The following is a 71817-nucleotide window of genomic DNA, read 5'->3' as shown; positions in this document are numbered from 1 at the left end:
TTGTTGTTTGCATGGTTGCCATTCTAGGATGAATCAAGGAGAGACAATATTCTGAAAGATCCTATTGCTCCTTGCTAATCGAATGTGATAAACAATGTTGGCTTCTTCGATGCACTGAATGCTACTTGAGGTTCGATTTCCATTGTTCTTCAAATATGATAGAAAAGCCTCAAGTGGAGAGGAATCCATAATCATTTGATGGATGTCAAACAGTCTCCATGCCTAAGTTGCCCTGTGGCACTAAAAAAAGGACAGAACTTATGGATTCCTCTTAGGAATACAGGAATAATAATTTAAGATCTATTTGATTGGGATATGTCAGATTATAGAGTAATCTGATAATTCTTGAGAATTATTTATCTCAAAAAATAAGTACAGAGAAAATAGTTTTTATAATATTGGTTGGTAAAAAAACTACTCCAAAAAATAATATTGAAAAAATATTATTAATTTGGTTGGAGATAAATCTACATAGAAATATAATCAAATTTATAAATATATCTTGAATATAAAATAATTTTTTAATACTATGATAACATTGTCATCTTTAATTAGTTTTTATGTAATGACTATAATCATATAGTCCTTTACATAATGCTATCTCTATCTTAATTTTTTTTACAAAAATTTTTATTAATGAATTTAAAAAAATATTAGAATAAATTTAATAATTACATATACAGCTTTATTTAGAATATTTTTATCAAGTATGAATTACCATAACTCAAAAATTTATCAAATACCAATCCCTCCATGATATTTGTTTTATCTTTCTCTCAGCAAAATAAATATGGAGTCATCAACTTTCTTACTATCTCTTTCTTTCTTTTTTTACATCAAACATAAATTATTTTTCATGTCATTATCTCCCAACCAAATGGCCCCTAAAAAAAAAAGATTATCCCTCTTCTACTAACACATCTTGGCATTGGATATGAATCTAAACAATCTTCCAACCAAAAAGAGCCACTTTAAGGTGAAGTCCAATCCTCCAAACCACCGACTGTCCTTTGTGCGCAGCAACAGCAGCATACATGAGTTTGTAAAGATACTTCATGATTAACAATATTCAAAATGTAAATCCAATATTCAATAATTTATAAAAATATTTAGATTTTAAATAAAAGATCATAAAATTTGATCGATTTCCCGTGATTTAGTGGTTTGTTTTTGTTGAGATCACACAAGTCGGATGAGCCAATTCGTGGATCCGCACGACTTTTAACGTGGAAATGGAGCAAAATAATTGCCGCAGCCGACAAACGGATTAGGGGCGTTTCCGTTAAAGCACACAAGTCGGAGGGCATATAAAGGGGGTTTGCCAGCTTCCACCGAACGCTGGGGCCCAGCGAACCCCCACCTTTACGTGTGTTCGCCAACGTCCTACTCGAAAAAGCAAAATCTGAGCCCAGCTCTCCAACCCCAACTACCGCCTAAGGGCAACCTCGTCATTTTACTCTAAGCCTCCTAAGAGCCCTGCCTATATACAAACCCCTTTTTATAAACACCTACCTTTTTAAAAAATATTTTTTATAAAACAAGTAAACTCTTATAACATTTGGAAATCAAATGAAATCTCGGAGCTACCTATATCAGGGTTCTAAATGTTAGATAACAAATGATTATATCAAAATCCGTGAAATATGATAGCTTGCTATGTAACTAATGCTAAAATGGATGAGTAGAGTTTTGTCCATTTCTAAATCAATATACAATTTTTATATTTGTTCATGGCTCAAATAGCATAATAATAATAATAATATAATAATAATAAAAGGTCATGCCTTATAATAAATATCATGGATATGATGATTACAAGATCAGTATGTCATATGTCAAAGTTATTTAGGTTTGTCAAAAGCATGCTACCAAAAAATTAACTTGTGGCAATAAACCAAATTTAAATATATAAATATGATGAAATGATAATAATATATATATATATATATATATATATATATATATATATATATTGAGAAAGTGAAAGAGAGAGATAAGACCCATCTAAAATAAATTATCATGATCTAATAAATGGAAAATGCATCACCTAGAATTCCAGTCTACACCTGACTAGTGCAAAATCTTCATATATTATTTTGGAGTAAAAACAATAAAAAATGTTGAGCTCGAGAGAAGGCTCTGATTAGTGCTCTAACATTGTACTCTAAGTTGGAGATCATCTTTGGCTTAATATGACCATTATATAATGGTCCAGATTAATTATAATAGATAGAAATATAAAACGGAAAGAATATTTGATGTTAATACTATAAGTTAGGACTTATAATATATACCATTTATTCATGGTATACTCTCTCTCCTCATATTTTTTTGGTAGAGTTATAATTATTGATCGTGAATAATAAAACTCTAAGATTTAGCTTGGAAATAGGATAGAGATTTCTAGGATGATAAAATATCTATATAAAAAATTTAATTAATTCTTAATGAAAAATTATTTAGTTCCAAGATAAAATGGAAATGACTTACCTTATATTTGCATTAAAAGTTATTATCTATATTTAATGGTTATATGGTTACATCAAATAAGCTCAAGAGAAAGCTCTGATTAGTGCTCTAACATTGTGCATTAAGTTGGAGATCATCTTTGGCTTGATATGACCGTTATATAATGGTCTTTGTGTTGTCTCATTATACAATGGTTGAGATTATAATAGATAGAAATATAAAAAAAGAAGAATATTGGAGGTTAATACTATAAGTTTGGGCTTATAATATATACCATTCATTCATGATACACCTCTCTATTGTCATATTTCTTGGTGGAGTGATAATTATTGATCGCGAAGAATGAAACTCTAAGATTTATCTTAGAAATAAAATAGAGATTTTTAGGATGATAAAATATCTATATAAAAGATTTAATTGAATCTTAATGAAAAATTATTTAGATCCAAATTAGAATGGAAAAAGTCTTGCCCTATATTTGCATTCAAAGTAATTATCTATATTTAATGATTATATGGTTCCATCAAATAAGCTCTATCTTTTTCATTATCAGTCATCAGCTGCAAATGGGAGTTTTTGGTCATTTCAAAAATAAGATTGGGAAAAAAAAGCTTAAATAACCCCTCTATCTATAATTGTAGGATAGGTTATTTCAGTATCAAAGTAGATGGCTATAAATATCAAGTACAATAACTTGAATCTTTTTCTGACTATTTGATAGACATTGAGGGATAATTGGTTTTGTCTGGGACCATGTTGCTTTGTGTATTGCAGAGGGATGCATTATTCCTCTTCTCATTCTTGTTCTTTCCATATTATTTGAACTTGCATCAGGGAAAAAACACTAATATAGAAAAGTCCTAATGAACCAAACACTCCATTTTTGTTCACGTCCCTCGTCACTTAACATGGGCCCACACAACTAGCCAGTGAAGTCCAAGGCTAATGCATAAGAAAAAATTCTGCGGACCCTTAATATCAAGCATGAGTGCAAAGAAAGGAAGGAGAAGCGTGCATTTATCAAGTATGCGCGCAAAAAATAGGGAAGGGATACGGAAAAATCTCCTCAAGCGACGAGAACGCCCACCGCTCGGCAGACGCAAATGACCATAACACCCTTCTAGTTCATCCTCTTCTCCTGGATCACCGCTGGTTCTTTTAGGCTACTCTCTCTCTCCCTCTCTCCTCCCGTTTTACTCAAAGTCCCAAGGCCAGCTTCCGTGACATGCCATCATGAGCCCATCCTGATATATTTATAATATATTATATATATTCCATCATTTTATAATTATATTTTTTTAATTCTCCAGGGTTGTCCTGACGGAATCCTAAGCCGCACCCACCACTCTTTCTCTCTCTTGCTTGTATTTTATTTTATTTTCTGTTGATATATATATATATATATATATATATATATATATATATATTCATTTTTTTTATGTAATCCATGGTTAGCTTTCATTGAAGCTTCCACCTTCTCCGTTACCAAAACTCAGAATCTTCATCCTCGGTGTCTTGTGTCTCTCGTTCATTTAGTTTTTTTATTTTCAGTTGATTTTATAATTATTTCTTGGTCTCCATTAAAAAGCTCCTCTTCCTATCCTCTTCCTCTTCATCTCCTCCTTCTCCCCCTCTCCTTCGCTCTCTCTCTCTCTCTCTTTCTCTCTCTCTCTCTATAGACTATTTATTATTTTTTATTGCCATTAAAGCTCCTCTTCTCAAGTTTTTCTTCTCTCTCTCTCGCGTCTCTTATCTTCGTCATTAAAGCATTCTTTGGACCTTTTTTCCTCTCTTACTCTCCCTAAAAGCTATTTATTTTCTCCATAAAATCTTACTTATCTTTCTTTCTTCTTCTCCTTCTTTTTCTCTCTGGGGATCCATGCTGCAGGGAAGAAGTGGTGCTTTGGATAGAAAAGCGACACCTTTGAGGGAGATCTGAATGCGAGAGGGTTAGAGAGGGGAGAGCCTGAAAGGAGAGGGGGAGGGATCAAAACCCTAGCTTTGTTGGAGGACTGGAGCTCCCGGTGCGATGAAGTCGGAGGCTCGGTTAGATTCGGCAGTATTCCAACTCACGCCTACTCGTACGAGGTCAGCTCCCTCTCGATCTTGCTGTCATCAAGAATCGCCAGGTTCGGGTTTAGAATAATGTGGGACTCAAAAAGATGCGATCTTGGAAGGGGCTTTAGTGTTTCTGGCGGGGAACGCTGGGATTGGATTCTATTAGGGTTTTGTATTGATGATCTCCAGGATTTTGTTATGGCAAGCTTTGATCAAGGAGGGTCTGAGAAATATGAATCCTTTCCGCGTAATGATGAAATCCTTAAAGTGGTGGATTTAGTCAAGCTTGACGCTCATGTTAAAGAAACTAGCATTAGGATGATGATCATCGTGGTTCTTGAATTTGTGAATAGATCTGTTTCAAGGTTTTAGTTTAGATTCATTTGTTGCGAAAGTGATAGGAAGTGATCTGGGAATTATGGTTTTACTGTTATTAGAATTACCTTAATTACAGTATTTTTGTTCCCGTTCTTGAAATTTTAATTGTCACGCCCCTTAATTAATATCTAATCATTTGGATCAATATGAAATGGAAGGTCTGTTCTAATTGTCCCTATTATGATATCTGCTATCAAAATGTAGAGCATCACAACCTCATTATTGTAAGTGATATGAACAGTTTGGTTTTAGTGCTTGCTAAATCCAGAATATGGTTTCCAATTGGCTAATCTTGGACATCATTAATCTGAATGATTTTGAATTGCTGCAGACTACAGACTCACGGTCTCCTTTTTGTCAGGTGTGATTTGGTTATTGTTGCAAATGGCAAGACTGAGAAGATTGCATCTGGGTTATTGAACCCCTTTCTCGCACATTTGAAGACTGCCCAGGATCAAATTGCCAAGGGGGGCTACTCTATTACACTTGAACCAGACCCTAAAATTGATGCAGTATGGTTTACCAAGGGCACTGTCGAGAGGTCAGTAAATTCTTTTTCAGCGCTTCACTAGACACAAATTTCATATTTGCCCATCATTGTTTATAACTGCAACTGGTTTTCTGAATGGGAATATCTATCTTGTTTCATAAACTTGCTGCATTTCTCTTCTTTGTTAGAGGAGTTCCTGATGCTTTGATAAAAGAAGGTATGTTTTGATGGTTAAAACAAGTGTTCTATTTCTTGTAGGTTTGTTCGTTTTGTGAGCACACCCGAGGTTCTGGAGCGGGTGACCACCATAGAGTCTGAGATCTTGCAGATTGAGGAGGCAATTGCTATCCAGAGCAATGACAATCTTGGCTTGAGCACCGTTAGTTCTCAATCTATTTTCTTTTGTGCTTGTGTTTTATGAAGTTCAAATGACATGCTTTGTCTTTTTGCTATATGGCAGGTGGAAGATCATCAAACAAAACCTTTAGAGTGCATCGAAGGTAGGTCAACCTCTCAATTTTTTAATTCTATGGAAATTTGTCCTCCTGAATTTGTCTATTCCACATGCATTCACATCAAACTTGTTTTCTTTATGACACATGATTGTGTGGGACTGTGATAGGATAGTCCAAAGGATTGTCTATAGGAAATTTCTACCTTGTTTTAAACCTACAACATGGTATCACCAATGTTTAATTTACATGGCCTGGTGGTCAAACCCACTATCCTGTGGAGTGAGGTGGCAGCTGATTATTTGCCTTGACCAGAAAAGCTTAGCCCTTTGGGCAAGTAACATATTGGCCAACCATCTGATGTTACATCTTTGCAAAGCTTCAAACAAACCAATTAACCTAGCAGGAAATTGCCTGATTGATGCTGAAATTTGAGATATGTGCACTTCATCTGATGACCTCTCGACCTGAAGATGAAGGTTGACCGTGTCTTCCGCTAGTTGTGCTAATAACATGTGGGTAAATTTTTATGTTAACTTTTAACTGTATTAAAACAGTCATTCGTCAAGACTTCTAAAAGAGCCAGCCAATAAAATGTTTCTTATTATTGTATTGCATCACTTTATAAGCAGACAATGTAAACTTTAATACTGTGACTCCATTTGAGCTTCAGATTTGTCACTATTGGCTATATTCTTGGCTTGTTATGACTGATGCTGACTTTACATGATCATGGGTAGGGAGCAAGTCCACATCTGATGCTGATACAGAAAAGGCTATAGTTCTTTACAAGGTATTGGTAATGTGATATATTTTCTAATTATGATGATTCTTTGTTAGAGATTTTCTAAGTGTGGTTTCTCTTGATTAACTGCAGCCTGGGTCACAACCACATCCATCAGATTCAAATGGATCAACAACACAGGAGGAGAATTCAAAGTATTGACGACTAAGACTAACGTTGGAAACCTTGTTAATTCTTTACTTGTATTATATTTCCAAGAGTACATTAGTAATCTTCTTTGCTTCACTTTTTAGATTGATGCAGAAATTAGGGCCATGCTAATTAGGAGTCTGGAAAAGTAAAATGCAGTTTATATTTCAGTTAGATGCTCATTAGTTTAAATATACTTGGTTAAAATGATGGTATAGACGATAGAACTCTTGTTTATGTGGATACAGCAATCTTTGCTTGTTCTGTACGACCCATTTGCTAACTGAGGTGGATCCAGCGGTTCAGTTTTATGCGCACTCTTTACTATGATGCATCCATTTATTTGATGCTGCCATCATCTTTAACGTAGCAATGAAGCTATAATTGTTTCTATAGTTGATTTTTCTATTTATTATATTTCTTTGCAGAGTTCAACTCTTGAGAGTACTTGAGAGCCGGAAAATTGTATTGCAGAAAGAACAGGGCATGGCCTTTGCACGGGCTGTAGCTGCTGGTTTTGACATGGATCACATGGCACAATTGATATCATTTGCAGAGAGCTTTGGTGCATCACGTTTAATGTAAGCTGCTCTTTATAAGTAGGGTTTTGCTACAGTGCTCCATTAATATTATTTTATCATAAAGGGCATTTAAGACATTACACTACCGTCATTTTTCTATATTTTATTTTTTAAAAAAATAATATTTAATTATTTTTTAATTTTCTTTCTTCTTCTTCGTTGTTTCTCTTGGCCGCCACCCACGTCCCATCGCTGCATGCCCCCCATCCTCCGCTCGCCTCCCCGCCGCCGTGTGGCTGCCCCCCCACCCCCCGACGGTGGCACCACCCACGACTTCTCCGCCCCCACCCCACCCCAGTGCCACCCGTGGCATCTCCGCCTACAGGTCCTCCATCTCCCTTTGCCCGTGGTACCCCACCCCCACCCCCCCTCCCCCATCTGCCTACGCCGCCCTCTGCTGCGTGTGCCCGCTTCTCCCTTCTACTCCGCTCTCCAATACCCCCCATCTCCGTCCTGAGCCCGTCCCCGACTTCTGTGCCAACCCACAACCCACCCCTGTCAGCCGCGGTTTTTCTGTGCTGCCGCAAACCGCCCCCCACCCTACGCCGTCCTCCCCTGCACACACCCACCCCCGGCTTCTACGCTGCTCCCCAACACCCCTCATCTCCCCCGCGGCTTCTCTGTGCCACCGCAAACACCCCTCCACCCAGCGTCACCTGCCCCCGCATGCGCCCGCCCTCACCCCTGCCTTCTGAGCTGCTCCCCACACCACCACCACCCCCCCTTCCCGCTGCTTCTGGAGAGTTATGCTTCCTTTTCCCCTTTTAACATTTTTAACTTTCAGTTGCCACTTTGTTAGAGACATGGAATTATTTCAGCAAGAAGAAACAGGGGGAGAAAGTGTGGACCATATTCAATGATAAACAAATGTCCATACAGAATTAGTGAGATTCATGAGTGAGTGGGAGAGAAAGAGAGATGGAATTACTTGATAATTTCAGTATAATTCTAGAAATAATGTGTGTGTGTGTTTTTTTTTTTTGCAAGTCTTATCATAAGATTACAAAAATATTTGTCTTTCATCAAATAGTGGCAAAATTAGAATATGTTTTATATGTAGAAATTGAGAAAAATTTAGAGTTTTCCTGTATCCAGAGAAAAATCATCAATTTGCTTTTTCTTCCTTTATTAAACAGGGAGGCGTGCTTAAGATTTATGGAGTTATGGAAGAGAAAGCATGAAACTGGACAATGGGTCGAAGTTGAGGTTGCAGAAGCAATGTCCGTCCGATCTGAATTTTCTTCTTTGAATGCCTCAGGGATTATACTCTCTGGAGATTCTAGGAGACATAAAGAATATGGGGAAGCATGGCCTGTCTCTGGAGGGGATATGGGCACTGAGAGCAATGGGACAACTGGTATGGATGTTAGATCTTTTTCGAGCTCAGGTCAAAACAGAGTCGCATAAAAGTTAATACACTAGTACCTAGAAAGTTGGTGGCTTAAAAGTAACACCCCTTTTATCAAGATGTCCAGTATCTCTATATGGAATTAAAGTAAAAGTTAGGCTTCTTTGTCATCTTCTTCCTTTTTCTTTCTTTCTCTCTTTTTTTTTTTTTTTGCTTCAAGACAGATTGATCCTTTTACATATTGAAGGTATTTTCAATGTTGTTAAAAGATGTTTGTTCTTTTGATATTATAACAGGCACCTCATTCTGTTAATGAAAATGCTATAAACCTTTCTTAATTTTAAAATTTTAAGTAGTCTTTTTTTTATGAAAAATTGAGCTACCTTTTAATTTCCTAAATTGTATTGGATTTTCTTTCATTAAGCGACTTCTGTTAAAACTTCCTAAGATGGAATTTGCCATTTGAGATTTGTTTTTTTTTTTTTCTTGTGATGTCGCCCTTAATTCAAACACCTGTTTTCTCCATGTCAACGATAATGCAGATGAGTATTCTTCATCAATAAAAAACAGACAGATGCAAACACAATATCACATATTTTATGTGGGTATTCTTGCAGACTGTTCCAATATTACTCTTTATTTTCTAGTGCTTGATAGCAATCCTTTCTTAAATATGATGGAGTCAATGTAAATTGAATTCATTTGTTTCTTATGACCAGATAGGAAGATTCCACCAGATCCGCAGGTTCCTTCGGGACCCCATGAGTATTATCAAGGGCAATTTCAGCATCCTGCACATCCCCCATGGCCTATGCACTCCCTACCAGGTCCACACGTCTTTCAGCCTTATCCTATGCAAGGCATGCCGTATTATCAGAATTATCCAGGAGGTGGTGCATATTTCCATCCTCCATATCCTCCAATGGAGGATCCTAGATTCAGCACGCCTCAAAAAATGCGACAGAAGTGGCATTCTATGGATAGTAAAGATAGCAATATTGAGTCGGAGGCGTCAGAAATGGGTGGTTCTGGTACAAGATCACAGGATGGTACATATCAAGATATGTCAGAGTTTGAGAAAGAAGGTTCTCATGGTCATGAATCACGTAAAAGGGTGGGCCATTCAGGAAAGAAGAAGTCTGGTATGGTTGTCATTCGGAACATAAATTACATCACATCAAAAAGGCATGAAACATCAGGAAGTGAATCAGAATCAGCTTCTGATACTGAAACTGAAGAGGAAAACAAAGACATGTCTGATGCCCATGATAGAAAGCATAGGAGTTCCTCAAGAACTTCAAAGACGGATGCAGTTCGCCCGAAATCTATAGAATTTTCAGATGCCTATGCCAAGGATGAATTCACCAATGTACAGGAGGCAGATTCTGGAAATTGGCAAGCATTTCAGAGTTTCTTACTGAGAGCTGAAGAGAAATCAAGAACTGCTGATGTGGACATCTTTGCTGGTGAAAAAAAGCCTCCAGTAAAGAGAAAACAAAATAATGGTGAAGATGATCCTATCCTTCCTCCCGAAAGATATTCTGGTAATGTTCAGGAACGGAGGATGATAGGGTTAGATTCACTTAGTGGTAAGGCAAGCCGGATGAAGCAGATGGCTTCAAATGATGAATTATTGATTTCAGGTGAAGGAAGAGGCGTAATAGATAGCCAGCTTAAGGAAATAGAAGGGGGGAGGGGAGGGTATAAGAGTTTGACCAGTGATGAATTCATGATTTATGGACGAGATAAGCAAGTGGACAGTAAGAATTCTTCAGACCCACTTGTTGATCAGCAATATGAACATGATAAAAATTTGGATAAGAAATCCTTATATAATGTCATGGATGAGTCCTTTGTTGTTCCATTTAGGTCAGGCTCACAAGATCAACTTGGACCAGATGGCAGAACTGCCATTGACATATATTCTGAATTCCCTCCAGCTCTGCGGAGAACTGAGGATTCTTCTAGTAAGGCTAAAAATCAAATCACTTATGAACCAGATGATTTGACCTTACTGCCTGAACGTGGCATGGAGAGCGTATCCATTGGTTATGATCCTGCTAAAGACTATGACATCCAGATTCCTGTTAAAAATGCTGTCGAAGTGGAAATCGGAAACCATGAGGATGTCCCAACGAGCACCAAAGAAGAGTTGAAAAATTCAGACAAGGACAAAAAGTTAAAGGTTTCACAGAATGGATCAGAGAAAAAGAAAAAAGATGCTCTGATGAGGAAAGGGACATTGGCAAAGATGAATTCGTTGGTTGAAGCACAAAAACGTGCAGAGAAGCTGCGGGCCTCCAAAGCTGATCTTCAGAAAGCAAAGAAAGAGAGGGTACTTTTCATGATTCATTAAGAGTTTGTTTCCCCCTCTTCCTCGTTCTAAGATGCTGTTGGTTCACTTTTCATCTTTTGATAAATAGTGCATGCTGCTACTAGAATAAGAAGATCTAAAGGATTATAATTCAATAAATACCTGATATAAAGGATCATGATTCAATAAATATTTTATATAAATCTTTCTTTTCTTATTGATTATGTTGATAAGCATATGAAAGAATCTGATAATAACTATATGAAGTTCTAGCAAAGCAATTCTATTTTCCTTTTCTTTGTTAAAGCCTTGTCAGTCTTTACAAAGTCTTATCTCTCTAAGTTTCCTGTCTTTTAGCTACCTTGCTTTGCTTAATCCTGGATTGCTATGTCTTGGGTTTTTTAACCTTTAGGAAGAGGAAGAGAGAAAGCGGTTGGAAGCTTTGAAAAGAGAACGACAAAAGAGAATTGCTGCAAGGAGTGGTACAAATGCCACTCAAAAGCCATTGATCTCACAACAGACCAAAGCCCAATTACCAACAAAGCTTTCTCCAAGTTCTTACAGAGGATCAAAGTTTAGTGACTCAGAGCCTGGATCTTCTTCACCATTACAAAAACTGCCAACCAGAACCACTTCAGTTGGGTCCAATGATTCTCAAAAAATCACAAGAACTGGTAAATTAAATGGCAGTAGTCATGGATTAAGTCGATCAGCATCATCATTGCCCGAGATTAAGAAAGAAAATAGTAATTCCAGACCAGAAGCAAAGACAGCTTCCATTCAAAATAGAAGGCTTTCCGATCCCAAAGGTACTAAAGTTCAGCGTGCTTCTCCACTACAATCTGTTTCCAGAGATCAAATACCGAAGAGAGGCATGACTGATGAGTCACAAAAAGAGATTTCTGCAATAATCCAACTAGACAAAAGCAAGTCAGCAACTTTGCCAGAGCTGAAGATTAGAACATCAAAAGGCCCTTCCAATACAGTCCAAAACAAGTCAGCTGCTAAAGTGACATCGCAGAAAGGAGTGGGAAGCAAAACTTCTCAAGCTTCTGTAACCACCAAAGCAAAAAGGACTGATGATAAGACATCAAGACTTAGCAACATTGATGACAACCTAGTGATTGAGAAGACTGTTGTGATGCTTGAAAATGAGGTTGTTCCAGCTCCTGCTGTTCAAGCATCTGAAGTGATGATAGGCATAAATGATAGAACATATGGAGCTGATAAAATAGGGAACACTGGGCTGGATTCAGAATATGCAGCTATCCGTGCTCCACCTTCACCCATTATTGTAGGTGAAATTGAAAATTCTGCTGAACATAAACTTGATGACGAGCTGAATTCCTATGAGGTAGGCTTTAACGGAGCAAATTGTACTTTAGATTTAAAATTCATACTTCTGTAGAGAACCTATTTTTTTTCTTTCTTTTAATCAATAGTGATCTTATTTATGCAATATGTAGGTCAGAGGAATTAAGATATTCTCATTCTTTAAGAAATCAATGAGTTCTATTTTCTTTAGGAAGCATGATGTTTGCTATCATCCAAAGGGTGTCATAGCCATTCTCAATTTTATAAGAGAATCAGGAACACGAAGCAATCAATGCTGCTTATGAATGATTACATACATACATACATACATACATAAATGAGTTTTATTATGATACCTTGCTTAAAAGTTTTATTTAGCACCGCAGTTGAAATTTCTTGGTATCTAGAAAAGTGAATTCTTTTAAAATTCAGAGAAGGGATTCATTCTCTTGACTCAGGATATTGAGAATAATGCTGCCTAGTTTTCATACATACATACATACATACATACATACATAAATGAGTTTTATTATGATATCCTGCTTAAAAGTTTTATTTAGCACCACAGTTGAAATTTCTTGGTATCTAGAAAAGTGAATTCTTTTAAAATTCAGAGAAGGGATTCATTCTCTTGACTCAGGATATTGAGAATAATGCTGCCTAGTTTTCCTTTTCCCTTCATAAGCGAGCTGATGTTGGAATAAATAGTGCTTTATTGAGTGTCAAACATCCCAATGAAGTTTTTTTATTAGGAGCCGAACATATCTTTGTGTAGTTTCAGTTTTTTGTGGAAGACAAAACTGGCTTGATGATCTTCGTTCTTGAATCTCCTCAATGGAAACTTAGTGTTCTTATAGATAAAACTGCCTTGTCTAGTGGTGACGATAAAGCTATGCCCAGCTTCCTCTTAATGTCCTGTTACTTTATGAAAATTTTCTAATGGTGCTTCTGATGATCAGGTGGTAATTGATTACTCAAAGGAGGAGCCTCAGAAGTTCTCAAACACTACAGCCATAGAAAAGCCTTATCAAGCTCCCTATGCCAGAACAACATCCTTAGAGGATCCCACTGCCAGTAATGTAGAATATGCTCAATTACCACATGTTCTAAACTCCGAAATGGCTACAATGCACAGCAAGAGTATCAAGGCACGTGTGCCCAATTTTGCCATGGGCTCGAATTTTGTTGATCATACAAATGAGTCACGTGAGAAGCCTCGGAGCAAAGAAACTAAAGGTTTTAGGAAGTTACTAAACTTTGGAAGGAAGAACCACAACTCAGCAACAGGTGAGGGTAACCAAGAGTCAGATGCATCATCTGTTGATGAGCAAACTTTAGCTGCTGCTTCATCGAATGATGGTAAGACCTAATCTCTTATACAAATCCAAACAATGCTTCTCAGATCCATCATCTTGTGATTGAATTAAAGGTTTTTTTTTGTTCTAGCAACCAATTCCTTTGAAATAAATATAAACTTTATTTTGGACACAGTGACACAGGATTAGACATCTTATCATGCACTAGATTATTTTTTGTCCATACCAATAACTGGCAGGTTCGTTTGTTTTCTTGTTAGAATCTGTAATTCCAGTTGTTTTTGTAAAAGCCATCTGTTGAATTGTTAGTAAAATTTTATTTAAAAAAGGACTTCCTATGAAAATGTACTAGTTCTCTGAAAGCTTGCTTTTATGTGAGATTCATCATTCATATGCTATCTTGGAATCTTGCAGCTTGCTTGGAAATTGCAGCACTGCAGGCCTGAAGTCATACAATTCAGTGTAGCATAAATGTAAAAGAAAGTTGCATAAGATTTGCAAATTCTCAGTTTTGTTGATTAATATTCACCTTCTGGTCTGTTATCAACAAATGTTCAGGCGATAATCAGCTAGGATGATTGTATCATAGAATGAAAATATTCAAAATTTCCAAAATTATTTTAAAGGGCCATGGAAATGCTTTTTTAACTTTGTAAGAAACTTATTCCTCGAGCATTAACATATATTGCCCCATTTACTGTTGTTAGTGTTTGTATCTGATAGATCTTTCTTCTATATTTCAGTTCATATGCTGAAGAATCTAATTTCTCAAGATGATAGCCATGCTGGAGGCACTTCCGCCAAAGGTTAGTTAAAAGTTTCTTGTCTTCTCAGAGTGATGAACACTTAATATTGGACCCAGAATCCATTTGTTGTCAGATCCTCTACTAAGTATATGCCTAACCTTGCAAATTGGATATCATCCAAGTTTCGAACCTAGAATACAATTTGGATATAGGTGTGCATGTAGCCAGTTACAAACCCCCACACCCTAAATATCAAAGTCTCTTCAAATTTAGAAAGATATCTTAGCCAAAAACTTGAAGTCAGATCTTCATCAATGAAAATCTGCCAAAAACATCTCTTCAAACCACCACCGTGAATGGAAGGAGCTGCAGGAGGCGAAATTAGAGAGGTCAGAGTGAGAAGGCAGGGAGGGATGGCAAGAGGAGGGGACACGTAGCTATGAGTGGTGTTGTCAGGGAGGTGGTGATGGAGCTAAGGGGATCAAGTGGGGTTGGCACTAGTGGTGGAGGAGGTATAGTGGGAGAGGGGAGGAATTCTCACGCAAGTCCAAACCCAATTCTTTTTAATGGCAAGAGGAACTTAACCCAATTCAAGAATGCTTTTCTCAGAGTTGGTTTTGGGTATGAATCCCATGCTCAAACATGGATTTGGATCTTAATTTGTTTGGATGTAAGTGGAGGAATCCATTGCCACCCAAGCCAGGAACCTAGTTTTCCTTATTTTACCCTGACTTAGGAAAAATGATTATAATGTTTTGGTTCTGAATAACTGGTTTCTTGGGATACTTTAAGTTTGTTGGTCGATGCCTTGAATTATAATGATCTTTTCTAAATTAATTTCAAGTATTTCTGCATGTCAAGCTGCTGTTTTTTCTTCCTGAACTATTCTTCCTATACTTTTTAGTTTCAAATTTTGTCTTTTTTTATGTAACCTCTTCCTAACTTTGCAATAAAATTCTTTAGGCACTCAGTGTCAATTGTTTCTTTAAAATTTTTTTTGGCTGAATTATGAACTACTGCCCTTGTTGAATTTGCCCTGACACTTAAAGAATATATTGCTTGTGTTTTTAATGTGGTTGATCGTGCACAAAGACCTTATTCCTGTTACAGTGTCTCGCCCCTTCTCCATTCTTTCACCCTTCCGCAGCAAGAGCAGTGACAAGAAGGTGTCTGCATGATAAGCCGATTGCTGCAATTCATACAAGGTAAGATGTATCTGCTATTCAAATACAGCCGAGAGGTTGTTGGTTGATGCGTGATTTGCCATTTTCTTGTAAACAATAATGTATAATGTGTTTGCCAAAATTCGTTTCTTTTTGTTGATATCGGTTTGTGATGATCTTATTCTCTGCACAACTATTCTATTGGATGGTTAAAACAAAGCTTCATGCCTGATAGCACGTGAATTGCATTCTCTCTCTCTCCTCTCTCTCTCTCTCTCTGTTATTACTATTCCAACCTATAACATATGTCTCTACAAAAGAAAGTTGCTTAAATGCCACCATGGACCAAGTGCCCCACATTCGAGGGGTTAGCAGGCCCTTGAAGGGACCTTGCCTGTGATTTCTACGTTGTGTATTTGTACTCTACTTTCTGGAATATAAGATCAGTTTGATGATGCAGATCGGTAGATGACAAATCCTAAGACAAAAACGATAGCAGCTACCTGCACGGAGATAATAAGTGGAGAAAATTCTCCTACGAATGTGAATTATAGTCACTGGTGGATCTCGATAAATAGCCCATCAAATGTGCTTCTTCCTGATCTTGGCTTTGTTCCAATCAGAATCTGAATGAAAGATACCTGGGTGATTTGCTCCAAAGTGTCAGATAATTAAGTTTCGTATAAATCAAATTGGAGGTTTGCCTACTTGGATGTTTAAGGCCTGGTTCTTTATTAATCCAGCACAATTTTATTATGGCCATTAAAATTCTTTGGGAGTCTCAGTATCTTTGGATGTTTTGGTCTTATTGAATTTATTGAATCGGTCCAGTTTTCGGCTTCTTGGAACAGTTTGGCTAGAGCAAAGGGGAAAGCTCGATCGAACAGTTTTTGAAATTTGGAAATTGGACCTCCTGGTGTCACTTAAAATAATCATTAGATCCATGAAGAAACTCAGGACTACTGGGGAAGTTTAATGGATTGTTAGATTGTTGTTATCATGGTAGTTGGAACGGTCCGGCAGGTTTAACGAAGGAATTGAGTGGTGTGTCCTAGTTGCTTGAGTAAACCTCATCTTTCTTTCAATCAGCCACATAGATCTCTTGGTCTAATTGTTAAAGGCAATTTCCACTATTAGGAATTTCTTCTTTGAAGATGGGAACAAAAAGACATAACAGAAGAAAGGAAAATAGAAAAAGAAAAGAGATGTGAAAAATCTGAAATATCACTCTTATTCAGGGCTGCAAATGGATGGATCTGTTCTTGAACAACTTGGCTCAAATTTGGCTTCAGACTTAAAACTAGTAGATTTTATGCAGTCAACGGCTTGTAAAAGTACATATAAGGCCAAGCCCGGCCGGTCTTGTCTTTGTGGGTCACGAGCCTCATTAAACTTGGTCCGGCTTTAGACAAAGTTTATAACTTAAGAACTTATCTGCAATTTAAGGCTCAAGGAGGGGTTTAGGCAAAAAAAAAAAAAAAAAAATCCTTGATGTATTTGCACTTATAGTGGAGTATGTTGAGTGAAGGTTGAAACCTTGGAACTTGCAAATATTTAAGGCTCCACCAGAAACGCAGAAATAACTTTTTTTTTTTTTTTTTTTTTTTTAACGCTTGATATATGCTGCATGAAGTGAAGGTCGCCGGTCTTGTTGTTTTCTTGTAAAAGTTGTGAATTTATAGACTTGTATATAACTAGAGCTTCACACATGGCAATGTGGAAGACCAGATCTTTTACTTCAACTGCAAATGCCACTATATGAAAATTCACGTGTTTTATAGATCCCTTGCATTAATCAGAATCTTGCTTAATATAGTTTTGGTCACACAATAATTTATATCCATTTAGAAGTGTTTCGGTGCATAGAAAAAAGAGCTTTTAAGTGTATAACACATGCACTTTAAGCTTTGTAGATCGCATCTCATGGTTTGAAATTGTATCGGGGAAGAAGCAAGGAAAAGAAGAAGCAAAAAAAAAAAAAAAAGGACCCAACTCCCTTTGGTGAGGTAAGCAAGAATTTTCGTATGGATAGCAATGTTACCATCCGTTGGCATACATGAACATGAACTTGGGATGAGTTTGATAACAACTTAGAAAAATTGCTCTTCTCCTCCTTTCCAAACCATATAATCTCCAAATTATTTATTAAATAACATCGATACGTACTTAAAATCAGATATTCTCTGTAAATTTATATCCTTTCATCAGAGAATCACTAGGTTACACTTAGAACTGGTCAGTGAAAGCGAACCACAATGCATGAGATGGTTAATTTGCTCATTCTAGAAAGAACCTCCTGAGCCAGACTTTCTGCTGCCAGTTGAGCATCCTCTATATGCCTTACCAAGTCCACAGCTTCCTTGTTGTTCATCACCTAAAATGAAATTCACAAATATTTGCTTATGTTTCTAAGACATGGTAATAAAAATGAAAAGAAAAGGACAGCAGACTTCGCAGAAATGTTAATACACAAAAAAAAGAAGATCTCAAGAATTGATTAGTACCTCCCATACACCATCACTTCCTAAGATAATGAACTCGATCTGGTTTGTTACTTTCTGAGCTTCGACGATCATTCTCGAGCTTCTTCCAGGTTTCTCGCCATCATTTTTAAGGCACATTTGGTGCCATAGGTCTAGCAAGTTCACATGTCAAACATGAGCTTAGTTGCGAAATGTTTCGAGGATTGAACACATACCAAGTGATGGTGCCATTAGTGTTATTTAACTATAGGCTTGTTGTATAGGATGAAATAAGTTCTTCCAGAACAACTAAGTTTACTTTGGAAACCAAGCAGTCATTGTCTTGGGTGGGATTAATTTCTAGGGACTTTCACAGTCCAAAAATCCCGGGTTCTACTAGGCCCTAGTATCCCCAGTGAGGCGCCTATATAACCAATTAGGCTGTGACGCACATTGAGCCTAATAGCACCTATAACGGTCTCACACCTGAAAAGCTTAAGCTATCGGATGGATTTTATTGGTAGTAAATGAAAAAAGAGCTGTTCAAAATAAGACATTCAGAAACTGAGTATTTGAAATTCTAGGTACTAATTGGAATTAACACGTACTATCTAATATAGAGGATATCATCTTAGATAAGGCGGATTCAGAGAAGATTTTGAGATTTGTGAAATTATTGAATCCCATCATAAATAATTTATTTATATTGTGTTACAGTAGATATGCTACAACTAAGCAAGCCAGATGAGGACAATATGTACCTTTTATGGACCATTTTCTCTTTATTTTTTTTAGATGCATCTTGTCTATGTCGGCGGCCAGTCCATCTATGCATGCCACTGCTTTATACTCGCCAAAGTTTGAGACCACAAAGCTCTCACCATTCACGACCAGCATCGCTGTGAAACCTCCAGGCTCATTTCCTTTCTCTCCCTGCTCTTTTTGTGCTGTTATTAGATAGGCTTTCTTCATTATTTTTTTGGCTTTTTTTTCAAGCTGATCCTGCAAAATTTATACCATACTATATTAGAAAACACATAACAAATTCAGCACACTTCTTGTTGAACTTTTTTTTTGGCCCAAAAATGAAAAATTGGTGGCACTAGATGCTTCTGTTAAAGTTCGGTAGGTCCTTTGAGTTATGTTTCATGCACTATGCAAATATTGATCTGCAACATTTTTATTTTGTTAAGTGTCTAATATCGAAAAATTACTTATGTCTCTTAATTCCCTATTGGGATTTTTTTAATAGATATCAAGGTTAGGTAATAAGGAAGTTGTGGCTGATTTTGCTTGCAAGCAGAAAGGCTTCAAGTTGTGACAGATGCAGAATGATATCGGCTTAAAAATAGTTTAAAAACAGTTTTGAGTATCCATTCTGATACTAAAACTTTGAAATGAGTTGGTGCGGCCCATAATTGCCAAATGACACAAATGGCATTGGTTGATGAAGGAACTACTGTCATCTGAGAGTCACTAGTTACATATACAAATTATTAACTTAAATTTGGGCGTCAAATTATTTAAAGAGAATATGTTCATGACAATATAATTAACCAATCAAAATTCATTATTTATATAAACTACTTTAGAGACTATGCACAACAATTTAACTTTATTTATTCATTTACAAAGCTAGGCTGCTTTTATCTTTTTGCATAATTAATCATTTTGGACTTTGCTGGATCATTATGCCTCTTCCCTCAAATGCACATACATTTATTGTAATTGATGCATACATATTTGTCACGGGCACAAACTTAGTATAGGTCAATCCACATATATAAATATTCTTCTTGGCAGTCATGAGGCCGTGATGCTCCTGTTGAGTTAAAAATGTATTACATATGCAAAGAAGGGGGGAAAAACTTGTTCTCGTAAATATAAAAATAACAAATCTAGTTCAGTTTCAATTTTTTGATCCATCTTTCAGCTTTTTATAGTTCATGGTTTACTTAAATCAACTTATACGAATTCAGATATTGATAAAAAAAAAAAAGGTTTTTTTTTTTTTTCTCATCCTTTACCTCATTAGGTATCTTGTCGAAAATATTTGACCGTAGATACTTTGTAATGCTATCTCCCATATTATGATCAAAAGCTCCAAATAACCAAATCTCAGAGTCTTCTATTTGCTCTCTTTGGGCAAGTATAGAGCCTTCATATTGATCGCCTCTTTCAGCTATATAAAACCCATGTGAAATACCATGCCAAACTCTTCTTTCCTTCATTATTCCCTTTCCTTTCTTCATCTTTTTCAAATATCTTCTCGACTTAGTCACCTGTAAAACTTGAAAGAGTAAATACATACAATTGAAAAAATACATAAGATATGGACAGTGAAAATGTTAAATCTTTTAATCAACAATTAAAAATAATGCAGAGGCTTATTGATGCAGCACTTCCAATGATCACACAGATCATCATTTTACAAAGCTTTTTTATTAAATCAAAGCATGTGTAAATCTTAAAGGATCAAGACAAATAGTGTGGGACTATAAAAGCCAACGTTGAGATTTTTGGGACTAATATATATTTGATTGGAGGAAAGAAGATAAAATACTTGCTTCTTAGATAACAGTCTTTGAAGGTTTTAGATCCAGCTAAAATGATAAAATAAGTCTTGATGAATATGTAAAAGATGAAGAATAAAATTTTTAAATATTAAAAGGAGAAAAAAAGAAAAGAAAGATGGAAAAATCTTACATGATTCCATCTTGATTATTGTGCCTCCATGTTCTCATATTGGCTAAATGACTTGGAAGGAGAGGGTGACTTCTAATGGCGTCGGGATCTTAATCATATACAAGAAAGAGGTAAGGGAAGAAGAGAAGTGTCTTTTTTAGGGTTTAATTTGATTTGGTATTCATTAGTTGATATCTATTAGATTTGGTTGGATTCGTTACTAAATTTTTATGCCTATACTTGGTTAAGTTTTTCTTTCTAAGTCTATCAATAAAACATTGCATATATCTACCAAAGAAAAAGAGTGCATCTAATGCATATTATGAATATATATATATATATATATATATATATATATATATATATATATATATTATATATATATATATATATATATATATATGTGTGTGTGTGTGTGTGTGTGTGTGTGTGTGTGTGTGTGTGTGTGTGTGTGTAATCAACAGCTTATATTGCATACCATATCTAACTAGCAGAGATCTCAGATTTTTTTTTTTTTTTTGAAAATAACATTTATTCATTGAGATGATAGCGAGGGGCATCTCAGACTCCTTTTTAGCAATGATTGCACCTAGGGCTAATAAAATATGATTCGATCTATCAATTTGATCCGTATTTGATCCACCATAAATATGTTTGGATTTAGTCTAAATGGATTTGGATCATAAACAGATTAACTTGTTTAACCTGTTTAATATTTGGGTTGGATTTGGATTTTAGGTATTTGACCTATTTGATCCGTTTAATATTCATGTCGGGTCGGTCAAATAATCTATTTAACTTATTTAATTTATTAAAAACCTATTTAATCTATTTCTGACCTATTTAATCTGATCTGTTTAATATGTTTAATCTATTTAAGATCTATTTAAAATCTTTTAATCTGTTTCTGATCCATTTAATCCGACATGTTTAATACGTTTAACCCATTTAGCTCGTTTAACTTAATTTGATCTATTTAATAAAAGGATTAAATAGATCGGATCGATTATCTGTTTAATAAATAAGTTTGATTCATGTTTAAATTTTTGATCCATTTAATAAATAGGTTGGGTTTGAATTGATGATTTTCTGATCCGACCCGTATTAATCTGATCTGTATATAATACGACCCGATTCGACTCAATTGCCATCCTTCATTGCACTCCGAATGATTTCTATCATTTGGGAGTTTCCGTTTTTAGATTTCTCAATTTGAATTTTGATGGCAATGTTTTAGATGACTGTGGAAGAGATGGTGTTAGGTTTGTCTTCAAAGGCCCGGATACAAATTCATTGTCGCAGGTGGTAGTTGGCTTTATGATATCTCTATTCCTAACACCAAGTTGAGAGTAGCATGGGAAGTTGTTTCTTATGCCAAATATTCATCCTTAAGGCTGAATTTATCCATATTGAGGGAGACTCTACGCTAGTGGTTGGTTGGTTGGAGAGGGAGACAGAGTATGTTATGAATGAACATTCTTTATTGTAGGATATTTAGAGGATAGTCAATAGCTGCTTGCCATTAAGAGCTACTCATGTATGTTGTGAAGCGAATAAAGCTACAAATTATATTGCATCTTTTATAGCAGAGTATTTTAAAGGAGTCTTGTGGATTGACTATGCATTTATTCTTTTTTCTCTTCGTAATATTTATTTTTTAATTTTATGAATATATTTATATTAAAATTATATGAATCCTGCATCTTATATAAAAAAATCACAAAATTTAAGTGATATCCAACATAAACATCAAAGGTCCCTGATGAAACATATTAAAAGAAGCCCTCAGCAGCTCAAGAGATGGGCAACAAAAGGTTAAAAAAAACAACCCAACTAAAATCCGACAACAATCCAAAAGAGCTCGCAAAAATTAATTAAACAATGCACAACCCATCCATACGACTCGTAATTGGAATCAAAATGGAAAAAATGGGATGCTACCTTGAACTGTCCCATAACAACAAACTTCTTGCGATGCTTCAAAATTCTAGATATTACATTTTATCCAAAGTTCTGTATATTTTGATGTCTTATTAGAATATAGTTCTTTGGTTACTCGACAAGAATGGACATGAAACCCATGTTGTTAGCATCATACTGCATGCACTGGCGTGATCATGCATACAGCCAATCATGGCCATTAGTTTTTATGGACTCTATTCATCAAGCACACATTTCAATGCATCAGTATAGAAATCAGTATCCATGATTGGTTGCATGCACGGTCACACTGGTGTATAGACAATAATTTCTCATTTAATTTTTTGATTGATATGGAGATTTGGGATAACATCGGTTTTGGTTTAGAGCGCCGGTAATGCAGCGCAACGGTGCACCGTGGTATCTCACTTCCTTCTTTCTCTTAATTTTAGCTTTGATTTAGCTTGCTACAACCAAAATAGTCCTCAAGTTAATAATACGTTAACCCACCACCACCCGAGCTACGTGTTCCATCAAATCCGGGCGGCCAAAGGAGCAAAGCCAGTGGTAACATGAGAAAATATTCCTAACATCGTGATTCACAAATTAGTAAACCGGCCGGTTTCTGTTATTCTTCAATCTAAGAGTGAGAAACAAGGAGACCAAACCAGCCAACGAAAAAACCCATCAGGTTGGCGCAAATGGTGGAAAATTCTGTAATCAAAACGAGGGATTTTTTTTTAAATAATATATTTTTAATAAAATATTCTAAAAATATCATGATTCATAAATTATTTTGAAACTACTGTGGGAGGGTACGTCGGATAAATTCGTGGTTCAACCCATAAATTTTTAATTCACGTGGAGCAATAGCACGAAAATTGATATTTGAACTCGTGTATTGAGGACACGAATTAAATATTAATTCGTGGCTTCAACCCATGAATTTAAAAATTCATGGCTTGAGCCCAATAATTTTTTTTTTAATTTTAATTCATGAACCTAAGTCACGTTTGTTTCTTCCCTAGTGCTCCGATCCCCCCCTCCCCCACACTGTTTCCTCTCTTCCGACCGTCCAATCCCCCCTCCCCCATGCAGTCCCGCATTGCTCCCCTCCCCTCCGATAACGGTCGCGCCTTCTGGACCCCGCCCCTCCTCTACGGTCCTCCCCCCACCTGCCTTTGTGTCGTCACCTCAAATCGCGCCCGCCAGACTACCCCTCCCCCACCCCATTGCTCCCCTCCCCTCCGACAAGAGTCACGCTCCTGGGCCCCGCCCCCCTCCATGGTTCCTCCTCGACTGCTTTGTGTCGTCACCCTCGGATCGCACACTCGGACCCCCTCTCCCCCCGCCCCTCTCCATGATCCCACTCTGCTCCCTTCTCTCGGACCGTCGGATCGCGCCCCTCGGCCCCACCCCTCCCCTCCCCTCTCTTTCTTTCCGACACTTGGATCTTGATCCCCGGCCCCCACCACCACCCCCCTCCTCCTGACCCCGGTCGGTCCCCACGTTGCTCCCTTCTCTCCACTGTGGGGTCCCCCTCACCCCTCCCCCATACCCCCGCTTTTCCATCTCTCTGGTCATCTTCTGATCAACGGATTACTCCCATCTTTGGCTGCTTCCTCTATTGGATCCCGGGCTTCACTGTCTTTCATCGGTCCGATCATTGGTGTTCCATCATCCTTCTTCTAGTCATTTTTTTTATATGATTATCTATTTTTTTGAATTATTACAAGTGAAAAAAAAATAAAATTAATAATTGTAAAATTTTTTTAGAATGTAAAATTTTATAATATTGTAAAAAATTATTAAGTCACATAATTTATTCAAGTAAATTATTATTAAAATATTTTATTTTAATTGTTGGTCTTGAGCCATGTAGTTTATTTTATTTTGTATTTCATTACTGATTTTATGTAGAGCATGCTAAAATTATGGTATTTGTTATGTATGTAGTGATGGAAGAAAATATCATGACCTTATGCTACATAAATAATTCTATAATTTATAAACCAAATGGCATTGAATACATTGGTTGTCTTCAAAAAGCAATTAGAATTAAATCTGAAATTAAATTTAAGAGTTAGAGAATAAATTATGCATAGTCTTTCATGTAGACAAAAGCAAGAATAAACTCACGATAATATATAGATATCCACAGGTTGTGTAACTGACATTATTAAAGTATGAACTGATTCGATTAATAAAGATAAAGATATTGAAATAATTTTTTCAATGGTTAATTCACACCTATGTTTGTCGGGTGCAAAGTTGTATCTAGAAGTGCAGCCTATTGAAGTTGAATAGGATGAATATGAAGTAGCCGATAAGGATATAATAATAACTCAGGGCATTGAATAGATCGATCCGTCTAGAACAACTCAAGGCACTGAACAGATCGATCATCTAGAACAACTCAGGGTATTGACATGTACCAGAGACTCAAAGTTTCAGACATGCAGAGGATCGATTTTTATAGTGGATCTTGATGTGGCAGGTGTTACTATCAAACAACATCAATTTATACATCTGTCGATGATATGATGCACATAAATAATCGACTATTTGAGGAAGATGACATACGAATGGAGATGAGATAGACTTTCATCCTCACAAGTTGGTACTTTACTAATATAGAATGCCGACCAGTGGAAGAGTACTCAAATTTAGGGGTATTTGAAGCTCCTTCCAAAATATTTAGATCAATTGATTGGATAGTAGCTAATGTATCAATGTCTTCTGGATTAGAGGCATGGTGTACCAACTAGAAAAGAGGTACCGAGTTGTCAAAAGGACTTCATTTGCAGATAAGACGGAACTGCAAACTGCAATAAAATATATCATATTGAGAGACATTATGAATTTAGAGTTGTCGAGTCGGAACCAAAGTTTTGGATGGTAAAATATAAAAATAGTGAGTCAGAATGCAATTGGATGCTTCGAGCCATTAAGCGATACATTACTTTGAAATCACAAGGTATATCAGTCTATATATGTGTGTTTCGGCTATGCTTTTTAGGATCATTCTAATCTTAATTCGAACTTTATTGCCAACAAAATTCAGGATGTTGTAAAAAAAATACCCATAATTTCTATTGCCGGCATCGGTGCAATTATTAAAAATAGATTCAACTACATGGTCAGTTATAGAAATTGTGGAAGGCAAAGCAAAAAGTAATGGCATTGACATATAGAGACTGGGATAAATCTTATGACTTATTGTCAAAATAGTTGCATGCTGTACAGAAATTTAATCCCGGCTCTTAGGTAAAGTTCATCAGTACTTTCATCGATTATCCTCCATTGGCTACATTTGATCGTGCTTTTGGGCATTTGCACCATCAATTGAAGGCTTCAAACACTATAGGTCGATTATCAGTATTGATGCTACATTATGTATGAAAAATATCGGGAGAAGCTGATGATTGCAATAACTGTTGATGGAAACAATCAAATATTTTCACTTACCTTTGCTATAGTAGACGAAGAGTCTACTGATACATAGGGTTGGTTCTTGGCTTATCTGAGATATTGTATTACATCACGTCGTGGTATATATCTTATTTAGATCGGCATTCAGGTATATTGTCGGCTTTACAGAATGAACATCTTTGTTGGCAACCATCAGATGCACATCATTTTTATTGTTTGCATCACATAGCGAGCAACTTCAATACTCAGTTCTAAGACTCCAGACTCAGAGATTTGATGAAAATAATCGAAATGCAAACACAACTTAAGAAGTTCAATAAATGTATGAGAAGATTGAAAAGGTGAATTCGGAAGCTGTTTAATGGTTAAATAAAATTTTTGTAGAGAAATGGTCTCGTGCATATGATAGTGGTCGAAGATTTGGAATAATGACCACTAATTTATCTAAATGCATATGATATTGCGGAACCTTTGATTTTACTCCAAGTGTGGGCTTGGGATATGTTTCCATTTATAGCTCCACGTAAATTACTTCAGCCTCCTATAGATCCTATTATGAATTTGGCAGGTGGAGGTGCGTTACTAGCTGGTCCTCTAGCCATAAGGTAGGTAATTATATGTACCATTATAATATTCAAACTCTAAATTTTTATATTTGAAGTACAGTTGTATGTACCATTATAATTTCATTATGTAGATGGAGATATGCTTTTGAGGTGACAGAGGTTTCTATTCATGTTTTACTGAGTTATCGACATCATCTTGATCATCTCGGATTTGAGCAGATATAAATATAACTGATTTACATTATTTGGATAATCTCTTGGAAGATTATGTTCATATTACTTATACTTAATCCTGTAGATGAAAAGGTTGTATGGCAGTCGTATGCTCCTTTGGTCCTAGCAGGTCTACCAAATTATTGTTTTAGTGGATAGCATATATGATGGTGTTGGGTGATACTTCTATGCTTTTTTATCGTCGAGTGGCACTATCCGGATAGGGTGATATATCAGTTCAGATTACAACAGACTATTCCAGAGGTTTGTGATATGGATTTCAACTTTATCATATCGACCTTCGGGGCGAGCCGATCATGACTGGAGAAGAATTTATCAGCAGTGAGTTGCACTTTGGTAGAGTCAGCATGATTATATTGTAGACGGTCCAGCGATCGATGATATAATAGACTATTATGACAACTATATGGAGTGATATCATCGCATTACGCATCGATTTATTTGTCATGGTGGAGCGATGATTGACTATCTGATAAGATTTTATATTTTACCTTTTATTTTCTATGATTAACACAGATTTATTTGCCTACTGCTCATCTTTTGTATGTGTCAGAGTGATAGTCTGGCGAGGATTCATCGTTTGGCTCATCCAGACTCGTTATCCACATCCAGACAGCTCATTCAAGATATTTATACTTCAGGCCTCCATGCCATTCGACAACATGCTCGTATCTCCACGATATCTACGATCATGGCCATGGCACTGCAGAGTCCACTCCTTCACCTTTTATGCATCTCTCGTCATCAGGAGCACCTGCATTACATAGAGGAGGTACCAGATGATATTGCTCATCATTATTTTCGATCCTGGACCTTCCATCATTCAGTTCATATATGCCCTCGCCTGTGTATATGCATGACAATATGACCTAGTTTCAGTTATAGAGAAGACTGCAGCACATTTTGAGTATGCAGTGGCCGAATATGAGGGATCGAGTGAGGATCCGATGGAGCATCGTACGAGTCGCACAAGGATCTGATTGAGGATCCGGGCGAGCATCGTACTGAGGAGCACGATGGTCCGATAGAGGGTCCGAACAAGCATCGTATCGAAGAGGGACCGAGTGAAGCTCCGCTTATGGGTCGTCGAGTGCAACCTGCAAGGAAGAAGTGAAGACCGCCTTATGGCACATGATATATATATTTTTATATTTTTTCATGTTTGTAGAATGTATGGACTTATGGATTTATAGTATCACACATAGTTTACTTAATACATTTTGGCATGCCAAAGGAGATTTATAAATTTATCTAAATAAAAAATTATTTAACAAAAAATTATGGTCCTAATAATTTAATAAAAAAATTAAAAAAAATAAAAAAATACTTGAACTGGCGTAACGATCGATCGGCTAGATTCTGCAGTCGACCACATTGGCACACTTTGCGGCCACAGTGGTCGATCGGACAAGCCGACCTTGCTCAACCGATCGGCTCAGTGTATAGCGATCGATTGAAATCACCAGACGGTTGACTGCATGTAAAGGGAATTGGGCTCCTAGTCGATTGGCCTGAGCTACCTGGCTCGATCGATTGGCTCGGTGGGCAACAGTCGACCAAATTCTCAGGCGATCGACCTCAATGGCACGGCTTGCATGCGATAGTGGTCGACCGACCTGAGGTTCGGACTCGATCGATCTGCTTGGTGGGTCTCGATCGATCGAAATTCTAGGTGGTCACTGCAATGGCATGGCTTGCATGCCATAGTAGTCGACCGGCCTGAGTTTTGGGCTCGATCGATTAGCTCGTGGGCCTCAATCGATCGGTTTTCTCAGGTTGTCGATCGCCCTGGCCAATTTTCAATATACTTTTCAAATTATAAAATTTTTTACTTAATTTTTTTATAATTATTGATTGGACACTAATACATTCTTGGTTTAGGGTGTTCTTGGACACTAATTATTGATTAACCACTTTGCTGCGAAAATCATATCTTAAATTTTATACAATTTTGATCAGATTACAAAATTTTCATCTAAAATGACAGCAACAAAAGAAAGCTACATATGCTTATATCAAACTAAGTACATTTATCTAAAAATAAATGAAACAGATGAAGATCTTCGGGTGAAGCCTCACATACTGCAACCAATCGTTGAAGTTTAATCATCCGGAGCAGGGTCTTGTGGTGGTGGAGGAAATTGACAATAAAAATACTGTACGAACTGATCCAATCATCCAAATCCATCATCTAATTGGACATCCATATGTGCAAATCCTTATCCAGCTGAGCATCCATATAGGCAAATCTCTTGCTAACAGATATCTCCAATGTATCTATGCGAGCAGATAATGCATGCTGATCGGATGACTGCTAATCAAACTACGTAGCATATGTAGGTTACTCTTTATCGGTAGGCTGATCACTTCTTCACCATCATATTTTTTTCATCTACTGTAAACGTACGCATCCATACCCCATCATGAAATGTATACCCATACGCCTCAGAGATGCATATTGTAAATGTCACTACGTTTAACCTTGATAACTTCATCATCAGCCGTGATGTGGACATCAAATGCCTCAAATATAGTAGTCAGAACAGCTCCATATGCAAGATGGTTTTTGAACTTTAAAAACATTCATTCATATAAACATCATTAAATAGGGCAAATTAATTCTATCACCTAAAAAAATCATTCTGAGGAGATAAACATCTAAATATGATACGTGTTCTCTATGGCCTCCTCTGGGTAGAAAATTAAACGTAAAAATGTGATGGATTAACTTAGCTTCAAGTGGTAATAGATTTGCATCAGATTTAGCGTCATACTTATATTATCCTCAAAATAGTTCTAACACAAGAAGCATAGTCTAATACTAGATGATTCCAAACAGTATTACTACTGAAAAATCTATCACCATCTGATGGAATATCTAAAATTTGATCTAAAACTTCATAGTCAAATTCGATCACTTTCCTTTAACATACGACGAAATAGATCAAGACTTACTACTAGAACTAAAATTACTATAAAAATAATGAATCAGAGTAGGATACGTTGGCTTATTAGCGTAACATAGATAGCCAATCCATCTTTTCAAACAAAAATTTAATACGAAAATCACTAAAACTATTTAAATCGACTATTCTACATTCTACAACTTTTCTTTTAGAAAAGTTTGATTGAAATTTTTCACTACACTTATTATTTAAAAAAAGAACTCTTCATACCTACGAGATGGTTGCTTTCTTTTTTTATTCGAGCTCTCTTTGCTTTCGACAAAACTCTATTTTTTTGAAGCCATAATCATTTTAAGATGGGGGATCAGAATTTATGGACTAAATGCACCATACAAAAAATTTTGAAAAAATCTCAATGGAGTTGGAAGGGCTGGGGTGGATTTAAAGACAATAAATCTAAGTTTGACCTATGATTTTTAAATTTATGGTTGAACCCACGAATTTATGCAACGATAATTTCAAAAGAAATGTGGTTAAACCCACGAATACAAAAATTGTGAGTTCAACCCATAAATTTTATTCAATTTTTTTTAAAAAAAATTTTGACGATTCGTAGGCTGAACCACAAATTCTTAAATTCGGAGATTGGACTCATGAATTTAAATTCGTGGCTCCAACCTACGAATTCAAATATCAAAATTCATACAAGAATCATGTGGACTGAGAGAATTATGGGTTGAACCCAAAATTTATCTATATGGGCTCAAATTCATGGGTTAAACCCATAAATTTATCCGACGTCCGTTCCACGATAGTTTTCAAAATAATTTTGAATCATAGTGTTTTCAAAATATTTTATTAAAATATATTATTTAAAAAAAATCCGAAAACGAAAGGGCACGGCCGTCCGTTACCTCATATCACGTGCATGGCAGTGTCTAACAGTGGCGCTGGGCAGCTGGCTGCATCGTTCTCCTCTACCTCTAAAGCCCTTGAACCCCTCCGACAACCCCCTCTCTCTCTCTCTCTCTCTCTCTCTCTCTAAGTACCCCTTTCCTCTTCTGGCACACGCATATGGCGTTGTCTCGTTTCATCCTATCGGAAGCAGAGCTCCGATTGCCCAAGAAAGGTACGCCCTCCCATTTTCTTTTCTCCAAATTCTTTTCTCCTTTCGATTCTTTTTTTTTTTTTAAAAGAAATTTTCCAAACTTGTTGGTCGCTATTGCATTCTGAGACTGTGAATTGGCGGATCAGGCTTTCCGAGATCGCGAAGATGGTTCGCTTCTCCTCCTCGTGCTCCTCCTCCTCCTCCTAAGAAGGTCTCCAATAATGCTGAAGCCACCAAAGAGAGGAAGATAGAAGCTGTAAAGTCGTTCATTCAAAGGTTCTTCTGCTGCTTTCTTTTTTTTTTTTTAATTAGGGCGATATTTCTTTGCTTTTCTCCTATTTTGTGCGAAAAATAAAGAGTAGGTGGGATTGAATAATTTTCCCATGGTATTTTAATGCTTGGGTTGAAATTTTAAAGTTATGGGGATTATTCAGAACTCCAAGAATCGTCAGTCACAAGTCAAAGAAATAGGGAGGTTTCATGTGCTTTTTTTTTTTTTTTAAACATTAATCTGTGACAAAAAGCGGTAAGATTATCTTGGAATGTCGGCAAGTTGAGAAGTGGTCTTATAGAATGTTGATAACAAAGTGTTGTCCTTTTATGAGATACTGAGCTAAAAATATTAACAGTAAATTCGCCGTAAGTGTTCGTGCTGAAATTTTTCCAAGTGGGTTGTGCTGCGCTGGCCTTACATGGAGTGCTGCAGATATTATGGTCATTTAACATTGTTGAGTCATTCAGAACCTACTCAGTTTTGCTTTGTTGTTAAGTGTCAAAATTTGTTTTTCTGCAATGGAGTCAATAGGGTAGGATCCTTTGAATTATGAGCGAAGAAAGGAGTAGTGATGCTTGCTGGATGATAGGTTAGAGGAGCATTTTCCTATGGTGATTTTAGTCTCTTTCCTTGATTGTTTCATAGTATATTTGACAAAGGAGGAGTTGTAGAGATCCTAAGTTATATTGTTTTGAATGTGGTTTCTTAGATTGTTAGTGGGAAGCTTCAAGGAATTATCACTGTAGTTGGAGGTGGATATAATTACTTGCCTGAAGTTGATGCTAAAACTCTTCGTAAGGGTGATCTCAGGAAGTGGAATGTAATACCTTTGACCATGAAGCATGAATACAGATATGCAATACAAATAAGACATAATAGGATGCACCGATATGTCAAATCTTAGATAAATAGGAAACAGTACACCTATGGTACAAGAACAGACAAGTACGTGTTCACATTAGTAATTATAAATAAAGCATGACGGTTGACGACATCAATATAGCTCATACTCCATACAATAAGATGAATATTTTACAAACTTTACTGTTTACTCATAGTTCAAGTTTATAGACCATTTTCATTGCTTCTTAATATGGGTATTTGAGTGCCAGTTGCAAGTCCAAAAGGGTCTATGGTAAATTTTATTGGTTCGTGAATTAGAGTCTTTCATGTCCTCTATGAACTACAACTAAATAGTTGATGTTGCATCCAATATTTGGCTGTATGCCAAAAATTTGAGCTGCCTTAGAAACCTTTTTTTTACTACCATCTAAAACATACCTTGATGATTCTAACAAGGGCCCAGACAAGATTCATGCTAGTGCTCCTTGACCTCTCCTCGGTTCACATGGTGGAGTGTATATACTATGTGGTTGTGAGATTAGCTTTCCTCTGCATGTCATGTTCTTGTATGACTCCAAATATCCAATGATATCTCTTTTTAAAACTCTGTAAGATATAAGAAATTTGTGTTTCATATAATTTTCATGTGAAGAAAAAGAATTGGTGTATTGGTTCTAGGCCAGGACTGGGCCAGGTGATGGGGGTAACCCTTCCTGACTAGACCTGACTAGCTGTTGGGCATACAGCTGACTAATGTATCACTTGCCCCAGCAACTTGCACACCTATCCCGCCACCACAGCGACCCAATTGTGCCCATACAGTAGTTGCATCACATTCTGTCTACATCCATGCATTGTGCCTTTTCACAACCTTGCACATAAATGCCACCAACAAATTGCACATGATGGACACGAAGGTACATTACAACTTCCTCTGAATAAGATGAAGGGTAGCAGTTGCTTAGACAAATTCCAATTGGTTAATGACCATTTGCTTTGACTTTTGTTATTGGAATGGTTTAATAAAATTCGATATGGCTGTAAAAAAATGTCATCTCTTGCACAGGTCCATTTGCTTATGTTGGATAGCAGTCTTCTCTGCTTCCTTTCTGGCATTATTAAATTTACTTTCTGGAATTAGCGGCCTGCCAAAATTATTAAGTATCCTCCATGATTGGCATTCTTCATATCTCCTGAGAAAGAACTAACAGTATTGTTCTGTGTTGTTATGCTTGTATAGGCCATGCATTTGGCATCTCACTCATAATACTCTAAAAGCTTATTTCTTCCACTTTCTGTGCTTATTGATGTCCTTTTTATCCCACTCCTTGTGCAGATATATGGGAACACATCCTGGTGTCTTTCCTAAGCCAAAAGAAGTTCGTGATGAAGTGGGTGGATCATGGTACATTGTAAAAGATATCTTAGCAAAAATGAAAACAAAATTGCTGCCTGAATCTCTAAGTGACAACCAGATTGCAAGTTCAGAATTGCACATTACAGCAGAGGAAACTCCTGAGACTACAGTTATAAAAGAAAATTCAGATAGTGGAGAGCTGGACATGCCTGGAAAAGGATTTGCTTGTCAACAGAGCCGTTGAATGTAACAGAATCTCATAGCGCACCAGATATAGATACAGCAGCGCTATCATCTGCAAGAAGTTTGGAGGATACAGAACTATTTGAAAAAGAACAAATGGAACAATCAGTAAATAGTCTTGCATCTTCTAAAACGGTGGGGAGCTGGCAGCAATCTCACTCCCTTAATCATGTTGCTGAGGATGAAGAAAAGTCTATCAGCATGCATGAACATGAGGCTCAATTAACAGAAGCTACACCGAATGGTAATGAAGAGTACCTGACAGACAAAAAATGCCAGGAATCGAATCAGAACTCTCAAGCAACAAATGTTAATTTCCTGACACCTAATCAGAGTTCCCCATCAATTGACATCGCAGCATCAGATCAAAAGGTCATTAATTTGGTTGAGTTTTCTAAAAGAACTACAGAAGAAGTGGGGTTAAAGTGCAGAAAGACCGACACTTTGAAACATGAGACATCTGGTTTGAGAGGGGAAAACAAACATGTCAGTGGTTTAGTGGATCTATTCAAAAGAAAACGAAAAGACTCCAAAGATGATGATGTAATCGACAAGAAATATATAAGGCAAGACAAGTCCTTGAATCCAAAAGAGGAAATTAGAGAGGATTCTGAGAGGAAATCAGAAGTCAAAGATCTTCTTAACCGAATAATGAAACTTTCAAAAGATGCACATAAGGCTGGATCTTGGGCAGCTATACCTAATAATGAAATTGACAAGGGAGTGAGGGGTTTTGTTGATGAAAGTATAAAGCTACTGACTTTGAATGATGAAAGCGAGTACAGGAAATCTGCAGGGCAGACAGACGGAGAGGAACCAAAGGAAGTAAATACATTACATTCAGAGGTGAGAGATAATACCCAGAAGAGTCAACCCAGTGACTACAATGTTGTAAATATGAATCTTCAATTAAATAAAAATGGAAAAGCAATGGGGTCCCCGGATATATTGGAGTCCGAACTTTTGAGTGAAGCAAGTGATTCTGATATTGCAGCATTTGACTATCAAGAGCCGGAGTCACAGGATGAGGTTGCTTTGTCAACTCAACCACAGAATTGGATGCTTTTCTAAAAGAAGGAACAGGAAATCATGAAAACCGCCTCTTGGTGAATTTTTTGCTGAAAGCAGCCAAGATCAATGATATTGGTCGTGCTTTCCGTGATTGTGGGCCGATTAATGAAATCCGTGTTGTTCGCACAAGAATAGAGAACAGATACAACTATGCTTATGTTTGTTTCAAGGTACTTCTTTCCCACTATCTAATTCCTTTTCTCATAGCTTGCATGGATATCTATACACACCAGCCTACCATGAAGAACCTGCATGCTTAAATCTTGTTACATATCAGATACTTCCAATGATCTTTTTTTTTTTTATCCCTCAGAATGTGAAAAATGGTACAAAATATGGTGAAAAATGATACCAATAAGAGTTATGTGGTTAGCAAACCAGGCTTTCACCGAGTTATATTCTCTTAAAGATTGGCTTGATGGACGCTGAGTTGTCGAGCTGGGGTTGCCATGTGAATCCTCTCCTAATAGGTATAGATTCACAATAATCTAATTTTAAATGCCATCAAAGAAAGTATAGTTTTAATCTACAGTTATAAAAATTTGTGCATTCAATGTGTCTCAGTGTCCTATATTTTTTCTATTCTGAGACAGCATTGTCCCCATGCGGCATTGACTGTATGACATGTAGATGTAGATAAAGATTACTTCAAAAAACTATTGGGACTTAGAATGTGCTAGAAAAATGGATACAAATGTAATCATAGGCTTCTTGCAAGCAAATGCCATTAGGACAGGCAATCCATGATCTGGAGTCCGGACTTGCCAATGAGCCAGAACCTGCCCAGAAGAACCCACCCTGCTCCCCTCTTCAGAGCACACACTTTCATGTGTTTCAATCATCATAGTAGCAATTAATTAGGAAGAAATCATTGTAGATTCCTGATATCAGGTCAGGGTTCGTGATTCAGAATATCTACTGCACGCACTAAATGTAAAATTGGCTGTTTTAGTTGACCACCAAGGACTTAATGTTTTCTGTGACCTCTTAGTTTGCATGTTTGGTTCAATTGTTGCCAAAGTTGTTAGTTGTTCAAGCTGTGGAACCTATATAGCTGTCACTTGAATGTCTGATGAAATCTTCACATTTTTGCAGACAGAAGAGGGGCTGGTTAAAGCTCTAAGTAAGACTGATGTGGCTGTATGCGGTGCAGATGTTGTTGTAGAGGCAGCTTCTCCTATAGAGTTTCACAGCAGATTGTCTAACGTGGAGCCTGCCAAAGATGGAGATTTCCCTTCAGCTTTTCTCCAAAATCCAACTCGGACAGTAGTGGTGAAAGGGTTGCCAGAAAATACACCATTTTATCAGCTGAAACATGCACTATCATTCTGGGGGCGCATCTCTGGCCTTGCCATGGGCTCCACGGGATCCAGTGTTTATGTTGAGTATGAGGTGATATATTCTCTGTGAATTCTTGATACTTCTATGTTCATTTATCTGCTGTAAAGATAACTATCTTAAACTATATTATGGATAAACTCATTCTGAAAGCTGTCTGCCAAAGACTTAAGTCGCTTACTTAAACAAGTGACATTTTAATAGAGAAATTCAGGGTTACTACTTTAATTAACATGGACACCATGTAATTCATGGCTTAAATAGAAAAGCTTAGAAAACAATTGGTTGCAAAAAATTCATTCCCACGAGCCTCTGACAACCTTTTGACACAGATTACCATTCTCTTGTTTTATTCGTTTGATCCCCATTCCATACACAACGCCTGTGCGTGGGTTTATGTTTGAAAAAACTTTGAAAACAAGTTGGATTGCAGCTAGGACTTCTCCTTATAACCCATCTCAGCCACATTTTTCCGGTAGTGTATATTCTAGTCCTCTGTTTCCTCTGCTTGTGATTCTAGGTATTTTATCTTTGCTCATACAAAATTTTGATTTTGTATATTCAAGCACGTTAAATTTTTGACAGATTCCCAAAAAAAAAAAAATCTAGGTCTTCTATCTGATCATCAAAGAGTATTCTACAAACAGCAGACTCATAGGACAGGTTAATCCTGGATTTAAATTAAAGCCTGTGCAATCTGATGTCCACTAAACTTTACTAATTATGGTCGTGTACAACAGGTCTCTAGTCTGTCCATGAAAAGCTCATGTTTGGTTACAAAAGGTCCCGGTGATATATATATAGTCAAACAGCAACCGTTCAATGAGGTAGAACATCCCATCTGAACGCTTGTCTCCCCATTAGGAGCCCACATACTATCTCAGGATAACCTTAATTTCTTGTATGCACTTTGGTTCTAACATTGTCCATCTGATAGCCACCCCTGTATATAGGTAGAAAAAATAGTTTTCCCGTCTCAAGCTCTTCAGACTTCAGATTTCATCCTGCTTCAAAGGATTCAGGGTATGGGTTTTACATATTATTATATGTTGTAATTTTCTGCACGAAAAAATTAGAAGTGGAGAGGTATATGGATCCGAGATTCTTATACTCTTTGTTGGTCTTTTGCAGTCAGAAGAATCAAAGGAAATGGCTCTTGCAGTAGCCACTGTGTCTATACTAGGAAAGAAGCTTATGATCTACAGGATTGATGCACCCAAAACGACTGTTGTGAGAATCTCAAGAGTGAACTCCCATACCGGAATAACAAGGATTCAGAACATATGTGAATCCTATGGGCAAGTCAAGAGAATAATTGGCAGAGATGTTGACACTTTTGACGTGCACTTCAAATTGTCTGAATACGGCAACATGCTGAAGATCCTAAACAGGTAAATTATAGATAGGGATCCTAACATGGCCTGATCACCATCAAAGAGTATTAGCTAGGAAATCAATGATTAACTTTTTTCATGAAGTTTACTGTTTCTCCATGTTTAATTACTCGAGATTTACTGTTTCTTCAATTTCTGTTGGTTGGTAGATTGAATGGTATGGTGGTTGATCCCATAAGTGGGTTGCACAACCTGCAACAGTCATTCCAGCTGAAATACTTCAAACTCTATGGAGCAAACCTCAGGGCCGAAAGCATGTGCACAAACTGATCCAAAATCTTTGCAGAAAAATAGAAGAGAAAAACATAGATACTTCACGTATGCTCAGTCTTGCACAAGAACACTATGGGGATAGCTGAGTTATATAGGAAGGACTTTGTTCATTCATCCCATTTTTGTTTTGAAGTTGTAGTTTCATTGATAGCATCTTCTCTTCTTACATTGAAGGATCCCAGAGACGAAAGAAAATGGGAGGAAACACCATTTTGATGATGTGGAATTTGCAATATCTGAAATATACATGGCATTCATTTTGGTATGCTGATTTTTTTTTTTTTTGAAATGTTTGATACGCTGATAGTTGTGCTTATATGGATGTTAAATTAACCATATTCTTGTTTAAGCTTATAAAATGCTAAGTTGCCAGTGCGAACTTGCTGCATTAATTGCAACATATGTGGCTATTGCTGTGGACTTCTGAAGATCTATTTGGTGAATCTTTTGTAATCATTAGTTGAAGTGAAGACTGAGCATGATTAAAAATGAACTTTGCCAATTTTTTTTTTAAATGGTGCATGCAGTGCATGGTATTATTTTCCATATGAGATATATACATGCTCCTATTTGCTAGGTTTCTAGTCAATTTTTGCCACCCATGTTATATTTAATGCCTTACTAGTTTTTGCATATCTTCGAGAAATGCAGCTGCTTGGTGGCATATGTAATTGGTCCATGTAACTTGGTTTACATCCGTCTGTTTGTAGTTATACCATCCAGACAGGCCCTAATTGCTGCATTGTTTTCTTCGAGTGCATAACCATGCAGATAGATATGTTGAACATGTCCTGCATCTCAACACATTTGATAGGCAACTGGACACTGCAGAATTGTGGTTAGCACAATTAGTGATAATATTAGCAAAAACAAAACAATGCGTAAGAATTCAAAAAACATCTCTGCCCATTTTAGGAGGAGAGTAGAGCGAGAGTGAGAACCATTGCCATAACGGCCTTGCATCCTAGGGCTGGCAAATGAGCAAGTTGTACGGGAGCTAGCTTGAGTTCAAAATTTGAATCAAGTTAAACTCACTTGATTTAAAAAATAAGCTGAGCTGGAGCTAAACTTAGCTCACTCGAGTTTGACTTGAATTAGCTCGAAAGGCTCATATATATATATATATATATATAAAATTATTTTTTATAATATTTATCATATATCATATAAATTATGTTGGCTGTGGAATAGAATGTATTTCAGTTATAGTATTAATACATAAGATTATTATTCTAAACTATAAACGAATATCTTGAACGATCCCATGCTCTCGGTAGATCTCTTAAATAAGTTGTTCGTGAACAACTTGAGTTCGGCTTGCTTACGAAACGAGCCGAGCTGGAGCTAGGTGACGTCCGGCTCTCGTCTCCCTAAACTGGAGCCCAAAAGCCATCTTCAACACCCGCGACAAGTCAAACTTGTGCTCATCATTTATTTTTCCCTCTGCTATATTTTGACTTTGATTTTTAAGTTTGTTTATCGTAGCCATTGAATAGCCATTACTAAGACATATAAAACCAAATGTATTTTAATTCACCACGGTGAGGTTTATCTTCAAAGGTATTTTCATTATCTTTTTCTTTGATTATATTTTTCTGAGCTCTAAAGTCCGTATTATTTTTTCTCATGGTTTCCTGATATTTATTTCAAGAAACAGTAAAATTAAGCGTTTTCAAAACCAAACCGGGTCAAATAGAATGAGCTACGTGGTTTTTCCCCCTTTTGCTTGGTGAAATGCAGTCATGATACTTGCGATTGCTAAAGTAAAACCAAGCAACATCACTTGGAATTTGAGATGGCAATTTAAGACCTGACCCACCAACTCAAGTCACAACGGACTTGCTTTAAATAGGTTTGAATTTCACATAAAAGAATCTAAGTTATAATCAGGTCGATCCACTAAAATTTATTTTTTAAACTAGTTGGGTTTAGGTTAAATCTCTGATCCGTTTCCTTATTTTGACCATGTAAATAGCTGGGTGGGATCATGACCCGATCCTATTTAATCTGTCTAACATCTAAAGAAGCTGTTTTCACCCAATTCAACTTGTTTGTGGGTCAGATCAAACAACCTATTTATTGAGGTCAGCCTGAAGTTTGGGTTTCTGACATGGTTAAGAAACAGATATAGTTTAGGTTGTCACTTTTTTGGATCTGGTTTAATTTCTGACCCCACTTGCATCTAAAACCACATAGCATCCAGAACAGAGTAATATCATGCAAGTAGTTCGGCCTAATGTTCTAGTTCATCTGCCTTCATAAATTGGCCCCAAATTTACAACCTCAACATTGAGCACAAAAAGGTTCAGGTACGCAGGAAAATAAAAAAAATTTAACACAAAATAATTGATATGTGAGTGATATATGAAAACAAATTTGAATAATTTAATCACGCCGAATAAATTCAAACATCACACACATTCAAACTTCTGCTTCTTGAATTTACCTGCTGAGGAGGCCACAAAGCATGGTCTCCCATATTCACCATTACTTTCCTTTTATACGTCTTCCAAACGTATCGAAATGCAACAAGAACCCAACAGATAAAGTGAAATATCATGCCTCTTAGCCATGATTTTGTTGACGTCTACGTCCATATTCAGTTATGTAGAAACGCACTGCTGAAGGTATCCAAGGGATGTCTCTCTATCTCCTGTTACACTCTCTTGACAGAACCTCAGGGTAATGGGCTAACAACAAAACTAGAGAGAGAGAGAGAGGCACCAGTCTCAGAAGAAATTAAAAAAAAAAAAAAAAAAAAAAAAATGGAATCCACCATGCCATGAAAATGCTATTCCCAGCCCATCTTCCGTTTCATAAGCTCATCCAACATCCATTCCTCGTAATTCTCATCTAAGATCTGCCAGCGGAGGCAGTACAATAGTATTTCAAATAAGAAGGCGCTTACTAAAGAAATGAAAGCATATTTTTTCATTGGTGCCATAAAAACTTCAAACAAATAATCTAGCGTCACAAAATTCTCAAAACATGAAAGCTCATAGGAACCTCTCTATGTGAAAACCTACCTTAAACATCTGCCAAACTGGACTGCCTACTGACCATAAAAAATGATCCATGCATCACAAGCAGACTTGGCAAAAGATGTTATCAATGACGAGCTCAAGATGCATTCTGCTTCTTCAGTTTTGCAAGCTCTTGCTGGATAGCGCCTCCTCTCTGAACATAATAGAGTGTGAAAAAAAAAATGAATAATTAAGAGAGAGAGAGAGAGAGAGAGAGAGAGAGATCAACTTGTAAAGGATTTGTAACAAACCTTGATCCTTGCCAGCATCACCTTGAACCTATCAAAGTCATTTAGTGAAGCTCTCCTCTTCTGGACAATCAGCTTCCTTCCCCACGAGCTGTTCTCCCATTTGTTCTTCACATCTGCAATAAAAAATGGATCAGCAGATGCACCATAATGGATCAAAGAAAATTAGATACATGTTGTTAACCATTTCAAACTAGAGAAAACCAGTAGCATACCAGCAGCTTCCATGGCAGCAATTAGGGACTTCTTTTTAGGAAGCCTTGGAATGTCAATCTTTATGTCAGTCAAGGAAAGCCTCTTGAAGTTCATTTGGCCTCGCACCATATCTGGGGCATCAACCAGAGCCTAACATTTTTTTTTTTTAAGAATAAGTATAAGAATATCACCAAAATAATTATCAAATTGAGCAATCTAGATTTGCAAAGTATGCCATCAGAAAGTACAAGTACAATCTGAAAAGCTACAGAAACAAGTCTATCTTATAGTTGCACAAAGACAAGTCTGCAATTTCACATCTTACAATTGAACCTAAACCTGGACCAACAAAGATAACAAGTATATACACCATGATTTTCGCTGAATTATAAAAAAGTTATCTGCAAATAGCAACAAAACACAGAGGAGTTGACTGACCAGGAAACTAAGAGCCTTTCATTTGCTCACCACATTCTGATGGTGGAAGACTAGTACAAGGTTATTTTCACATGTAACATTACTCGGTTGGTCTCAAGATTGGAACTGTTTTATTCTTTACAACATGTGATAAAAGAAACAAAAACATAAATCCAGTATTTCGACATGATGCTGATTAGCTCAACATAATATTATAACATGACATTCTCATACTAATTACCACAACTAAAAGCTCATGGCCATGCATCACTTGAAGGAAATAAAAACAAGATCACAAACTCTACATAGAAACAAGTTCCATTGTAAATTTGAATAAGTATAATATAAATCATGTTATTTCAAATATCACATGGAACAAAATATCGATCAAGGGATGCCAACTGACAAATCAATCACAAGCCATATAATCATCCAGAAGGTACTAAATGATAGCAATGCTGACAGAAAAAATTCAACCTTTAGAATGTTTTTTTGCTATACGTATAGTAGTTAATACCTCAACAATATGTAATTGGTTGGGACATCTCCATGGAATAAATACGGGTTGGAGATAGTTTCAAGAATACAGATGTATTACTAATTCGTATCAAAAAAAAAAAAAAAACTATATGGCTCAGAATCTGCGGAACATCAGTGGTTGATGAAAAAAATCTCTGCCTGTTGATTAATTATTCGTATGGTATGAAAGAGACCAAACTCTAAGATCCAAAAAACTCACATCAAGAACAAGTAATAAATCACATCAAGATAACTCAAAATTATCCAATAAAACTACATCATGGAGTCAAAAAATAAACAATCATCTATCAACAACCAATGCATATTTCTGCAACCAAAAAATACAACCAAATTCAAGAGAACGAGGTATAGCGGAAGAAACCAAAGAGAAAGAAACGTACTCGATTCTGATCGACGACGTCGACGATGACGACGAGCCTGCCGTAGTCCTTCCCATAGTTGATGAGAGCAACCCTCCCGATCTCCACGTAACGCTTGAACGGCTTCAGAATCCAAAACGAAAAAACCCCAATTAGCTAAAGAACAGCAAAAGATAGAAAATCTCTTGGAAAGAGACGAAGGAATCGATCAATCAAAGAAGAAATGCGCTGCTTCTAGGGTTCTCACCATTCTTGGGAAAGGGGAGGGACCTGCGGCGCGCGAGGGATGAAGAGAGAGAGGGTTTTCCTCGCGGCTTTAGGTCTGGGAGTTGGGAGCCATTGGGGTTTTATTTCGCGTCCCTGACCGTCCGATCTAGGGCATCAGATCGAGTGCGAAGAAACAAAAAAGCCGTTACCGCCGTTATAGCGTCATAACGGCCGTGCCATTACAGCGTCATAACGGCCGTTACAATCGTATCGGGTAACTGGGAAAAAAATATTGCGGTTGCGCACCGCGCTCTGCTTCTGCTCTCAGTAAAATTGCTTTTTTTTCCTCAGATTTCAAGTGTTTTTAGTTCTTTTCCTTTCCAAATTGGACCATAGGTATATACCAGAAAAATGAATTTTTATTAAATAAACATTTATTTAGACAAATCATTAGTATTTCTCTATTATTATTTCATCACTTTCCATTATGACATCCTTAAACAATTTATTATAATTTTTGTTATTATAAAATTAAATAATTCATAATCACACAAAATGGGATAGATAATAACAAAAAAATAAGAGCCATTACAACTGTTAATATGATCGATAGTGGTTTGAGTGGGGTTTCAATTGTAATAGAATAATTTATTGTGAAAATCTTAATGGGTCCAAGACGCCAATTGGAGAAGAATTGGGCTTGCGCTACGCACAGCATGAGATAGATTAATTGATTCATTTGTAATGGAATTATATATGAATGAAGTTTGTTGCTTGATTCAACTAAAACAATAGGATTGATTTTAATTGGGTTAGAGCACGATTCATTAGTAGGCCTGCTACGAGGTACAGGGTCTAGTCCACCGAATTCAAATTCACAAGGCAAATATGTGCTCGCATGTCTTTGGTTTGAGATCCTCTTTGCTATTATGTTTGATGTTGTTGCTTAAAGTTGGCACAATAAATTGTGGTTTGCTCGCACTATGGTACAGAAATGTACTAGAATTCATGCAACAATCTGTTGCTAAATATTGATTTTTCAGATTCGATGTCGACAGCCTCCAAATTGACAGTATTTCATAGGACTAAAATTGCTAAAAGTTAAAAAGGTCTAGACCTTGCTACGATTGCTCCTACTTAGTGATTTGAATACAGGTCATGGCCACTTTACTCATCAAATAAGAAGCCAAACGCCATGCTGCAAACTGCATTGGCATTTTTAGAGTAAATTGTTTTGAAGCATCGCTCAATCATACAAAAGTCTCAATCTCATGAACCTATATGATGTTCGCGTGACAACTTGTAACGAAACAATCTATTATTTATTTGTCAATTTCTTCGAGTCACACCAATCCTTTCCTTTTCACATGGTACGAGATGTGAATGAACAGGTGCTTCTTAGGCGTGAAAAGGAAGTTCAGACCAATTGGCACATTGTATACTCCTCACACTTATCAAATAAGATTAGCCCTTAACATTTATCGGAAGATGAAATATTAAAAGAAATGAGTTAGGTTAAACGAGCTACAAACAAATCAAAATGTAGCCGAGCATCAAAATCATGTTTGGAAGGGGGACCGGGAGGACATAATGGATCTCGCTTTCATACTATTTGTTACAGGCTCATAGTCCAAAAGCCTAAGCTATTAGAAGAAGGCCCTATTTAGGCTAGTGAACGCTTATAGCATCCTTTTAATTAGTCAATTTTGGACAATAACACAAATATTGCTTGTTTTTGGTTAGGAGGAGGGCACACCGAATGGAAGCATCTAGGAAACTCCTCCATCATTCACACCCTACGTATGGTGCAATCAAGTAGCGTATATCCTATGATTCCACCACGTGCCCGAAAAGGCAAACCACATGGGCTCACTTAATACTCCCATGTCATTTTTGGACGGTAGAGGTGGCCATGGAGCATGGTGGATGGTGGACTCGCACGCATTAAACATACATACGACCCCTGTCCATTTACACCTCCACCCCCGCCCGTTCCTTTCCATTTCTTCCAGTGAGGATAAATTCTTTTCATTTGTTTATGTTGTAATTTATTTCAAATGCCCCTTCCCACTTTATAAAGCACCAATACCCTTCCACCCTCTTCCCACCGCCCAGAGAGAAACTAGGTGGCACGGAAGGAGAGAAGCAAGAGAGAATGGAGAGAGAAGAGGGAAAGGTGACGGATGTGAGTCTCAAGGAGCTCTCGAGGAAGCTTGAGGAGTTTTCCAAGGAGAGGGACTGGGGGCAGTACCACAGCCCAAGGAATCTGCTGCTTGCTATGGTATGAATTTTACTTCGTTACATTTCCACAACTTGATCCTTGGGTTGTTGGTTTCCTCATTAATATTAGTTTATCTTTCTTTCTTTTTTTTTTTCCATGTTTTTAATCGAAGGTTAATTTGGTTTTATGTCGTTGCCATCATTAGAACATGGATGTGATCCTTGGCAGGAAAAAATATATATTTTTTTAATTTTTTGATGTGAAGGCGTGAAGGCCCCTCACATTTCTCTTTGTAGGAAACCATAAAGAGCTACCAGATATAATCATAGATCAAAATAAGTGGTGGTATAGTGAACAATTCCTGGTTTCCGTGGTTATGTTTCTGGTAGTAATTAATAGTTGGAACATGGAGAAAAATTAGAGATAAATATCTTTTTCTAATATAGTAGATAGAAGAGATTATCATCACAAACATCATATCTCCTGCTTTTTCTTCTTCTTTTTGCGTTCCGCCTTCTCTTTTTCCTTCTATCTTCTGATGAAGGGCACAAGCTTTGGTTTCTCTCGCACCGGAACAGAATGAAAAAGGAATACTTGATGTTTCCTCTGTCATTTTTTCAAGCAAATTCCTCTCAAACTTCTGTAATTATAAGCCATTTTGAGATTTTTCTCTTGATTGGTCAAAAAAAAAAAAAAAAAAAAGAAGAAAAATCTAGCAAGAGAAGCTTTGTCCAGTTCTGCCTTCCAATCTCTTAATGGAACTAAACTATAACATATTCGATCACTCGGGGATTTTCTTAATTATATCTTCAAAGCTTAATAGTTCATCTTTCTCATTAGGAGCCTTGACTCTCTTTTTTTTTTTTTTTGTTTAATTTTGTTTTGCATGTTTTAGTGAATGCTTGGGTATGAGATTTCGAGTTGAAAATTGTGACAAAGAACTTATGTTGAATTTTCTAATTTTCTTAAAATCTGCGTGCTGCATCTACAGAGCCTTACTGTCATATCAGATTGTTATTTGATGGTGATTATTTGAGAAAGCAATACAGCAATATCAGCTAAGATTAATGAATAAATTCTGAGATTAGTCCACATACTTCCTCTCTTATTCTACAAAGCCATCCTCCAAGGGAAACCATCCAAAAATATCCAAGTGACAATGCCATTCCTTTTCATAAATCATGCTTCGAAGCGCGTTCAGTGATCCTATCTCCCATTGAAAGTTTTTTATTGCACCATTTTGATTAGTTTTATCCGCTATAATATGTTCTTAGGACGACAGCTCTGTCCCTCTCAGAAGCTTGCCTAGCTAAATCATCCTCTTGAAGAAATTAATTTGGAGTCAGTTCAGCCAATAGATAGAGTTTGAAGGTCTCAATATGCGTGTGATGATGATGCAAGAGGCCCACCATGAGGAGAACCAAAAATGGCCCCAGTTTTGTAAATTAAAGGTGGGCCCTGGACAAGGAAGTGGAACTTTAGTTAAAATGGGTTGGTGGATTTGAGCAAAAGATACGTGCAATCTCTGGTGGAGGTCATAGAATGTTTTCTTTGGGTGCCTATAATTTTATATTATCTTTTGAGGGAAGCCTATAATTTTATCTGTCATGTGGTGGTCTTTTGAAAGATGATGCAAGGCAGTGATTTCAACTACATTTTATGCTACTCCAGTGAAGGGCCGCAGAAAACCTCTCACCTATTAGGGACATATAATGTTCTAGTATTTAACTCTGAAGTGGGTGGCAGATTAAAAGATGGAGCCAATCACAACAGTAACTAGTGACATGTTGTTACCATCCTAGGCTGGGCCACACTTTATGGTACCTTTAATGGGGCATGTAGGGGACCAGATGGTCTTTTGTGGTAAACTGTAGAGCATGAACATCTCATTCAGGTGCCATTCCGGGAAGGCTTTTCATTGAAAGGGCTCTTTTGTTTCGCAAGGCCTTCACGCCCTTGTGTAGGATTAACATGATGATGATGATGATGATGATGATGTTGATGTTAGCCTCAATAATTTTGTTGATGGCAACGGTTCAACGCTGAACATAATGTGACTCGTATTGATGAGTTAACGAGAGAAAGAGAAGAAAGCAGACATGCATACTCATTGCTAGCTCAATGCAATGCTCATCAAAGATGAGTTTGGTTAGAATTATCTCATGCATGGAAGGGACAGTCGGTACTGATAAGCTCTTTCCATGCCTATCTCCAATCTCCACAGCCATTAGTTTATTCAAGCTATCATTGTTTTCTGTAATTGTTTAATTTATATGATCCATAGAGCTGATCATGAAAATGCCTATGATTTAGAATTACATCCTGCTTGTTTTTACTTTCCTTCATAGTAAGTGAATATGTAGAAGCATGGTGATCTGACACCTTATTGTCAATATATATATATATATATATATATATATATATATATATATATATTGAAGAAGAGAATTTTGAAAATTCACTTTTTGAGTTGGTTTTGTATTTGATATCATGTTCACAAGCTCTCAAAAACAAATTTCCACATCATTTAGTTCTTCATTAACTATAGGCTTTGTAAGAAATTAATGGTCATGTCCTTGTAACAAGAGTTATAGGAATTCTTGATGCCAACTAAAATAATATAAATTCAATATCAAGAAACAGACCAACAGTAGCACATCAAATTTTGCTACTTTCCTAAGTGGTAATCGACAAATAGGGGGCATGTTTTGATACTTCACATTGTCATTATAAGAAATGTGATGTCCAATGATTCTGAGCAAGCCAAAAGAAATAAGCAGGCAAGAGTGAATGTTAAGCAGTCACCAACTGCTGCTCATCAAAGGCCAGGGCGCTCTCTCTCTCTGCCCCCCCCAAACACTCCCCCTCTGATCTTGGTAGACCATCAAATTCCCTGCCTTGCCAAGTGAGTTTGAATGTGAAAGCACTATTATTGGCATTGTTTTCCTTTCAACAAAAATCAGTAACACTAGTCAAAGATAATTACCCTAATAAATTTTAGATGCTTTATGGAACATAAGACTACAATAAGTATGTAGTTCTTTCTTTCACATCATGTAGCAATTCTGCTATAAACAAGCATAAATGTGATATTCGAATGGTTTAGGGTTATTCCCGACAAGAATGTTATAAATTTTCAGTTCACATTATTTAGGTATTTTTTGATGGTTTTCCATTGCCTTTAGGTTTTTTTCATAAGTAATACCTTTAGGGTTTTCACCTTGTTACATACTTACCATCTACTCAAATATGACCTTGCACATCTATTCTCTTGATCAGGTTGGTGAAGTGGGGGAGCTCTCAGAAATATTCATGTGGAGGGGAGAAGTGGCCAAAGGTTTGCCAAATTGGAAGGAATCTGACAAGGAGCATCTTGGAGAGGAGCTGTCAGATGTCCTACTGTACCTGATACAATTAGCTGATATTTGTGGCATTGATCTAGCGGATGCAGCCACCAAAAAAATTATCAAAAATGCCATCAAATACCCTCCTAAATCTCAATGAAGAGCATACAACTACCATGGACCCTGTACTTGCATACACACCGTCTTGTTTTGTGGATGGAGTATGCCTTTTTAAAAAATAAAATAGAGTTCTAAATTTTGCTTCTTTCAAAAACTATAACCATGTTATTTGGGTATTTGGTCTTACATCCTTAAGAAGCATGTATGCAGACGCTTATTCAGCTTAAAGCAGTAGAAACTAATGATACTTGGTTCTCTTGTTCTTAGCTATGTTTCTTGGGTCAATCAATATTTGAAAGAATATTTTATGTTAATCTTTGTTGGTTTATAAATTAAAAAATGTAATTCAAAATTGCGTCACTTTTAGAATTGTCGCATATTGGATATTTAACTAAACATAAATTTATTTTAAAATAAATCCCTATTTTACATTTTCAAATAATTTGTTTTTTTAAACAGATGAGATTTAGATTTTATCAACTACGCCATCTATGCCTGGGCAGTGTATCCTAAGCACTAAACTCTATTACTTTAAAATAATGAGATTCGCTTCCAAGCACCGTCATCCGTTCGCCGGAACACAAGACTCTAGCCCATCCCTGTGATCTCTACATACCCCACCAATCCCCATTAACTTCCATGGCTCATATTTAACATCTGGAAAACAAAAACAAAAACAAATCCTTATAATAATTGTTGACATAGTAGTTATGTTACTCTTGAGAGGTGGATTGGACCTCAAAAATCCACTTGATAGTCAATTTGTCGCAAAAGATCATATGTTTTTGCAACATGATACACATTTGGTGATTTCTTTTCTACCTTCTTTATTGGGTCTCAGAACAAGATATGAAATAGATGCCGGTATAAAACATGTAGTGAAAGTGTATTATCGGTCTCCTACTTCACCATAGGGACAAAAGTATTTAGAAATCTATAAGTATTTAATTCTCTTAAAATAATAACCATGTCTCTCTGCTTTTTTTTTTTTTTTCAAAAATTATAAATGAATAAATCTTTTATTCACAAATTATTATTGCCAGTGAAGAGTTTAATTGTACAGAAGATAACTAGCTAATTCAAGTAAACAATGAGCTGCCTTCCCATCAACTAGAAGAAGACTGAGTTGCCTTCCTGTCAAGAAGGAGGGGAAGAAGAATTAGCTTAATCCTTTTTATCGCTAATATAAGTACATCCTTGTGTAGCCTCTTACGTATTATACAATGAAAATCCTGGTATCTCGCTCTAGCCATTAAAATGTTATCAGGAACGGACATGTGCAATGCGCATTAGAAAAATACATTAGTAAAAACTTCAGGAGATTAATAGATAAGAGAAATAAAATATGTGCATTACAAAAGAGTACCGACTTATTCTTTTTTTTTTATTCAATTTTAAAAAGAGTCTAATGTATTGAGCTGTGGATGAGAGATAGGTAAAAGATTTCTTTTTGGAAAAAAATAGAGCTCATTGGATTTAAACTATCTAGGAGAGACCATCTAGGTAAGAGATTGCATCACAGAAATAAATAGAGGCGCTCATGGGTTAATATTTAACTTCTTGTATTTAGGAGAAGCTATCTAAATAAGAGATAGAGGTGCAGAACATTATACACCTAACACCTTAACTATACTTTTTCACAGATATTTATGAAGAGAGGAAGCAAGAATGTTTTGGTAACAAAATCTGACATATGGGATCTAAAATAGTATATGTCTATATCATTTGGTATTATAGTATAGAAATTAGAATGAATGAAGTAATATCACCTTCTTCAGAATGGTCTCATTAGATCATCCCTCTGTTATAGATATTTCTATGTAGATGCCAAAAAAAAAAAAGGTGTTTTCTATTCAAACTGGGTTTTTTTGTGTGACCGAAATGGGAGTACAAGGCACGCTTAAAAAATATGAAATTCTCAGTTAGAAAAATATGGAATTCTCAGTTTAAATATTCCATCAGATTTTTAAATGCTGATGGATTTGGTAGAGGGGTATTTAAAAAGGTTGCTGATTTGGTAGGGGCTTTTTTTTATTATTATTTTTATAGTTTTTTTTTTCTGTACTCTCTTTTTTTTAATAAATTTTGATAATAATTGTGATAAAGCATATTAATTTTTTTTATATCAAAAAAAAATCTATTAGATGAGAAAAAAAAATACATGCTGTTTTTATTCTTTCCACATATGCATTTTTTTTTTCCTCTCTTCTTTTTTTTTTTAATGAGGAAATCTTTTTTTTCCTCTCTTGCCTACTTTCCCGATGTCTTCTTTTTCTCCCTCATTTGCCATAACTCCTTGTCCCACCACATGCAAAAAGTAAAAGGAGAAAAGTCCCATCAGATCATTGTCGTTGAGTTTAGGTTTCTCTTTTTAATTTAAAATTTTGTAAATCTAAAACTATTTTTAATTAAAAATCATCTAATATTAATAAAATAATATAAGCCACAATATGAACCACATGCCTAAGAAAACTAAGGGGTAGCCACTGAGAAAAAAAATTTCAAAAAAAAACTCACGAACAACAATTTGATATTTTAGTATTTTATTAAACTTTGTAAGATATATTTCACATATATAGATTAAATATTGGATATATATTTTACATATATATATAGACTAAATATTTTTACAAATATAAATATTTTTAGATAGAGTTTCCTCTTATATATCTTTCATACCATTTATCGTATTTATGTATGTATATATTTATCACCTTCATGTATGTATATGAAGAGGAGGAATAGTTGACGAATGGTTGGATCAAAACAATTTAAAGTGAGAGCATATTTATCTTTTTTTAATTTAAAAACATATCTTTACTTATTTTATTCAAACTTTAAAGTAGACTCCTTGGGTGGCTTATCAGCTTTTTTTTAATTATTTTTTTTATAAAGAACGCTCATTCAGAACGTGATAATACGATGTGGGGTTTCTATTTTAATATTCATAATTTATTTTAGCATGTGATTCTCACTTTTATCTAATTAAAAAAAATATTATGTTGCATTTGATGATGCATATAGAATTATCAAGATGATATCACTCATGGTCCTTATTGTGAGGTATTTCAATTTTAATAATTTAAAATTATCATATTTGATATGCCGTCGAAATTCAAAGTCATAGGCTATATAATACCAAAATTAACTCTGATATATCTCATAAAAATATATTTATTAATCATAAAAATATATTATTATAAATTATTAATATATTTATTAATATATTAATTATAAATATAATATAATTGTCTTATAAGTTATTAGTTTTATAAATTTTATTATATAAATATAAACTTTAATGATATATATCTATTATAATTTAAAATTATTATTGAATAATAATATAACAATAACATAACTAATATATGTATTATAATATATATCATAAAAGTAATATATATATATATATATTAGTAATCTTGTCTTCAAATTTCAGCCAACCCTGGATTTCCGGTGATGATTCAAGGGATGGAGATGATTATCAGTATACAAGTAAATATAGTGTTCTCGTCGCCGTCATCCACGTTATCGAACACCTTCTAAGGGTCATCAGATTATTCACCACTGGACTCCCAACGTGCTCTCCTCTGGCCAAAGTTGGGCTGCCGTATAGGACTGGTGAACCGGATGGCGAATTTTCGGATGATGTATCGTGGTGCTTCCCCGCTGCTAAGAGAGATTTGAAATACGATTTACAGGCCGGCCCGGCTTCGGTCGCGCCTACCATAAATTACTAATCCGTTCCTTTCCGCCAGACCGGAGTTCGGAGGCAGAGAACTTGGCGACCCTTTGGATTCCTCGCGAATCACCGGAGGTTTGTGCTCGGGTACGGTTAGTAGCTGGTGTAACGATCCTTTTCTTTTTGTTTCTAATACTATTTTGATGAATATTCGATAGAAATGTTGCAACTCCGATCATATTTTGATCTAGATCTGAAATCGAAGTTTAATAAATGGGAATCAATGCAAGAATCTGTGTGAAATCTTCGGATTAGTTGGATCCAGATTGCTTTCTTTCCCCACGTCAGGGCTAATTTCTTCGGTTTTTTTGTTCCCTGGGAAGACCTTGATTCAGGAACTATTTCCTTTTTATCTTTTTTATTTTATCCTTCGATTTCGTTATCAAGAATTACTAACCGTGAAACTTGGGAGTGGATCGGATGTGATGAATCATTTATTTTATTCATTATATGGAAATGCCAGTCGCGAGGGGCTTCTGGGCCCGGATCCGCCACCCAGTGGATTGGTTGGTCTTTGGATCGGAATTTGATCGGATGGATATGACTGTCCGATCGAATTGCCTAAATCTGACACCGGTTATCGATCCGTCAGGACAATTTTGTATTTTTTTTTTTTCCACTTATATGGATTTTTTTTGAGCAATTTTTCACTTTTATGGTCGTGCGGGAACGAGAAAGATTGGATTTTGATGGTGGCTTTTATAGGTGGAAGGATCAGCGGTAGAGATGGAGGGCACCGTGTTCGCTCCCTCGTTGGAAGGAATGAAGCATGTGAAGTCAGTGGATGGGGTAATGCTCGCCAAGCCTTTTCTGGAGGTCTGCAAGCTCATCCTGCCTGTTTTAGGTATTTGGCTTGTTCTACTCTCCTTTTCTTTGCTTTTTTCTTTCACTTGCCCATTTCGGTCAAGGTCTACTCAAATTCTCTCGTTTCTCAATTGCATTATTAGGGACAAGTAATTTGTATTCCTGTATGTAGTTCTTTCATTTGTGCACTTTTTCCAATGTAAAGCTTATGGAAACATAATTTTCATTGTTGTACTTCATTGAAGATATAAAATCCCAACATGGAATTCCAATTGCGTTTTGTGCTCTGTTTTATCACTGGTTAGGTACTTTTTGAAAATTGCATGTCTTGGAGCATCCTCGCTTGGCCAATCATGTGCTGTGGGATATGTCCAATGTTAAAAATAGAGCATATCACTCCTTCGCACTCCAACAGTGGTGTATGACACCCATGTCAATTAAAATTTTGACATTTGACATGGCCTCTGGTAGTGTCATGTCAAGAGGCGCTTTACTGCAAGGGATGACAATTATATTCTTGTAAAAGAAGAAAATGAAAAATTATTGAAAACGCTTGACAAATTTAACCTTTTTTTGGACTGCGATCATGAAACATCACACTTTTCTCTTCTTGTTCTCCAATGTGTTATGATGCCAAACTAATTATCAATTAGAAGTAACCATCACTACTAGGTTTGATATATAGTTTTTTGTTTTTTAAAATCTTTTTGCATTGTACGAAAGTGTTCATTTTTAAAATCTGTACCAATTTGATCACGGCCTCAATGTTTCCTCCCATTTTCCTAAATTACACTGTAAAGTTGTCTGTACAAATTTCACTTGCTATCTTGCTGTATAACGTTGACTACAAAACATTGCCAAATTTAGCGGTTAGATGCAAGGTTTAAATTTCTAGTATCAGTATACTCATTGATTCGTAAAACCAGACAAAGCATGATAGCAGCTGGCACAGATTTTTCTCTCTCTTTTTTACCTTTTTCTAGGTATTGATATGAAGGGCATCCCCAAGTACCATTCCATCAGTGGTCTGGTTCGAAATGGCCAGTACAGACCGGCACAACCTGTACTTAAATACTTGGTTAGATGTATCCATAGGCCATGAAACAATAGGCATACATCCACTGAAAGGCCTTAAAACGGTTGGTAGACCGGGAGAAATAATGCTTTGTTATTCGCTCTTGAAATGTAGAGTGCTTTTCTCATGCCTACTTAAGCTTTCTTTTATATCTCAGCCAACATAACTCCTACCTTTTCCTCCAAGTAGTCACAAGTCTTGCGATTAGGTGACAACACCAAATTGATGTAGCCAACAAATAGAGGTGTGCTGAAGAGTTACAAGAAAGAGAGCAGTGATGGTAATACGGAAGTAGATTAATTTTGTTTATAGGTTCTTATCATGAAAGAACATTATAATAGTAGACCAGAAAGTTCAATTATTGTTTATTACTGCTGAGTCAATTAATAGACAAAGACCAGGCTTTTTATTCAGAATACAGAATTTTTTTTAAAGTATGTAACTGGAGTGAAAATTTAAGATGATAGTAGTTAGTGGGCAATTCAGCTGTGGAATACCACCTTCTGAATTGCTCTCTTCATATACAAGGTTTGGATTAATATCATTGATATTCGAATAACTTTAGTTATTTTTAACAAATTTATTAACTTGGACGATGCTGCTTTTTAGAAATGCAGAATTATTTGATTTCTTTTTATGTGCATTGTACATGCTGCCCCTATGGACATTCACTATTGCATTGTTCAGAAAACATAAATTTCTCGCTGCTCACAACTGGGACAGCATGTTGTCATTTTTCATGGCATTTGACTGAGTTTGATTTTTTTTTTTTTTTTAATACTGTTATGTTTGCAGATAAATTTGGAGCTGCTATGTCCATTGTAAAGTCGGATATAGGAGGCAACATAGCAGTAAGATTTCTTTTATGTTTTTGTTGATAAAAAGAATCAAAAGTACATAATGATTTTTTCAGGACTTATATTTCCTGATTGCTTTGATAGGATAGCAATAAATTCTTCGCTACATTAAGTACAGTTTAGTGATAACCTTTTCATTCACCATAGGATCTGCCAGGAAATGAAACGTGCACATTCTGAGATCTTGTTATTTTGTCTGATCCAGCTTTCTTTATCCTCTTTTTGTCTCTGCTTCTTTGGTCCAAATCCTTCACAAATGTTTATTTTCTGATTTTCTTATGCAGAGACTGGAATCTAAATATGCTTCTGATCCTTTAAAATTTGAACACCTGTACAGCATGGTGCAAGTAGAAGTGGAATCTAAAACAGCGAAAGGTTCTTCAAGCTGCACCAATGGTCTTCTGTGGTTAACAAGGTATTCCGCATGAATTGTGTGCAATATGTTCACACTTTTGAAAGGGGCTCTGTCATTTTTGCACTTCCAATCGTTGCAAATTTGCCTTCAAGTGTTTGAGTTCATTTTGATTTTCTATTTTCCCTGGTTTCCTTATACATATATATATATATTCCCATCTAAATGTATCATTTTTGGATGTATCCATCCATTTAGGGCCATGGACTTCTTGGTGGAACTATTCCGTAACTTGCTTGAGCATCCGGATTGGACTATGTCACATGCCTGCACAGAATCCTACAGCAAGACCTTGAAGAAATGGCATGGCTGGCTTGCTAGTTCTAGCTTTACGGTAATGCATTCAGACTTTTGTCATAAAATTATAATCGTTAAAGCAGTGGCATAGAAGGAAAACAATCATCCATAATCCAGACTGCAACTTTGACATGGCAATAGGAATTGAAGCTACTCTCAATTTCTCAATTTCCCTTGACATGGCTTCAATCTCTCAGTTACCCCCGCAGACTTTTTTGTATGGTTTAGTTTGAAAGCAGTCATGTGGTAAACAAGTAGCTTCCTAAGTTCAATATTCATATAGCGTTGGCAAGTAAATCATAAGAATATTACATCTAGATATCTGATGCTAAAAACTACACCCTGCTTCAGCCATAATCCAATTGATTCAGGATATTATCAGTGCTTTACATATATCCGATTACCCTCTACTTTTCTGATATCGATCTTGTCAATCTCTGCCAACGCCTCCCATTAATGCCTTGATTTTGTATGGTTCCAGCTGTCAGCATGCGGCTCTTTTTCGTAGCTTGTAACTGGATTACTGATGCATCCACGATTACAGGTTGCCATGAAACTCGCTCCTGATAGGAAGAAATTCATGGAGGTTATTTGTGGCTCAGGTGACATTAATGCAGACATAGAGAAATTCTGCACAACCTTTGCTCCTCTTCTTGCAGAGAACCACAAGTTTCTGGTAAGCTCTTGTTGTGCCATTATTGTGGATCAGGTAGCTCTTACATTGTTCGTTTGTTGATCGAGATACTTGTATTTTGCTTATTGCAGGCTAGTGTTGATCTGGATGATCTTAAGGCTTCTTGATGTAGAAATCATCGTCTAGATCATCTCTCGTGATCCCTTCCCATCTTTGTCGCCAATTATATATTTCACTTTTGTTTTACAGGAAAATATTGGACCGTAAATGAGGCATCTATATAGATTTTTGCACTTAGTTCCTTTATGAGCCGCAGCACACGGGTTTCTTATGATAAAACCCAAAATTACAAATAACAAGTAGTTTTTGTGTCTTATTTTCTTATGATTAATGCATAGCTAATTTCTACATTTCTTTTGTTGTATATGTGAGGTGATTCAAGTATGTGCTCCGATCAACAGCTGGTTGCTGAGATTCCTTGTTTCTGGAACTGAAACGTAGGGATGATAGGGAACTGCCACATTTTGAGTGTACTAGTCCGATGTCTGAATTCTAAGCAAATTCCTAACAGGCATGCCTCTTATCCTAAACTAACACAGTTCATGCATCTCCAGTGGCTGGGTCTTTCTTTTTCAATTTTCTCTTTGGTAGACCCCATCAGAAAATGAGTATCATTGTGTGATAAAATATCATGGCCAGGCCTGTCTGTTCTTACGGTGTTCTATGACGTGTCATGGATTAAGTAGTGGTGATTTGCTAAAATTGCGACTGCATATTTTTTTATATTTGACTTCCATGCAGCCGTTTGAGCTCCTCTTTAGTAATGCGAGCTCTCCTCTTAAAATATCTTCTATAGTTTGTTACTTCTTCGTAGCACATTCTGGCTGTCATGGCTCCAAATTCATCCTATATCCACCTTTCTTGAAAGAAGAGATTTCCTACCCTCGTTTGAAGCTCTTTCCCGACCAAGGCACTCCTGTCTTCCAGCGTTTGGAGGGTAGCCTTTCCTTGATTTTTCATAATGGAGATCCTTAGTTGAGTCAATTCTTGGATGTCTGTGTTTTCTATACAACTTCCTAGGTAGAGGGAGGCGGAAGACCGAAAAGGAAAAGAGGGTGATCCTGGAATACCAAAAGGTTGAGGAGAGTTGGGTTTTTCTATCATATGACGCTAGTTGCACGGATATGCTGGTATGTGAGGCATATTGCACTGTCCATGTTTCCCTCACATACTTTACCTTATGTTCTCCATCTCGTGTTTCTTCTGTCCCTTAAGATTAGCTTGCTTAGAATGAAAAATTTATACCCTACATCAGGCGCATCGTGCGGCTGTGGACTACACCAATAAGCTCACCTCCTTTCTATAGGCCTAGTATTATGACATAGGTCTATAGCAAAGAGTCAAGATGATTGGTGCAGTAGATAGCTATGTGGGGCACGTGATATAGAGCATAATTTCTTCAAATTCAAATGTCTTCTCCGGTATTAACTATTTATTTAAATAATTTTATAATTTTGATTATAATTTATTTTTAGTCCCTACATGATAGGTGGATTAAAATTGAGAGGTCTTGTTGAATGAGAGATAGTTACAGCTCGATCGAGAGAGAGAGAAGGTCCTTTCGCCCAAAACAGCAGCAGTGAGGCCATTCCTACTTGTCGAGTGCCGGAAAGAATGGTCAGTTTGGCTCAAGAGTACTGCCAGTTTGACATAACTATATCGTCCCTCGATATTCCCGACCTCTAAAACTCTCTAGCTGCCTCAGCAATGACTCGCAGGATTCTATCCATTTTTTGGAAGCCTCCTCCTTCGAGATTTGTAAAGATTAATTTTGATGATAGTGTTAAAGGTGGGAGGGGCAGAGTGGGCTTGTCATTCGTGGCTTCGATGGGAGATTTTTGATTGCTGATGGGTCTCACCTTTTTGAGTATTTGGTTTTGACGGTAGAGCTTCACGCCATCTAGGCAGGTGTCATCTTTGTTAGGCATTAGCTTTATCACTACAACAAAACAGGTTATTAGCGACGAAAAATTTTTGTCGCTTATAACCAATTTTCGTCGCTAATATATATTAGCGAAGAAATTTTCGTCGCTAATATTTCGTCACCAATAATCGCGTCGTTGATAATATTTTACGATGGAAAAAAAAATTCATCGCTAATAAAAGATATTTGCGACGAATATTTTTCATCGTTAAAAGTAAAAGATGAAAAAATTTAATTGTAAAAAAAAAATATTTGCGACGAATTATACCGTCGCTAATAAATAAAAAATTAATAGCAATAAAAATATTTTCGTCGCTATTAATTTCAAAGTTTTAGCGACTAAAAGTTTACAACGTAAAAAATATTTTTTGCAACGAAAAAATTTCGTCACTATTAATTTAATAAAAAAAATTTTAAAAAATAAAATTGAATAATATTAGTGACGAAAAATTATATCGTAAATAATTCAATTTGCAACGAATATTTACGTCGCTAATAATTATTTGCGATGAAAAATTTTTCGTCACTGTTAATTATATATTTATTAAAAAATTAAATTATGTTAGTAAAATATTTTTGGTGACAAATCTTTCATCGTGAATAATTCCATCGTTAATAATTTAGTCATATTTTTTTTAAAAAAATTATGAATATATATTTTTAATTTATATGTATAATATTTTTTATAAATTAAAAAATTTAAAATAAAAAATTTACACAATAAATTGATAAATAAATGTTATTATTTTATTTTATTAAATTAAAATTATTAGAGATTGAAATAAAAAAAATACATCAATAAGCCGTCAAATATCGGTATCTAGAGAACGAGCTGCGGATGGAGAGCGCTCGATGAAGCTTGGACCGACCTGTTGCTGCCTTATCAGCTGTATCGTCTGCTCTATCTGCGCCATCCACTCTATCATCTGGATCTGAAGCTGCTGATACTCGTCGATGCATGCAGCCAACTCCTGAGCTCGATGCTCAGCCTGTTGTCGATCTATGACAGCCTGCTCAGTCTGCCTCTGCACCTCCGTTAGTCGAGCCTCGCATGCAGAATGAATGTTAGCCCTAGATGAGCGTGAGGATGAGGGAGCAGTGATCCCATATCCTAGATCCCTAATATAACAGAATCTCGTACCGAGCACCTGATCACAGATCTCATCATCTGTGGGTACGGTCGAGCCCTCAAAGATAGGCTGGGATCTCATGTATGTCATACGATTTTAAAAATTAAAATTAAAATTATTTTAATTTTTAATAAAAATCAGACTGCGAATGAAAAAATAATTGAAAAAACTTACAAAGAGCTCTTGGCTCTCCGTCGTCCACTCTCCCGACTGTCGTTAGTAGGTCCGCTGGTAGATATCGATCCTACCAGAAAGCTCGCCACTCTCTACATCTCTCTGTAATTTGAGAATTAATTAAAAAAATTTAAATAACTAGAGAATTATATGCTAATTAAAATTTAAAAATTACCTTTCATGTGCTCCATGTGACGAGCGAACGATCTCGAACTTCCATAATGCAGCACGATCTGTCTCATCTGATTTGATGCATGTGATGGTGATAATCCTTGAAATGCAAGGATAGATGAGTGTCGATGGCTCGCCTCATATGATCCTCTTCAAAATCAACGATGTCAAATACACCCTATCAATAATAAATATTAGAAGAATACTATGTAAATTAAATATTCACAATATAATTTATTTTATCTGTAAGTGGGTGTAGAAAATCTTTCTCTGAGCTGGTAGAACGTGACGCCAATCGAAGAGCATCACAGGGGCATAACTGCGGCATATGATGCCCAGCTCAGTCTGCCATGATTCGCACCATCCCTTAATGGGTCTGGAGTAACCGATTGGTATCTCGATTCAGAGATGCTGTCCTGAATGCTCGCATCTCTAACGCTCTAGAGCGAGGTTCTTCGATGGACCTCGCCCTCGCCTCACTACCGATAAAGACTGACCTAAAATAACAATAAATAAATCATTAGTATGATCCAAATAAAAGAATCAAATTTTATTATATAAAAAATATAATAATATCACTGGGATCCACCTCACTAGGACCCACCTCACTGGGATCTACCTCACTGGGACCCTCTGACAGTAGAGCCGGTGCGGCAACGGAGATCGATGAAGGCACCTCAACCTCCGAGGTAGACTATGAACGCGAACATCGTTGTCTGTCTCCTAGTGTCATATCTGCAATAATTGAGATATAAATAAATATAATATTGAATAATAATAATAAAAATCAAATAACATTCTAATGAATATAATTATATCGCATACCATTATTGCAAGACAAGATTGAATGAAAAATATAGATCTACTCATCAATATTCATATCTTCCTCGATATATAGATCCTTCTCTGAATCATAGTAATCGATATATGTGTCGTCTTCTATCTCATCGTCATTTATAAATGGATCATCGCCCTCTGACTCATCAAGATTAAATACAAAATCAGCTTCAACTTTGTTGGACGGTAGATCAGTCCTATTCAAAGGTGCCGTTACAAATTCTTCATCAACCAAAAGCTCGACTAATGTTTGTTCTTCTTGCTGAAAATTTTTTTCTTCATGTAAATCCGAATTTTCATCCATTTCTAAATGGATTGGTATGTCATATACGCCTCTAGGTATTATTTTTTGTATAACATGCCAATTACCTCGATACTTTAGATCCTTTAAATATATTACTTGTTTCGCTTGAGTTGCTAATATATACAGCTCATTTTGGTACCATGTTCGTGCAAAATTTACACTGATAAATTATGAATCGATATGAATACCAATTTTTTTTATTACTAATATCCCATCATTCACACTGAAATAAAAATATAAAATTACTGGACCCATACTTCAGTTCTATGATATCTACCAGTACACCATAATAATCAATCTCTTCTTCTCCTTCATATCCTGTTGTAGCAATCTCATTATTCTGGATCCATCATTGTATCTCAAGCTTTCTTGTGTGAAATCTCATTCCTCCAATGATACAGAATGCGTAGTGATTAATCCTTCGATCGGGACTACATACTAAATCATGCAACTCATCGATCGTACCCACTTTTTTATTGAAATACTTATGTTTCATCTACATCATTAGATAAAAAATTATGTTGGTTCAAATAATATTATTTATAAGTAAATAAATAATGTATCACTAATGTAACTTACAAGATCATCAAATTATTTTACAAATTTTCTCCTATGTCGATCATCGGCATCCGTATTATTTTTTCTACATAGTATACTCTTGTGCTCACTGCAAGAAGTTACGATTTTTAATTTTACATCGACATAAAAAATTTTCTTAAATATTAAACAGTATGGTAAAATGATACTTAATAAAATTTTTAATTTCTTCACAATTATTTAGAATGTAAAAGTGTACCGTGGATAGCTTGTTCACGTCCATAAATTCATATCTCCTTACACCAATAGGTCGAACCGTTTGTTTAAATATAGGCAATGTCGATTTATTGTCATCCCATTCATGGTCTGCATTACGATCTGTACGATTGAATCTTGTTTCGATATCATCAAGATACATCGAGCAGAATGTGACACACTCAGTAGCTATATATGCTTCTACTATAGACTCTTCAGGTCTTGCTTTATTGCGCACATATTTTTTTAAGGTACATAAGAATCTATAAATAAAAATAAATTTAAATTTTAAAAATATATTTACATCTTATAATTGATATGATAAAGTACATATAATTTTTTTACCTTTCAATAGGATACATCCATCGATAATGTATCGGTCCAACCAAAAGAGTTTCACTCGCAAAGTACAAATGCTTTGCATCGAAGTCTTTCCACACTAAAGAGTCAGCCGGGTGGCTTAGTATGTTCTCCTCCGGAACCCGCTGCTCATAATGCTATCTCATTTCTTCAGCTGTCTTTGTGGACATATATAATCTTTGAAGTATTAGAATCAATGAAAAATATCTCAAAATCTTTTGAGGTATCTTCTTTGCTTTCTTATTATCGATTTTGTATCTAGACTCATTGCATTTCGGATATTCAGTTACTTATTCGTTATCTTTATAAAATAATATACAGTCATTTTTGCAGGCATGTATAAGAATATGATCAAGTTCTATTTTTCGCATGTATATTTTTGCTTTAGAATATAATTTCGAAAGTCTCTTTCTATCGAGAAGAGCTACTTTAATCAATGTTAAAATTTGATCAAATAACTTCTGACTCCATCGATTCACGATTTTCATATGAAGCAATTTTATCAAAAACTCTAACTTGAAAAATTTTGTACAATTTGGATAGAGTGGCTCTCGTGCATCCCTTACAAGCTTTGCAAACTATTCAGAAGTCCCTTCTACCTCAAGTCGGATATTAAGTTCATGATCAGAATTACTTTCAAATGCAGTAGTACTCATGCGTATATTGGAACAAGCACCTTGATGTAAATCATCTAACAATTTTTCTATACCACTATGTTCGACAGGTCCACCAGCATCACTATCATCTTCAGTATCGTCATCGTCGCGCACCACTTCATTCGGATCACCCTCCCCATGCTATATCCAACAAGTATACTTCTTACCCATACCATATTGTAGCAGATGCTCCTCAACAAGTGTTATGTGATGATATACTAAATTGACATATCTCTTACATGGACACTTTATCTGACTAACACTGTCAGCCTTATGCCGTGCAAACTCAATAAAATCTCGAACTCTTTTTTGATATTCAAGTAAAAAAATATCCTTAGCATTCATCCAATTTTTGTTGATATTCATCTAACAACAAACACAAAATCATTAACAACCAAAAAAAAAATTCAGTGGTATTCTAGATTCTGATCCGAATTTCAGACTCAATCATATTCCAAATTTCAGCCAAAATTCCAATTCAGATCCAGATCTGGATCACTTTATACAAAACAACACATATTAAAAAACACAGACTGAACAGTAACACAGAAAATATGTTACATCAATTTAATGAAGTAAAAATGCATGATCCTATCTATTTCAAATTATTACTAACAGGCGTGGCTCTATACCTTTCAAAAAAATAATAATTTTATTATTATTATTAGTGAATATTTTGCCTCATTTTTGTGAAAATTTCGACAGCATTTCTCCTTGGTTCTCCAAGCATACGATGTGGGTATGGTGCCTACGCACCCTATCCACCATATATCCGAAGAACAATGGATAGATAACTACTGAATACCACATAATGAAATGAAATATCAACTATTAACAATAATAATATTATTACTTTTTCAAAAAATTCGAATACAGAACATCCAAGATTCGATCTCGATGAAGATCGACTCTTGAACAAGAATCTACGGCTCAATACAATTTAACTACCATCTTTGAACATGCATTCGAAGATTGATTTTTAATTTATCAAAAAAGAATAACTTCATATTGCAATTTTTTCATCAAAAATTTTAATAATTTTTTTTCTAAAATAAAAATATTTTTTATATTTATAATTTCAGCAGCATACAAAACAGTGCATAAAATAATTAAATTGTAACAAGTAACAGCAATGTACATTATGTTAGTAAAAAAGATAATTAATTAAATAATTAAATAATTTCAACAGTAATACTAAAAAATAATATACAATAAATATAATTAATCAAATAATATGCATCTCCCTCCACGTCGGCCCGATCCAGCCCAGCCCAGTCCGCCCGACCCGACCCAGCCCGCCCCGTCCCCATCCCCATCGGTCCCAGCCCATCCCCACCAGCCTCGGCCCGACCCAGACCCATCCCCACAGGTCCCGGCCTGACCCGAAACCAGCCCGGCTCGGACCCGACCCACCCGACTCGACTCGACCCGCCCTGCCGGACTAGCCCGGCCCCATCCCCGGAGGCCCAGCTCGACTCGAAATCGACTCGACCCGACCCAACCGGCCCCAGCCCGGCCCGACCCGACCTGACCCGGCTTGGCCCACCAAACCGGCTCGACCTCGCCCCCGACCCGGCTCGACCCGCCCCGACCTTGTCTACGCCGGCTAGGCCCCATCCGCACCGCCCTGACCTGACCCACTCGTCCCCATCCCCATGCCCGCCGGCCCCGGCCCCATCCACATCTGCTTGACCAGGCCCGACCCGACCCACCTGTCCACACCGGTCCGATCGGGCCCCGGCACTGTCCACACCTACCCCGATGGCCTGACAAAAGAATAAAAAAAATAAAGATGGATTATCGATGGCGGATGCAAGCGCCGTCGGCCCGACCTCGTCCTCGCCGGTGTCTCCCCCATCCCCGACGGCCCATTGGTGACTCGAGAACCCCCCCTCCCAAAAAAAAAAAGAAAGCTTACCTTATCGGTGGACGCGACTGCGACGGTGACGGTGGCGAACTCGACGGTCGGGAGAGGGGGATGCGGGGGGAGCGCGCGAAAGCATAGTGGGGGGGGCATCGGGGAAGAAAATGGATTTCAGATGGAATTTGATGGGACGCGATGTATTAGCGATGAAAATTTTCATCGCTAATAATTTAAATAAAAAATAATTTATAATAAAAAATAGTTTTTCATCGCTAATAATGTTATTGACGACGTAACTATTTTTCATCACTAATAGTTCCCATCAAAAAAAAATTCTGCTGAAAAAATTATTCCCCCCCCAAAATATTATTTGCGACGAAATCATAGGTATCATTGCTAATAATTTTTTAACGACGGAAACTTTTCATCGCTAATAGTTTCCACCAAAATATTTTTCAGTAAAAAAATTTTTTCAACAAAAAAGTTATTTATGACGATAAATTTTCATCGTTAATTACATTATTAGCGACGGAATATCTTTTTCATCACTAATAATTACTGAAAAAAAATTATTTTTTTAAAAAATTTATGTTAAATTTTTTCTTAAATATTATGGTAATTTCAAAAGGTTTTAATGGTCGACAGATATGAGGATATTTAAAAGTTTCGAAGAATAATATTAAAGCATACAGCTTGAGATCTCCAAATTTTACGTTATAGATAAGATGGAGATGGATAGAATAAAGCAATTATAAATATAATTTTTTTTCCTACATCCAGCCTTGATGTTCAAGAACATCGGTAGCAAAAGGTAATTTTCAGACGTTGTTATCTTTTTGGGATAATGGTGCTATCGTCTTGCATAATATAGCTCCATCTTAATCGGCCACGCTTACTATTAACTAAAACCTTATCAGGGATAATATTGTTTAGGTTGGTTGCTTGTTCTGTTATTTATGCTTAATGTAGATATTTTTTTAGGCTTCGAAATCATGAATTAGACAAGAAACTAGATCATCAGTTTGGAATTTTTAGGTTAAAGTTTTGATTAGATCCCTAGTATTTTATATTGTATATAATCGAACGCATGTGGGTTGGATGATCCCATCTAGGCCTTGAAGTGACCAGCATGTGCTTGTGACTTACAACTTTGAATCTAATTAAGTATTTGTTTAGATAGTTGGGCCTAAAATTCTATGAGATGCATGAGCTAACCACCAAATATACAGAATTATAAGCTAAGCTTGGCCTATTTTACCATTGTCTAGGACTGATTTTTGAGTTCCATAATATTTTGGATCTAACCATTCAAATAGATCCTAAATTAGAATCAATTAAGTCTTTGTTAAAAAATAAATATTTTTTTAATGTTATTTTTTTTATATTACTACATATTCATCTTAATATTCTGCATACTTTTCTTGTGCACATATTATTTCTTAAAAACTATCTAATATTTATTTTTATAAATATAAAAAAATTTACTATAATATATCTAAATATCCTCCAATAGAAAAAAATTTTAAAATTTTTAAAATATTTACGATAAAATTTTTCGTCGTTAAAAAAGCCATTAGCGACGGAAATCTTTTATTCCATTGCTAATAGTCTAGTTTTCGAAATTTTAAATTTTTTATTTTTCAAATATTGACGATGAAAGATATACATCGTAAATAAGCAACGATTTTGCGATGGTTATTCGATTTAGCATTGTAAATAGTGGATTATTTAAGATGAAAAATTTTCATCACAAATTATTTTTTATTTTTAAATTTTTAAAATAAGTTTATTAGTGACAGAAAAATCTTCTTCCGTCGCAAATGTGCTTAATGATTTACGACAAAAATTTTTTACATCCCTAATACTGTCATTTTTGAAAATTAATTTTTTTTTATTTTCATATATTAGCGATGAAAATATTCATCGTAAATAAGTAGCAATTTTTCGATGGAAAATAATTTTTTGTCGCAAATAGATGATTATTTATGACGTAAAGTTTTCTTCGCAAATATTCTATAATTTTTAAATTTTTAATTTTTTTTAATTATTTATGATGAAGATAGTTTGTCGTAAATAATCAATTATTGGCGACGTAACATTTTTTATTAGTCACAAATAGCTTATCTTTTGAATTTTTAAATTTTTTATTTTTCACATATTAGTGATAAAATTTTCATCATAAATGATCAATGTTTGGCGATGAAAAAATTATTTTTCATCATAAATATTATGTTATCTACGACATATTTCGTTTCATCATAAATAATCTTTAATTTTTAAATTTTTAAATTCTTTAACTTTTTTAAATATTAACGATGAAAAGTTTCATCGTTAATAAGGCTTATTTGCGACACAAATAGTATTTTCATCATAAATAATTAAATTATTTACGATGAAAAGTTACGTCGTAAATAATCTATAATATTTGATATTTTAATTTTTTTTTCTCTTCAAATATTAGTGATGAAATTTTTAGTCATAAATAAAGATTATTTACGATGGAAAAGTATTTTCATCGTAAAAATTTGAATTATTTACGATGAAAATATTTTCATCGCTAATATTTAGATATTTAAAATTTAAATAATATTTTATTATTTATAGTAAAAAATCATCGAAAATAAATATTTATTTATGACGAAACTCTATTTTTCATCGCTAATATTTTTTATTGATGACGAAATAATGAAATCATCATAAATATTTTTTTTATCAACAGAAGTTATATTACGTCGCAAATAGTTTTATTTGTGACGAAAAGATTTCCGTCGAAAAAAGGCCATTTTCTTGTAGTATATGCGGAGAGGATTTTTCTGAAAGATGACTCTGCTACTATTATTTTTTGGATTCAGGGAGAAGCCAAATAGCCCGAGGATCATCCGCTTATCTGGGATGTTTGGATCTCTTTTCACTACGCTGCTGCAGTGTAAGTCCGGTATGTCTTTCGAAGGTGAATACTGCAGCAGATTGGATGATAGTTTTTATTGCCAAGTACTTCGGCGATTGGTTGTAGAGGCAGAATGATGACTGTCGGCTGGCTTTATAGGATTTTATATATTTAATCTTTTGAGTTGCTATCCTATCAGATTGATATCACCGTCCATTTGTATTAAAAAAAAAATACTTAAACTCTACGCCATTAAAAAGAAAGAAAGAAATTTCTCTTTTTCTCATCCTCGTTTCAGTCTCATTTATCGTTCCAAACCAGGAGGTCAAAGTGGCCAACAAAAACTCAACGGCCATTTCCAAGTGAAGTGCTACCGCGCGCACCCTCCGATGTTCTAACGGATTTTTCCCGCCATTCGCGCCAAGACCTATAATTAGTACAGAACACCTGGCACCACCCAATATCAATGGCTGCAAAAAAAATAGAACGAGAGGAAAACAAAGATCTAGATTGTCACCTAAACGTTCCCCCACCTCTCAGTGGCCGTCTTCCGTCTCAAGGTGCCGGCGACGAAGCACGCGTCACCTTGGGACACCGGGGATGGCATCCATGATATCATGATGCAGTTCTTCTCCTCCTCCTTCCTCGTTGTTTCAGGGCAAGCGGTAGAAGATCTCTTCAAAAAAAAAAAATTTTTTTGGACACAAGACATAGTACAAAGATATCGCCCGGTTCATAGTTCCTAGTTGTACCTTCTGAGCCAAGGGATCCAAGGTGCTTGATGAAATCACGTTCTATAGACCTTTAAATATCTCTATCTTCTGAGGTCTGATTGGTTTATTTTTTGGATGCGTTGTTTTTTTTTTTGGTGGGATTTGTGTTTCTGTATTATTATTCTTGAAGGTTTACAATTTTTACTTCAATTATAGGGATCTTAACCACAGTTTTGGGTTTTGCTTGTTTGATCGTCTTGATCATAAACAACCTTAAATTTGTAGAAAGTTGACTGCATGCATTATTCTTCTATATATTGCCGTTTAAAACTCTTCATTTTGACATCCTGGTTTCGAACCAAGAAGGTGGCTTCTCTTCGTAGTCTCAAAAGGAAAAGAAAAGAAAAGAAAAGAAAAATCATGAAAGCGTTTTTCTTTGAAAATTATTTAAAGTTGCTTCAATGCAGTTTTTGTTTTTTGAGGTTCTATATTCTTATTATCGACAATAATGTAATTCTCCTAATTGCATATTGTGACATGAGCTAACCGCAAGACATCCACATAAATGGGCTTACCTCAATCCATGGCATCTGTAACCAGTACTTATGAGAATTTAGGTAATATTGCAGAAATGAGAGATCCACATAAGAAGAAGAAAAATGTTGTATTTTTACTGTGCAAATTATGATACTTGGTCCGGTTTTCTTCCTATTTCTTAACGTCACTTTTTTTTTTCCATCTTTTTCTGAAAAAATTGCCCTTGTCAAGATTGCGTCTTCATAAGTGCTTTATTGAATAATATTACACTGCACTGATCATTATTATGTTTGGATTTTGTCTAAAAGCTCATCAATGCTTATGATTCCGCACAAATAATATAATCCTTGTCTCTACATGATACATTATGTTTGAGGAATGCTTGAACGACCAATTAATAAAACCTGAATTCTATGTCATTATTATTCTTTTTCAAATGGATATATTTATTTTCTAGTGATCGTACTCATTACTTGATAAGAATTTTAATGATGTCCATATTTTTTGCCCAATTTTTTTGCAGGTCAGAGAGAAATCCTTGGCCCCAGCAGGCAGTTTTAGTGCACCCGGATTATCACCAGGATGAAGAAGGGACTGTTGAAGCCCTCCACTATATTTCCCAAATGTTCGGTATGCCAAGTATCACCATTAACCATCTGCTCTGCGCTTCAATTTAATTCCCTCTAACGCACAAATCTTGACATCCAGATGGCGGGGAACCCGAAATGCAGATAGGCTTTCCCACCGACGTCAACACGTGGCGCACATAGGATGGGACGGACCGAACATGAATGCTCCCAGCTGGGTAATTACTCATCTATAGTAACATCCTAAAATAATCTTACGAAATGATCACCACTGGATCTTATTCTTTTTTTTTTTTTTGATATTTCTCCCAAATTATAAACAGATGAAAGATTTCCACTCGGCGCCACTCGTCCGACTGGTTCGGACGGGAATGCACCTTGGGGCTCTCAAGGTTACTTCTACGAATATATATAAGTTTCATCACTGAGTGCTATATAGCTTTCGACGATCATTATCAAAAAATAGATGGCCATCAAGAATATGTATTATATATAATACAATATTGGACCATCAATCCCAGTCATCGAGTATTGCATAGCTCATGGAGAATCTATTTAGTGGAGCGGCTAGATTAAATAGTAATTATGATATGCATACCTGAATTGAGTAGGAAACAACTGAAGCACAAAATAATCTCTCTTCATTTCACTCCATGAAAAATAAAAATATTTATCATGTATCGAATTAGTAGTACATGTTGAGGTTAGAGTGATCTTCTAACCACTAATATAAATCAAATAAATATATTTGTGTAATTTTTCTTTTTCAGAGATTAAAATCGATGCGGGAATCGAAGACAATCCGTCGGGCGAGATGCTGCCGAGGTCCTCCCGACGTTCGGCCGAGCCCAACGATGAACGCTCCCCCAACAACGCCCCCGCGGCCCGCCACTCACGGCGGCCACCGGTCCGAAGCCACCGTCTCCGACGACTCCCCCATTGCGAGCTGTCCTCCGACGGCTCCCGGAGGGCAGTAGGAGGTCGCGCAAGAAGGACGGCCGCTCCATGGCGGCGGTGGCTGGCGGGGACCTGCCGGCGATCCCGAAGCAGTCGCGGCGGAAATCCAAGGGCTCAAGCTCTGTGGGCAGCAGCGACTCCGTCCGAGCGTCTAGATCTAAGAATCCCACACCGGCGTCGGATAACGCCGCCACCCAAAAGCCCGCGGCAGAAGGGGAAGATGAACGGTTGTGATTTCATTTTGATTCGATTGCAGGAGTTTTGTTTTTTCTTTTCTTTTTCGATGAGATGATGGTCGGTAGTTCCACCATGCCGGCGATGGTCCGATCACGTGCATTGAGATCGGACCGTCCGGATTGAACATGGAATGAAAACGAAAAGTTTTCCCTTCCTCCGGACAGACCCAGTTTACCACGTTTTTTACGTGCCATTTCCATCGCATGCCCGCTCGGATGGCAAAGGTTGATCTCTCGCTATAATTTGCTTTTTCTTGATGGTGAAGTCTCACTCTCTGTTTGATACAAAGCACGCGTTGAACTAATAGAAAGAGGAGAAAGGGTGGATGGAAAAGATGATATATATATATATATATATATATATATGATTATATATAAAAAAATGGATAGAAATATTTTTTTATTTGGTATAGAAAAAAATGATGAATAATATTTATATAATATTTTTATTAGACTATTTTTAATAAAAATATTATTATTATCAATTTATAATATTTATTTATATTAAAGAAGTAAATAATGTATAAATTCATAATCATTATAATATATAATATATATAAAAAATATATAAATATTTAATTTAATTTAATAACTTATTTAATAAGTTATATATTAATGAATTGATTTTATATATTAATTATAAATATAACTAATTAATTTATGATTTAATTTAAATAGTTAATTAATATTATACAAATAGTTAATTAAAAAGAGTAAATAAAAATAGAGAAATAGAAAAAAATTTAATTATTTAATTATAAATATGAAAATTATGTATTAAAATTAAAATAATTAGTAATAAAATTTAATAATATATAATTAATAGTATATATAAAATATATATAAATAATATGAATGAAAAAATATAGAAATATTATAATTTTATTAAAAAAAATTAATGAAGGATAATTTTGTTAATACAAGAATCAATTCATCAATGTTTTATTCATTCTTGTAAATTGGTGGGCTAAGATGGATGATAATCTTTTCTTTTCTTCTATCCTCGTTGTAATTTTTTTTAAATTAAACGATAGATGGAGGCCATCCATATTTTTTATCTCATCCATCTATCCTTTCATGACTCCAACTAAATATGAGATCAGAATGCGTGAAAGAGAGAGGGGAGGGGGCATGCAGTTTTTTATGCATTCTAGAACTACGAGCATTTGATAAAATTTAAAAATGTATATTTTTTTAAGAAAGATAAAAAGACTAAGATGCAAGCAGACTATACAACGGAGAGTGACTGTAGTCCTCCAGATAAATACCTCTAACTTTTTAAACTATGTTGAGGGCAAGATTCAATTCCTAGGTCAACTGCTAATATGCAATAAAAAATGTATAGAGATAAGCTTCATGATGCTGATCCTTGAGCTTGAAGTTGTGCGCCTGTAAACCATCTTAATAAAAGATAATATAATTTGATATATAATTTTTAACATATATAGTAATATAATAATTTTT

At 36.0% G+C, this 71817-nt stretch overlaps 6 protein-coding genes and 1 pseudogene across 7 annotated transcripts; 5 read left to right on the top strand and 2 right to left on the bottom strand.

The window, feature by feature from the left end:
• Positions 1 to 4158: 4158 nt before the first annotated feature.
• LOC105033613 (uncharacterized) lies at positions 4159 to 15800 on the top strand. Its single transcript, XM_010908485.4, has 13 exons — positions 4159 to 4557; positions 5267 to 5446; positions 5654 to 5774; positions 5856 to 5895; positions 6588 to 6640; positions 6725 to 6786; positions 7210 to 7362; positions 8499 to 8719; positions 9430 to 11045; positions 11437 to 12378; positions 13298 to 13697; positions 14398 to 14460; positions 15511 to 15800. Exons 1-13 carry the CDS (start codon positions 4499 to 4501, stop codon positions 15576 to 15578), a joined length of 3978 nt encoding a protein of 1325 aa, XP_010906787.1. The 5' UTR covers positions 4159 to 4498; the 3' UTR covers positions 15579 to 15800.
• A 1999-nt stretch (positions 15801 to 17799) lies between these two features.
• On the bottom strand, positions 17800 to 18922 carry LOC105036835 (putative protein phosphatase 2C-like protein 44). Its single transcript, XM_010912564.2, has 3 exons — positions 18787 to 18922; positions 18068 to 18198; positions 17800 to 17937 (listed from the first exon to the last, which is right to left on the bottom strand). Exons 1-3 carry the CDS (start codon positions 18920 to 18922, stop codon positions 17800 to 17802), a joined length of 405 nt encoding a protein of 134 aa, XP_010910866.2.
• Positions 18923 to 30740: 11818 nt separating this feature from the next.
• LOC105033614 (uncharacterized) lies at positions 30741 to 38061 on the top strand. The gene is given in 9 exon segments (XM_010908487.4): positions 30741 to 30897; positions 31023 to 31152; positions 33330 to 33577; positions 33580 to 34647; positions 34650 to 34834; positions 35760 to 36056; positions 37134 to 37393; positions 37546 to 37565; positions 37568 to 38061. Coding segments are annotated over 9 exon segments (2451 nt in total). The 5' UTR covers positions 30741 to 30842; the 3' UTR covers positions 37756 to 38061.
• Positions 38062 to 40577: 2516 nt separating this feature from the next.
• On the bottom strand, positions 40578 to 42829 carry LOC105033615 (large ribosomal subunit protein eL14y). Its single transcript, XM_010908488.4, has 5 exons — positions 42699 to 42829; positions 42473 to 42574; positions 41156 to 41285; positions 40944 to 41056; positions 40578 to 40846 (listed from the first exon to the last, which is right to left on the bottom strand). Exons 1-5 carry the CDS (start codon positions 42699 to 42701, stop codon positions 40790 to 40792), a joined length of 405 nt encoding a protein of 134 aa, XP_010906790.3. The 5' UTR covers positions 42702 to 42829; the 3' UTR covers positions 40578 to 40789.
• A 1920-nt stretch (positions 42830 to 44749) lies between these two features.
• On the top strand, positions 44750 to 48615 carry LOC105033616 (uncharacterized). Its single transcript, XM_010908489.2, has 2 exons — positions 44750 to 44939; positions 48159 to 48615. The coding sequence occupies exons 1-2, from the start codon at positions 44814 to 44816 to the stop codon at positions 48381 to 48383; spliced, it is 351 nt and encodes a 116-aa protein (XP_010906791.1). The 5' UTR covers positions 44750 to 44813; the 3' UTR covers positions 48384 to 48615.
• Positions 48616 to 51917: 3302 nt separating this feature from the next.
• On the top strand, positions 51918 to 56472 carry LOC105033617 (glycolipid transfer protein 1-like). 2 transcript variants are annotated; one of them, XM_073255051.1, is made up of 7 exons: positions 51918 to 52172; positions 52791 to 52929; positions 54760 to 54815; positions 55106 to 55236; positions 55432 to 55567; positions 56075 to 56206; positions 56296 to 56472. In XM_073255051.1, the coding sequence occupies exons 2-7, from the start codon at positions 52812 to 52814 to the stop codon at positions 56329 to 56331; spliced, it is 609 nt and encodes a 202-aa protein (XP_073111152.1). In that variant the 5' UTR covers positions 51918 to 52172; positions 52791 to 52811; the 3' UTR covers positions 56332 to 56472. The 2 variants fall into 2 exon arrangements, with proteins under 2 accessions (XP_073111152.1, XP_019702264.2); XM_019846705.3 differs by having other exon boundaries at positions 51918 to 52177.
• A 10784-nt stretch (positions 56473 to 67256) lies between these two features.
• LOC140856990 (uncharacterized) lies at positions 67257 to 70511 on the top strand (annotated as a pseudogene).
• Positions 70512 to 71817: the final 1306 nt, after the last annotated feature.

This window comes from Elaeis guineensis, chromosome 4 (assembly GCF_000442705.2).
Source record: "Elaeis guineensis isolate ETL-2024a chromosome 4, EG11, whole genome shotgun sequence".
NCBI classification, from domain to species: domain Eukaryota; kingdom Viridiplantae; phylum Streptophyta; class Magnoliopsida; order Arecales; family Arecaceae; genus Elaeis; species Elaeis guineensis.
This window is presented reverse-complemented; position numbering and strand designations above follow the sequence as displayed.

What these genes read in the sequence shown, in the direction of transcription:
- LOC105033613 (XM_010908485.4), top strand. Translation starts at nt 4,499, where the DNA reads ATGAAGTCGGAGGCTCGGTTAGATTCGGCAGTATTCCAACTCACGCCT. An exon ending in AGGCTATAGTTCTTTACAAG is followed by an intron (nt 6,641 to 6,724) that starts GTATTGGTAATG and finishes GATTAACTGCAG; the next exon opens with CCTGGGTCACAACCACATCC. An exon ending in TGGAGGCACTTCCGCCAAAG is followed by an intron (nt 14,461 to 15,510) that starts GTTAGTTAAAAG and finishes TTCCTGTTACAG; the next exon opens with TGTCTCGCCCCTTCTCCATT.
- LOC105036835 (XM_010912564.2), bottom strand. Translation starts at nt 18,922, where the DNA reads ATGCTGGTCGTGAATGGTGAGAGCTTTGTGGTCTCAAACTTTGGCGAG. An exon ending in GAGAAAATGGTCCATAAAAG is followed by an intron (nt 18,199 to 18,786) that starts GTACATATTGTC and finishes TGAACTTGCTAG; the next exon opens with ACCTATGGCACCAAATGTGC. An exon ending in GAAGTGATGGTGTATGGGAG is followed by an intron (nt 17,938 to 18,067) that starts GTACTAATCAAT and finishes ATTTCATTTTAG; the next exon opens with GTGATGAACAACAAGGAAGC.
- LOC105033615 (XM_010908488.4), bottom strand. An exon ending in ACGTCGTCGATCAGAATCGA is followed by an intron (nt 41,286 to 42,472) that starts GTACGTTTCTTT and finishes AAAAAATGTTAG; the next exon opens with GCTCTGGTTGATGCCCCAGA. An exon ending in TGATGCTGGCAAGGATCAAG is followed by an intron (nt 40,847 to 40,943) that starts GTTTGTTACAAA and finishes TATTATGTTCAG; the next exon opens with AGAGGAGGCGCTATCCAGCA.
- LOC105033616 (XM_010908489.2), top strand. Translation starts at nt 44,814, where the DNA reads ATGGAGAGAGAAGAGGGAAAGGTGACGGATGTGAGTCTCAAGGAGCTC. An exon ending in GGAATCTGCTGCTTGCTATG is followed by an intron (nt 44,940 to 48,158) that starts GTATGAATTTTA and finishes TCTCTTGATCAG; the next exon opens with GTTGGTGAAGTGGGGGAGCT.
- LOC105033617 (XM_073255051.1), top strand. Translation starts at nt 52,812, where the DNA reads ATGGAGGGCACCGTGTTCGCTCCCTCGTTGGAAGGAATGAAGCATGTG. An exon ending in GCTCATCCTGCCTGTTTTAG is followed by an intron (nt 52,930 to 54,759) that starts GTATTTGGCTTG and finishes TTATGTTTGCAG; the next exon opens with ATAAATTTGGAGCTGCTATG. An exon ending in ATATAGGAGGCAACATAGCA is followed by an intron (nt 54,816 to 55,105) that starts GTAAGATTTCTT and finishes TTTCTTATGCAG; the next exon opens with AGACTGGAATCTAAATATGC.